General features: G+C 46.5%; 1 protein-coding gene across 1 annotated transcript; it reads right to left on the reverse strand.

Moving 5' to 3' along the window:
* Positions 1-22,252: 22,252 nt before the first annotated feature.
* On the reverse strand, positions 22,253-55,304 carry LOC125722476 (NLR family CARD domain-containing protein 3-like). The gene is made up of 10 exons (XM_048998655.1): positions 55,202-55,304; positions 50,193-50,294; positions 49,552-49,665; positions 42,047-42,110; positions 41,635-41,863; positions 38,991-40,719; positions 27,426-27,599; positions 26,741-26,914; positions 23,764-26,033; positions 22,253-22,461 (listed from the first exon to the last, which is right to left on the reverse strand). The coding sequence occupies exons 2-9, from the start codon at positions 50,252-50,254 to the stop codon at positions 25,823-25,825; spliced, it is 2,757 nt and encodes a 918-aa protein (XP_048854612.1). The 5' UTR covers positions 50,255-50,294; positions 55,202-55,304; the 3' UTR covers positions 22,253-22,461; positions 23,764-25,822.
* Between the last annotated feature and the right edge of the window lie 16,785 nt (positions 55,305-72,089).

Here is a 72,089-nt window from a genome sequence, read left to right on the forward strand (position 1 = left end):
TTTGTACATCTTACTTTGAAAAACTTTCATGTCACATTTTAAAACATTTGTACATCTTACCTAAAAAAAATTCGTGTCAGATTTTAAACATTTGTACATCTTACTTTGAAAAACTTTCATGTTACATCTTAAAATATTTGTGTAACTAAAAACTATGGTCAAGATATATTACCATTCTTTAAAGTTTTTAATGTGTATTTGCATTTAATGTGTAAATGCAGCTTACTGGTTGCTATTAAATGTAATTAAATAATCATGTACACCTTCTTTAAAATAACAAGACTATATCCTATATTCTTACACCCTTGCCTGATTCCACAGTTCCTACCCCCCCACTTATGTGCCCCCCTCCCACCCTTCCATGACTTGTGAGATAAGGAAAGCACACTTCCCAACCTTTGGTTGTGCGCTTGTGCGCATGCTTGGGGTTTTGCTGTGTGTGTGTGTGTGTGTGTGTAGGTTGTTCATCTTGCGTCCAAAGTTAAGGTTATATTTTATACTACTTTAAAATAACACATTTTTGTTTGACTGTTTAACAAACACATCTAAAGTTTTTATACATTTAAACATTAACAAAAGCTGTTAATGTCTTTTCTTTAAAATTTACAAGTCTATTTTGTGTGGTTTTTCACAATAAGACTCATGAACGACTAAGTTAGTATGTTTTGGGGTCTGTATACACATCGCGGTCCTATACTTTCACAGACCTAAAGTTAAACTTTAAAGCCCCTGACCACCGGTGTGTGTGTGTGTGTGTGTGTGTGTGTGTGTGTGTGTGTGTGTGTGTGTGTTTGTGTGTTTGTGCACATGAGCATGAATATACATTTACTGAAAAAACATATTTATTAAAATAACTAAGGCTTTATTGTGTCAAAACAATTTTTAAATAATACCCGCAGATAAATGGGGTCGTTATAGTGAATCTGTAGTCTCCCTGCATAGTGGATGACTGCTGACACTGTTGAATTTGAACTATGTTTCATTAACTATCAAACAGTCTGCAGCTCCGTTACCGTTGTCAACTTAGCATTGTACTCCAGCAAGCATCTCAGATCAAGCTTGTAGATTATATAAGCTGGGGCCGTGGGCACCTTGTAGGATGTCTTTATTAAAATAACTAAGACCTTATTCTTTAAAGTTTTTTTAATGTGTATTTGCAGCATGGTGCTAAATGCAGCTTACTGGTTCCTATTAAATATAATTAAATAATCATGTACACCTTCTTTAAAATAACAAGACTAAATCCTAAATTCTTGCACCCCTGCCTGATTCCACAGTTCCTACCCCACACTTATGTGGCCCCCCTCCCACCCTTCCATGACTTGTGAGATAAGAAAAGCAGACTTCTGCCTGCCTGGTCGGTCATTTCTAGCTGCTATTTAGGTTCTTCCTCAAATCCTGTTGCCTAAATGACTTATATCCCACTCATATTAATTTAAAATTTCGCTATAACAAAACAATCCTTATACATTTTAATAAAAAACGTGAACTATATATGTTTGGTGTTTTTTTGATTGAGCAAACTCTTTTGTGTTTTTGTGTGCGTGTCCGATACAACTGTAGTTTGTATCAACTTTTTTTTAGTTTGACCTCCGGGGTGTGTGTTTGTCCACATGCGCGTGAATAAACATTTACTGAAAAACATATTTATTAAAATAACTAAGACTTTATTCTGTCAAAGTTTTTAAAAATGTGTTTTGATGCATGTCACTAAATGTTGCTTAATAGTACCTAACCGGGGGTGCTCCCCCAGAGACAGTTGCTAGTCCATTTATTCTTTTAAAGACTACTGATTCCAATTTGGTGCCATATGCTTTTATCTTGTAGGCCGTAGGATAGCTCCATTTCTACCAGTTATAGGCCATGGTACGTCTGGGCTATTATGCTTAAATTCTTTATTAATTAGCGTTGGCTATGTGCTTTATAACACTGCTGATTCAGGTCTCTTGTAGATTTTCTCTTGACCGGTCAGTGCAGTCTCTCTCTTGTACATAGAAAAAACAGAGAATACCTATTATTAGAATGTTATTTTTAATTTAATTTAATTTAATTAATTAGCATTTTTATCACGCGAATAAAAGAAATAATATACTCACCGGGTAAGGCCTGGATGAAACTTGTGGCTCTTTGGCTGGCAGGAAGGGTAAGACCTCGAAGATACTTGTGCCTCTGCCCTAGGAGGAATAGGCCCCCCCGCTCGCCGCAATATCAACCGGGTGCAGTCATATCGTTTCTCTGTTAACCCATATCTGTACTGTCATGTACGAAAAACAGGATTTACTGGGAGCCGAGGTGTCCAACTTGATGTATGGCCCGAGTCGTTAGAGACGACCTTCAAAAGTATGGCCCCATACGCTGATGTAATACGCTTGCGTGTCTTTACTAGATTATTTAATTGCAATTAACCAGATGCACTCATATCTGTACTTGTGCGAGGTCATATACGGAAAACAAAGCTTCAAACTGATTTTACTGGGGGTGCATGTATGGCCCAAGTCGTTAGAGACGGCCTTCAAAAGTGTGGCACCATACGCTGATGTAATACAAACGCCTGCGTGAGGAAGAAACACACATACATTGTCAAAACTAGCGCCAAGCGTTTTTATTGGACGACAGACCCTCCACCTCCTCCTCCTCTCATTCTTTGCTTCAACTTTATCATTTTCTCCCAGAGTCTCAGTCTCTCAGAGTTTGACACAGACTCGCGCAGCGGCACGGCTCTCAGCTCTCCGGCATCAGACTCGCGCCGCGGCACGGCTCTCAGCTCTCCGGCATCGCTCTCTCCGAGGATTATCCGAGCCCGCGGGGACCTTAGCGCAGTACCACACCAGACACAGGGTTCTAAGGCCTTTGCTGATTCTCCAAAGCCCGGGACCTTACCGCGGTACCGTAACACCAGACACGCCGTACGCTCACGCTCCATCAGGTAACCCACCCCCGCTCGGCCACGGCTGTGCCCGACAAAATAATAACTTATTAAAATAACACACACACACTCATAAGCACTCTCCTCAATATAATTTAAAATAATTTATAATAATAATAAATAATAATTAAATAAATCATTAAAAATAATTTATAATAATAATAAATAATTTAATTTAAAATAATAATTTAAAATAAATAATAAATCATTTAATACATAAATAATTTAATAAATAAATAATGAAATAAATAATAAATAAATACAACTCCCGTGACGTCACATCGTACCACCACAACCCCGCCTACACAAGCCCCGCCCACAAGTGACCTTTTGACCCGACCTGTCAATTTGATGGAAGCGGCATTGTTCCTCTCTCTATTATGAGTCTCACATGTAATTTTCTTTTGTAACTGTGATGCATCCCTTGAGGCAGTTTCCATTGCCACTGCAATTTCTAATGCTTTGGCTAATGTCAAGTCTTTTTCGGTTAGGAGTCGTCTTTGTATGCTTTCGTTATGCATACCGCACACAAGCCTGTCTCTGAGCGCGTCAGACAAGCCCGCGCCAAACTGACAATGTTCTGCGAGCTTCCTGAGCTCTGCCATGTAGTTGGGAATTGATTCGTTCTTTTGCTGATTTCGGTTATGAAACCTGAATCTCTCTGCAATAACAAGTGGCCTCGGACTAAAGTGCTCCTGCAACAGTTTGGTTATATCTTTGAACGATTTCTGAGCAGGATTTTGCGGCGCGGTTAAACTCCTCAGTAAGTTGTATGTCTTTGCGCCCATAACACTCAGGTAGACTGCCACTTTTCTCTCATTTTCAATGTTGTTAGCTAAGCAATATTGTTCCAGTCTTTCGATATACGTGTCGCGGGGGTATGTGTGCCGCCTGGGCACCTGCCCGTTCTGTCTGACGGGGGCATAACCAGACCTTTTACAGTGGGGTTGGGGGGGGGGAAAGGGTGCCTGGGCACCTGCCCGTTCTGTCTGACGGGGGCATAACCAAACCTTTTACAGTGGGGTGGGGGTGGCAAGGGTGCCTGGGCACCTGCCCGTTCTGTCTGACGGGGGCATAACGAGATCTTTTACAGTGGGGTGGGGGTGACAAGGGTGCCTGGGCACATGCCTTTTTTGTCTGACGGGGAGTACCCAGATATTTTACAGTGTGGTGGGGGGGGGGGGTAAGGGATCTTGGGCACCTGCCCGTTGTCTGACGGGGGCATAACCAGACCTTTCACAGTGGGGTGGGGGTGGCAAGGGTGTCTGGGTAGCTGCCCTTTTTGTACGACGGGGGAGAACCAGACCTTTTTCAGTGGGGTGGGGGTGGCAAGGTTGCCTGGGAAACTGCCTTTTTTGTCTGACGGGGGCATAACCAGACCTTTTACAGTGTGTTGGGGAGGCAAGGGTGCCTGGGCACCTACCCATTCTGTCTGACGGGGGCATAACGAGACCTTTTACAGTGTGTTGGGGAGGCAAGGGTGCCTGGGCACCTGCCCATTCTGTCTGACGGGGGCATAACGAGACCTTTTACAGTGTGTTGGGGAGGCAAGGGTGCCTGGGCACCTGCCCGTTATCTGACGGGGGCATAACCAGACCTTTCACAGTGGGGTGGGGGTGGCAAGGGTGTCTGGTTAGCTGCGCCTTTTGCACAACGGGGGAGAACCAGACCTGTTTCAGTGGGGAGGGGGGTGGCAAGGTTGCCTGGGAAACTGCCCGTCTTGTCTGACGGGGCTTTAACCAGACCTTTTACAGGGGGGTGGGGGTTGCAATGCTGCCTGGGCACATGCCTTTTCTGTCTGACGGGGGCATAACCAGACCTTTTACAGTGTGTTGGGGAGGCAAGGGTGCCTGGGCACCTGCCCCTTCTGTCCGACGGGGGAGTAACCAGACCCTTTTCAGTGGGGTGGGGGTGGCAAGGCTGCCTGGGCACCTGCCCCTTCTGTCCGACGGGGGAGTAACCAGACCCTTTTCAGTGGGGTGGGGGTGGCAAGGCTGCCTGGGCACCTGCCCCTTCTGTCCTACGGGGGAGAAACCAGACCTTTTACAGTGGGGTGGGGGTGGCAAGGGACCCTGGGCACCTGCCCCTTCTGTCCGACGGAGGAGCACCCAGAACTTTTACAGTGTGGTGGGGGGGTTGTCAGGCTGCCTGGGCACCTATCCGTTCTCTGTGACGGGGGCATAACCAGACCTTTTACAGTAGGGTGGGGGGGGGGGTAAGGTTGTCTGGGCACCTGCCCGTTTTGTCTGACGGGGGCATAACCAGACCTTTCACAGTGGGGTGGGGGTGGCAAGGGTGTCTGGACACCTGCCCCTTCTGTCCTATGGGGTAGTAAGCAGACCTATTACAGTGAGGTGGGGGTGGCAAGGGTGCCTGGGCACCTGCCCGTTGTCTGACGGGGGCATAACCAGACCTTTCACAGTGGGGTGGGGGTGGCAAGGGTGTCTCAGTAGCTGCCCTTTTGGTCCTACGGGGGAGAACTAGACCTTTTACAGTTGGGTGGGGGTGGCAAGGGTGCCTGGGCACATGCCTTTTCTGTCTGACGGGGGCATAACCAGACCTTTTACAGTGTGCTAGGCAGACAAGGGTGCCTGGGCACCTGCCCATTCTGTCTGACGGGGGCATAACCAGACCTTTTACACTGGGGTGGGGGTGGCAAGGGTGTCTGGGCACCTGCCCCTTCTGTCCTACGGAGGAGCACCCAGATCTTTTACAGTAAGGTGGGGGGGGGTAAGGTTGTCTGGGCACCTGCCCGTTTTGTCTGACGGGGGCATAACCAGATCTTTTCCAGTGGGGTGGGGGTGGCAATGTTGTCTGGGCACCTGCCCGTTTTGTCTGACGGGGGCATAACCAGATCTTTTCCAGTGGGGTGGGGTAAGATATCCTGGGCACCTGCCTGTTCTGTCTGACGGTTCCATAACCAGACCTTTTACAGGTGGGTGGGGGTGGCAAGGGTGCCCGGGCACCTGCCCCTTCTATCCTACGGGGGAGTAACCAGACATTTTACAGTGGGGTGGGGGTGGCAAGGGTGCCTGGGCACCTGCCCGTTTTGTCTGACGGGGGCATAACCAGATCTTTTCCAGTGGGGTGGGGGTGGCAATGTTGTCTGGGCACCTGCCCGTTTTGTCTGACGGGGGCATAACCAGATCTTTTCCAGTGGGGTGGGGTAAGATATCCTGGGCACCTGCCTGTTCTGTCTGACGGTTCCATAACCAGACCTTTTACAGTAGGGTGGGGGCGGCAAGGCTGCCTGGGCTGCTGCCCATTGTCTGATGGGGGCATAACCTGATCTTTTACAGTGAGGTGGGGGTGGCAATGGTGATTGGGCACCTGCCCGTTCTGTCTGACGGGTGCATAACCAGACCTTTTACAATGGGATGGGGGTGGCTAGTGTGTCTGAGCACCTGCACCTTCTTTCCGATGGGGGGGAACCCAGAACTTTTACAGTGTGGTGGGGGTTGCAAGGGTGCCTTGGCACATGCCTTTTTTCTGACGGGGGCATAACCAGATCTTTTAGAGTGGATTGGGGGTGGCAAGGCTGCCTGCGAAACTGTCCGTTCTGTCTGACGGGGGAATAACCAGACCTTTTACAGTGGGCTGGGGGGGTGGGTATGGGTGTCTGCGCACCTGCCCCTTCTGTCCTACGGGGGAGTAATCAGACCTTTTACAGTGGGGTGGGGGTGGAAAGTGTGTCTGGGCACCTGCCACTTCTCTCTGACGGGGGCATAACCAGACCTTTTACAGTGTGGTGGGGGGGGGGGTAAGGGATCCTGGGCACCTGCCCGTTATCTGACGGGGGCATAACCAGACCTTTCACAGTGGGGGGGGGGTGGCAAGGGTGTCTGGGCACCTGCCCGTTCTGTCTGACAGGGCATAACCAGACCATTTACATTGGGGTGGGGGTGACAAGAGGGTCTGTGCATCTGTCCTTAATCTGACGGTGGCATAACCATACCTATTACAGTGGGGTGGGGGTGGCAAGGCTGCCTGGGCTGCTGCCCGTTCTGTCTGACGGGGGCATAACCAGACGTTTTACAGTGGGTTGGGGGTGGCAAGGTTGTCTGGGCACCTGCCCCTTCTGTCCGACGGGGGCATAACCAGACCTTTCACAGTGGGGTGGGGGTGGCAAAGCTGCCTGGCCTCCTACCCGTTCTGTTTGACGGGGGCATAACCGGATCTTTTACAGTGGGGTGGGGGTGTGAGGTAAGGGACCCTGTGGAGATGCCCGTCCTGTCTGAGGGGGGCTTAATCAGAACTATCACAGTGGGGTGGGGGTGGGAAGGGTGTCTGGACACCTGCCCCTTCTGTACTATGGGGGAGACACCAGACCTTTTACAGTGGGGTGGGGGTGGCAAGGGTGTCTGGGCACCTGCCCCTTCTGTCCTACTGCGGAGAAACCAGACCTTTTACAGTGGGTTGGGGGTGGCAAGGTTGTCTGGGCACCTGCCTATTCTGTATGACAGGGGAGCAACCAGACCTTTTACAGTATGGTGGGGGTGGCAAGGGTGCCTGGGCTCCTGCCCGTTCTGTCTGACGGGGGCATAACCAGATCTTTTACAGTGGGGTGGGGGGTGGCAAGGGTGCCTGGGCACCTGCCCATTCTGTCTGACGGGGGCATAACCAGACGTTTTACAGTGGGTTGGGGGTGGCAAGGTTGTCTGGGCACCTGCCCCTTCTGTCCGACGGGGGAGTAACCAGACCTTTCACAGTGGGGTGGGGGTGGCTAAGTTGCCTGGGCACATGCCTTTTCCGTCTGAGGGGGGCATAACCAGACCTTTTACAGTGGCGTGGGGGTGGCAAGGGTGCCTGGGCACCTGCCCCTTCTGTCCGAAGAGGGCATAACCATATATTTTACAGTGGGGTGGGGGTGGCAAGGGATCCTGGGCACCTGCCCGTCGTCTGACGGGGGCATAACCAGACCTTTCACAGTGGGGTGGGGGTGGCAAGGTTGTCTGGGCACCTGTCTATTCTGTATGACGGGGGAGCAACCAGACCTTTTTCAGTGGGGAGGGGGGTGGCAAGGTTGCCTGGGCACCTGCCCTTTTTGTCCGACGGGGGAGAACCAGACCTTTTTCAATGGGGTGGGGGTGGCAAGGGTGCCTGTGCACCTGCCTCTTCTGTCCTATGGAGGAGTAACCAGACCTTTTACAGTGGGGTGGGGGTGGCAAGGGTGCCTGGGCACCTGCCCTTTTTGTCCGACGGGGGAGAACCAGACCTTTTTCAATGGGGTGGGGGTGGCAAGGGTGCCTGTGCACCTGCCTCTTCTGTCCTATGGAGGAGTAACCAGACCTTTTACAGTGGGGTGGGGGGTGGCAAGGGTGCCTGGGCACCTGCCCGTTCTGTCTGAAGGGGGCATAACCAGACCTTTTTCAGTGGGGTGGGGGTGGCAAGGGTGTCTGGGCACCTGCCCGTTCTGTCTGATGGGGGCTTAACCAGACCTTTTAGAGTGGGGTGGGGGTGGCAAGGCTGCCTGGGCTCCTGCCCGTTCTGTTTGATGGGGGCATAACCAGTTCTTTTACAGTTGGGTGGGGTGGCAAGGCTGCCTGGGCTCCTGCCCGTTCTGTCTGATGGGGGCATAACCAGTTCTTTTACAGTTGGGTGGGGTGGCAAGGGTGTCTGGGCACCTGCCCGTTCTGTCTGATGGGGGCTTAACCAGACCTTTTAGAGTGGGGTGGGGGTGGCAAGTCTGCCTTGGCATCTGCCCCTTCTATCCTACGCGGGAGAAATCAGTCCTTTTACAGTGAGGTGGGGGTGGCAAGGGACCCTGGGCACCGGCCTATTCTGTTCGACGAGGGAGCAACAAGACCTTTTTCAGTGTGGTGGGGGTGGCAAGGCTGCCTGGGCACCTGTCCGTTATGTCTGACGGGGGCATAACCAGACCTTTTACAGTGAGGTGGGGGTGGCAAGGCTGGCTGGGCACCTGCTCATTCTGTCCGACGGGGGAGCAACCAGACCATTTTCAGTGGGGTGGGGCTGGCAAGGGTCTCTGGGTACCTGCCCCTTCTGTCCGATGGGGGAGTAACCAGACCTTTTACAGTGTGGTGGGGGGTGGGTAAGAGACCCTGGGCACCTGCCCCTTCTGTCCTACGGGGGAGTAACCAGGCCTTTTACAGTATGGTGGGGGTGGCAAGGCTGCCTGGGCACCTGCCCGTTCTGTCTGATGGGGGCATTACCAGACCTTTCACAGTGGGGTGGGGGTGGCAAGGGTGTTAATTATTTAACAAATCAAATTTCTTTATTTATTTAAATATATTCATAATTTTATTTACTTTAATTCACTGAACCAGGACATAATTATATTTTCCAGTTTTTTTCAGTCTGTTATGTCTCTAGTTAAATGATTATTATACACATTGATTGACAGTCATTATGTCAGTTATGTTCAGCTGCAGTAATACAGTGAATTTAACTTAATCCAGCAGACTGTGGTTTCATTATGTTACTCAGTTATGCTTTGGGTGACGCTGAAGCAGGACATTAATAGGACAGAACAGAAAGCCTATATTGTCATTGTACAGGGAGGGAATACAGTAAATGGACATAAATATATAATATATAAAATGTACATATACAAGAGAAGGGGATAGCCCCCCCCAATCAGGATTACATTTAATTACATTTTAGTCAGAGAGAAAACGTATAAAAAACTATATTTTTCATGTTTATTCAGCTCACTGAACACAGTCATTTATTTTTTGTAAAACACACAGTACTGTGCAAAAGTCTTAGTCAGTCCAAAGAAATGTTTAAAGCTGTTTATCTGGGTAGCAAGTGTATTTTGGCTTAGAACAAAAAACACAATTTAACATTAGAACGTGTGCAAATTAAGAGTAACACAATAAAAACTAGTAATAATTTCTTCTGTTTCCTAAAAAGTTACTGATATCTAGTTGGATGGCTAGATGAACACCGCTTCAGTTCCCAAACTTCTCCTCAGGGGCACCTCAGCCGTTCCATGATTTTGTTAAATTTCACCATTATTGGAAAATTAAATATATTAAATAATTAATATATTTCAATTAAATAATTAAACATATTGGTTAAAAAGTCAGTGAGAGATTGACTAGCTGTATGAGGTGTGTTAGTGGTCAAGTCAAAAAATACATGGCTGCACTGGACGGTCACTGCAAATACTGGGATGATTTTAGCAGAGGATCTGAAATGGCGAAGCTGACACACTTTGACAGGCATCATATCATAGTTTTACACCAACAGGAGGATAATCTAAACATCATTTTCTTTGCCTGCCTGAGACTTTTGCACAGTACTGTACATTATACTGTACATATAAAAAGGATTATAAAGGTTAAAAAGCAGAGATTTTACATTTTTGCCAGGAGAACCAGCAACACGTCACAGTGACACTGAGGAGTTAAAAACCCCAAACCCTGGATAGAGGGACTCAGTAAATGAGGAGGTGAATCTGTGCAGGGGGGTCAGTCCATCAGAGGAGACTCTGTAGAAGGACAGAGCACCAGCCCCCCAGTCCAGATACACTCCTACTCTGCGGGGGCCTGAGGGCTCTATGGGTATGAGAGTCCATTTATTATTGTGCCGGACAGAGTAACTGTCAGTATAACAGCACAGACTCCATGACTTGTCATTGTATCCAAGCCGACAGTCATAACTCTCTCCTTTCCTCCTGATCCCTTTATAAGTCACTCCTATCCGGGCTCCATCTCCATCCCACTCAGCCTCCCAGTAACAGCGGCCAGTCAGACTCTCTCTGCACAGAACTTGTTCCCACCAGTCAAATCTCTCTGGATGATCAGGATATGGCTGCTTTGCCCCCCATGTCGCCTTCCTGTTCCCCCCTGACAGAGACAGGCGGCTGTTTGCTGTGTTGGGGTCCAGCGTCAGCTGGCAGGAGTCTGTAGGCAGGAGGAAGAATTATTAATCCCATCAGGCCGCCTGTACTTTATGTTTCTGTTCGATATAAAAACAGCACAGCTTCCCCTAACGAAGCGGGAACTGAAGTTTATGAAACATAAAGTGGGCGCGCGACGGCGGCGGGAAGAGCCGCCAAAATGGGGCGCGAGCTAAACTAACAGCTTAATTAATTTAATTAAAAAATGACAAAGCTGCGACATTCATCAGACATATTCATCACAAGCATATTTACCACAAAACGGCACCAGAGATCAATACTAAAGTCAGTGTCTTTCCTTCTAACCGCTAATTCCGGCGCATCCGGCTCGAAAATGGCCATCAATAACAGAATATTTAAGTAATATTATTACACGTTTAAAGTGATATTTAATAAACATTTGGATCTGGATTCTGATATAAACGATGATTCCGGCACAGATCGTGCGCGCATCATAAAAAACAGGAAGGTTTTCATTAATTCAGAAAAATATTGCTCTGAAAAACGGGATTATTATCTCATTATTTCGGAAAAACAGAATTAATTTCCCCCAGATGAATGCAATATGCTTCCATAGAGAACCGCTTACCGCGCGCGTGACTGTAGATGCAGCGCCGCTGCCGCGAGGCGTGAGCCCCGCATCTCGCGCACGCACGCGGCCGCTCTAATCTGTTAACATGGGCGCCGAAATGAAATTTGATATTTTCCGCCGCACATCCAGTGTGTCCCGGGCGCTAATTTCTTTTAGCACCGTGGATCAGGAGAACTTTTTAATATTCACGAGTGAAGCCCTATACGATTGGCTGGCTGATTAATATTTATGAGAGGGGCACTACCTCATTGGCCAGTTAACATCGACTTGTGCTGCCTGTTTCTTCTACCTAAAGCAGGGGTGTCCAAATCCAGTCCTGGGGGGCCGGTGCCCTGTGTAGGAAAGTTCTTTCCCTGTTCCACCATAAATAATTCAGCTCAAGAGCTGTGTGGTTATTAGCACAAGGAGATGAATCAGGTGTGTTAAATGAGGGGAAACCCAAAAATGTGCAGGACTGGATTTGGGCTCCCCTGGTTTAAGGGATTCAGTGACCAATCAGTAATATTCTCTCATGAATTTTAAGGAATGTTCCAGAACCACCCTGTAAAAATGCAAATTCACATTTTGCACTTGAGGAGAGAGTTCGGTCTCACTGCCTACAGGTGCCTCCTTAGGACAATACTAACGAATCTCACACAGAAAACACATACACTCACGGCATCCGCAAAAAGAACAAATGCAAAGGATTCTTTTTTTGTGAAATTAAATATGTATAACTAATTCAGAATATATTTAATCATCCTACACTCCCACACAAACACGAAGATAATACAAGCAGCTATAAAGCATTTGCAAAAAATATTTAAAAAACCGATTAAATTAATTGATAGTGTTTTGGTGATGATTTTGATTTTTTGTTTCGCGTTTGGATGTTTGTCTAAAATGACATGAAACTCACCTAAACACAAACATGGAAATCCATCTACACACAGTGCAAAAAGCCACTCATTACAACAATTGTGTGAATACAACCATAACATACAGTAGTATTCATGGTATTATTAATAAAAACATGCAAAGACACTTACATTTCTGTAAGCCTGCTCTGGTCCTGCACTCTCCACCGTAATCCACACTACAGGAGAAGCAGAATGACATAGTACTGCTGTATCCATTTATTTATTGGTGCCTCTTCTTCACATACATGCATAAGTATCTGTAGCGTGTCAGACACACACTCTGTACTCACTTCAGCTTCTCCAGTTTACAGCTGGGATCCTCCAGTACAGCAGAGAGCAGCTTCACTCCTGAGTCTCCTGGGTGATTGTAGCTCAGGTCCAGCTCTCTCAGGTGTGAGGGGTTTGACCTCAGAGCTGAAGCCAGGGAAGAACAGCCTTCTTCTGTGACTCTACAGCCTGACAGTCTGCAGAAAGATGGAAAAAAAATCCACAATAAATAAGATCACCTGACCATTACAAGCATTACTTTTAAGCAAAAGTGACTCCTCTAATAAATATTTCAATAATCACGCAAAATTAACATCTTTTGAACATTTTATAAGAACCTATACTTCTCAGAACCAGATCCAGTTAATATAGAATCATTTAAAAAATAATCTAGACTTACCCATATTAACCAATGAAACAGCAGATGCCCTTGATGCCAGAGGTGGAGATTTCAGGTCCAGAGAGTACAAATCCAGACCAAGATTTTGTTTCAACCAACCAGATGAATATAAAGAGTCACAATCACAGAGACTCAACTGGTTTGTTGAAACAAAATCTTGGTCTGGATTTGTACTCCCTGGACCTGAAATCTCCACCTCTGCTTGATGCACCATTAACATCAGAAGAACTCCATAAGGTCCTCAACCAAATGCCTAACAACCAATCGCCAGACCGGATGGTTACCCTGCAGAAATCTATAGGCCATTACAGTGTTATTGAAACCTGATAAAGACCAAACACAGCCATCCAGTTACCGGCCATTACAGTGTTATTGAGACCTGATAAAGACCCAACACAACCCTCCAGTTACCCGCCACTCTCATTAATGAATAACTTGAAAATCATTACAAAAGCTCTCGCCACTCAGTTACAGACAGTCATTCCTACTATAATCCATCCTGATCAGACAGATTTCATCAAGACAAGACATGCCTCGGACAACATCTATAGATTATTTTATTTAGTCTAGACTGCTCAGCATACCCATACTAAAACCATGATTACATCATTAGATGCAGAAACTGCATCTGACAGTCAGTTGGACATTCCTCTTTAATACATTGCATAAATTTGGCTTTGGAGAATCGTTCACCCACTGGGTTAAAATACTGTACACCTCAGCCAAAGCTACAGTGTCACAGATGGGATGACATCACCTGCATTCACACTCCGACGGGGAAGACGGCCTGCATGCCCACTCTCTCCTTCACTGTTTGCCATCTTCATAGAAACAGTTATGGCAGCAATACGACAGAACAGTGAAATAAATGGAATTCATACTAATAACAACACAAAATTAATCTCTATGCAGATGATATCTTGCTGTTTTTATGAAACCCTCAAAATATGAAATTTTAATTTTATTAATACCTTTTCAAATCTATCAAACTACACAATAAACTGGAAAAAAACCCTTAACATTCTCACTGCCTGAAGATGCCTGGGATTCAGCCGATCAGGATGGTCCATTTCACACTGGAAATATCCGGTACTTGGGTATCTACATCTCCCACAGGCTGTCTGACTTGGTTACCCTCAACTACACCCCCTTATTCAAAACAATAGATGAGTCTCCCACTTAAATCAATAAAAATAAAATTACTCGTCCAGAATAATTTCAGAAAAATTCTTTCAAACTCATTAATGTCACATTTTTGCTGGAAAAACAAAAACACAAAATCAAACATTCCACATTACAGAAAAGTAAATCTCAAGGTGGATTACAAGCTCATTTTTCTTAATTATTACTTAGCAAATCAACTGCAAGACTTAACTAAATGGTCACACTACAGCAGTAACAGCAGCTCATGGATACAGAAGGAGCAGCTGTACTGTAAAAATCTCAGTCATGCAGACTTACTCAAAATGTCATTAAAGAAACAAAACTGTTTTAACAACACAGTGCTGCCATTTCCACAGCACTGACAGCCCAGTGGAAAGCCATTAAAATCACTAACTGTACTCTCATTCTGTCACGATCGGTCGCGGAGGTAACGGCGATCGTGTGAGGCAAACGGGCAGGAAGCAGGCGGACAGGCGGAAGTCGGGGTAAACCAGGGATTTAATCAACAAACTGGGAGCAGGAGACATGAAACGCCGACTTACATCAATGACAGACAAGGAAAACTGGGGAGACCAGGACTTAAATGCACAAGACTGATTGAAAGCAAACGGACACAGCTGGGTACGATCCGGGAAACACACGTGGGTAAGCAGGGGGCGTGGTACACAGGAGGAGCGGACGAGCCGGGCATGACACATACCCTGTAAATACACGCCAATCTGGAATAATCTGGACTTCCTACTTCACAATATCACTATTCACTATCACTCACGGGGACAGAAAGGGATTACACATCTCCACCTCCTTTTCAGTAACAGTCATTTCATGACATTCGAAGACTTAATCCATAAATACGGGTTGAGAATAAGCAATTTTTCTAATATTTACTAACTGAATCCAGCATCAAAACCAAAATGAACCTCACACATAATACACTGAATCCTCCTCAGATGAGACAACATTCTGCAACTTAAAAATAAAAAGAAACCTCTAGAATATATAATCCTTCATCTGCGACAGACACATTGATATTTGTACCAAAAATTAATTGGAATAAGGACCTTATCTTTTCCCCCAGCTCTGATTTCTGGATGGACGTCTGCAACAACATATTCACAGTGACAAATACTGGCCTTCAGTTCAGTACTAATATGTGAAAGTAATTCACATAAAACATGTGACTCAATATAAAAAGTAGTCAGTACTGATACCTGCTCACAGTGTACAAGGGGTGTCACAGATAATTATCTGCATACTCTGTGGGCCTGTATACCTGTTCACAGTGTACAATGGGTGTCACAGATAATTATCTGCATGCTCTGTGGGCCTGTATACCTGCTCACAGTGCACCATGGGTGTCACAGATAATTATCTGCATGCTCTGTTGGCCTGTATACCTGTTCACAGTGCACCATGGGTGTCACAGATAATTATCTGCATGCTCTGTGGGCCTGTATACCTGCTCACAGTGCACCTTGGGTGTCACAGATAATTATCTGCATGCTCTGTGGGCCTGTATACCTGCTCACAGTGTACAATGGGTGTCACAGATAATTATCTGCATGCTCTGTTGGCCTGTATACCTGCTCACAGTGCACCATGGGTGTCACAGATAATTATCTGCATGGTCTGTGGGCCTGTATACCTGCTCACAGTGCACCATGGGTGTCACAGATAATTATCCGCATGCTCTGTGGGCCTGTATACCTGGTCACAGTGCACCATGGGTGTCACAGATAATTATCTGCATGCTCTGTGGGCCTGTATACCTGCTCACAGTGCCCCATGGGTGTCACAGATAATTATCTGCATGCTCTGTGGGCCTGTATACCTGCTCACAGTGCACCATGGGTGTCACAGATAATTATCTGCATGCTCTGTGGGCCTGTATACCTGCTCACAGTGTACAATGGGTGTCACAGATAATTATCTGCATGCTCTGTTGGCCTGTATACCTGCTCACAGTGCACCATGGGTGTCACAGATAATTATCTGCATGCTCTGTGGGCCTGTATACCTGCTCACAGTGCACCATGGGTGTCACAGATAATTATCTGCATGCTCTGTGGGCCTGTATACCTGCTCACAGTGCACCATGGGTGTTACAGGTAATTACTGCATGTTCTCTATAGGTGAAAGATCTGGACTGCAGACAGGCCAATTCAGCACCCGGACTCTTCTCCGACGAAGCCATGTGCTTGTAATAGCTGCAGTATGTGGTTTTGCATTGTCCTGCTGAAATACACAAGGCCTTCCCTGAAACAGACGTCCTCTGGAGGGGAGCATGTGTTGCTCTAAAACCTTTATATACCTTTCAGCATTCATAGTTCCTTCCAAAACACGCAAGCTGCCCATACCGTATGCACTTATGCACCCCCATACCATCAGAGATGCTGGCTTTTGAACTGAACGCTGATAACACGCTGGAAGGTCTCCCTCCTCTTTAGCCCGGAGGACACGGCGCCCTTCATTACCAACAAGAATGTCACATTTGGACTCGTCTGACCATAGAACACTTTCCCACTTTGAAACATCCATCCATCCATCCATTTTCCAAACCGCTTATCCTACTGGGTCGTGGGCACTTTGAAACAGTCCATTTCACATGAGTCTTGGCCCACAGGACACGACGGCACTTCTGGACCATGTTCAGATATGGCTTCCTTTTTGCATGATAGAGCTTTAGCTGGCATCTGCAGATGGCACGGCGGATTGTGTTTACCGACTGTGCTTTCTGGAAGTATTCCTGGGCCCATTTAGTAATGTCATTGACACAATCATGCCGATGAGTGATGCAGAGTCGTCTGAGGGCCCGAAGACCACGGGCATCCAATACAGGTCTTCGGCCTTTGAACATTTGTAATATTATCTATGTTCTGTTGTGAATAAAATATAGGCTCATTTGATTTGAAAGTGTTTTATTTATTTCATTCAAATATAAAGAACTTTTCTAGAATTCTGGTTGTTTGTATGTTTGCTGGGGGCGGCAAGGTGGTGCAGTGGTTAGCACTGTTGCCTCACACCTCTGGGACCCGGGTTCAAGTCTCCACCTGGGTCACGTGTGTGGAGTTTGCGTGTTCTCCCCATGTCGTTGTGGGATTTTCTCCGGGTACTCCGGTTTCCCCCACAGTCCAAAAACATGCTGAGGCTAATTGGAGTAGCTAAATTGCCTGACTGGTATGTGAATGTGCCCTGCGATGGGTTGGCCCCCCATCCTGGGTTGTTCCCTACCTTTTGCCTATTGCTTCCGGGATAGGCTCCGGACCCCCAGCGACCCAGTAGGATAAGCGGTTTGGAAAATGGATGGTTGGATGTATGTTTGCAGCAAACTATTTTGTGAATAAAAGCTACCTCAACGCCCACCGCCCCCTTACTTTTTTGCTGTTATTTTTATTAATTATTATTATTACTGTTTGATTCATGTATTGTATGTTTCAATCATTACAGATATGTATGAAAGTGTGTCTGTGTATGTATGGACATTCATATATATGTATTAATATATACTGCTAAAAAATTGAAGGAACACTTTTTAATCAGAGTATAGCGTCAAGTCTATTAAACTTCTGGGATATTGATCAGGTCAGTTAAGTAGCGGAGGGGGTTGTTAATCAGTTTCAGCCGCTTTAGTGTTAATGAAATTATCAGCAGGTGAACTAGAGGGGCAACAATGAGACGACCCCCAAACCAGGAATGGTTTAACAGGTGGGGGCCACTGGCATTTTTCCCTCCTCATCTTTTCTGACAGTTTTTTCACTAGTTTTGCATTTGGCGACGGTCAGTGTCACTACTGGTAGCATGAGGCGATACCTGTACCCTACAGAGGTTGCACAGGTAGTCCAACTCCTCCAGGATGGCGCATCAATACGTGCCATTGCCAGAAGGTTTGCTGTGTCTCCCAGGACAATCTCAAGGGCATGGAGGAGATTCCAGGAGACAGGCAGTTATTCAAGGAGAGCTGAACAGGGCCATAGAAGGTCCTTAACCCATCAGCAGGACCGGTATCTGCTCCTTTGTGCAAGGAGGAAGAGGATGAACACTGCTGGAGCTCTACAAAATGACCTCCAGCAGGCCACTGGTGTGAATGTTTCTCACCAAACAATCAGAAACAGACATCATAAGGGTGCCCTGAGGACCCAATGTCCTCTAGTGGGCCCTGTGCTCACTGCCCAGCACCATGGAGCTCGATTGGCATTTGCCATAGAATACCAGAATTTGCAGATCTGCCACTGGCACCCTGTGCTTTTCACAGATGAGAGCAGGTTCACCATGAGCACATGTGACAGACGTGAAAGGGTCTGGAGAAGCCATGGAGAACGTTATGCTGCCTGCAGCATTGTTCAGCATGACCGGTTTGGTGGTGGGTCAGTGATGGTCTGGGCAGGCATATCCATGGAGGGACGCACAGTCCTCTACAGGTTAGACAACGGCACCTTGACTGTCATTAGGTATCAGGATGACATTCTTGAACCCACTGTCAGACCCTACGCTGGTGCAGTGGGTCCTGGGTTCCTCCTGGTGCACGACAATGCCCGGCCTCATGTGGCAAGAGCATGTAGGCAGTTCCTGGAGGATGAAGGAATTGATACCATTGACTGCCTCCCACGCTCGCCTGACCTAAATCCAATAGAATACTTCTGGGACATTATGTTTCGTCCATTCGATGCCACCAGGTTGCACCTCAGACTGTCCAGAAGGTCAGTGATACCCTGGTCCAGATCTGAGAGGAGATCCCCCAGGACACCATCCGTGGTCTCATTAGGACCATGCCCCGACATTGTCAGGCATGCATACAACCACGTGGGGGCCATACAAACTACTGAGTATGATACTGTTACTGTAATGAAATTTCAGCAAAATGGACTAGCCTGCTGCATCATTTTTCACTTTGATTTTCGGGGTGTCTCTGAATTCAGCCCACTGTAGGTTTTCATGGAAATTTCCATCCATCCATCCATTTTCCAAACCGCTTATCCTACTGGGTCGCGAGGGGTCCGGAGCCTATCCCGGAAGCAATGGGCACGAGGCAGGGAACAACCCAGGATGGGGGGCCAGCCCATCGCAGGGCACACTCACGCATCAGTCACTCACACATGCACACCTATGGGCAATTTAGCAACTCCAATTAGCCTCAGCATGTTTTTGGGGGGGAAACCGGAGTACCCGGAGAAAACCCCACGACGACATGGGGAGAACATGCAAACTCCACAAACATGTGACCCAGGCAGAGACTCAAACCCGGGTCCCAGAGGTGTGAGGCAACAGTGCTAACCACTGCACCACCATTCCGCCCCCATGGAAATTTTATTTCCATTAAACGATGTGGCATCCTTTCATTCCTAACACATTACCCAGTCTACTTCAGTATATATATATATATATTTTCCCCATTGATATCTGATGTGTTTTCAGTGTTCCTTTAATTTTTTTGAGCAGTGTATATGTGTGATCATTTTTTATTCACAAATTTTTTTTTGACAATTACGACTCCTATCATCCACAACCATCATATATAAATACAATCCTGTCTTTGTTTTTTTTCCTTCTTTGCATTTATCTCCTTTTCTCTTCCTCTCCCCTCTACAACTCACATTAAATACTGACTTCACTCGACCCCCAGTCCTGCCACTTCCACTAGCCCCTATTTTGGGGGAGTGGTTCTTTTCCCCTGTGCATCTGGGTGGGGCAGGTCACCTAATGCACTGGGGGTGGGGTGTCACAGACACTCTCACAGACACATACCCTGTCACAGACACTCTCACACACACGTACCCTGTCACAGACACTCTCACACACACGTACCCTGTCACAGACACTGTCACAGACACTCTCATACACATGTACCCTGCGGCAGACACTCTCACACACACGTACCCTGTCACAGACACTCTCACACACGCGTACCCTGCGACAGACACTCTCACACACACGTACCCTGTCACAGACACTCTCACACACGCGTACCCTGTCACAGACACTCTCACACACACGTACACTGTCACAGACACTCTCATACACATGTACCCTGCGGCAGACACTCTCACACACACGTACCCTGTCACAGACACTCTCACACACACGTACCCTGTCACAGACACTCACACACACGCGTACCCTGTCACAGACACTCTCACACACGCGTACCCTGCGGCAGACACTCTCACGCACGCGTACCCTGCCGCAGACACTCTCACGCACACGTACCCTGTCACAGACACTCTCACACACGCGTACCCTGTCACAGACACTCTCACACATGCGTACCCTGTCACAGACACTCTCACACACACGTACCCTGTCACAGACACTCTCACACACGCGTATCCTGTCACAGACACTCTCACACACGCGTACCCTGTCACAGACACTCTCACACACACGTACCCAGTCACAGACACTCTCACACACGCGTACTCTGCCACAGACACTCTCACACACACGTACCCTGTCACAGACACTCTCACACACGCGTACCCTGCGGCAGACACTCTCACGCACGCGTACCCTGTCACAGACACTCTCACACACACGTACCCTGTCACAGACACTCTCACACACACGTACCCAGTCACAGACACTCTCACACACGCGTACTCTGCCACAGACACTCTCACACACACGTACCCTGTCACAGACACTCTCACACACACGTACCCTGTCACAGACACTCTCACACACACGTACCCAGTCACAGACACTCTCACACACGCGTACTCTGCCACAGACACTCTCACACACACGTACCCAGTCACAGACACTCTCACACACGCGTACCCTGTCGCAGACACTCTCACACACGCGTACCCTGTCGCAGACACTCTCACACACGCGTACCCTGCCGCAGACACTCTCACACACGCGTACCCTGTCGCAGACACTCTCACACACGCGTACCCTGCCGCAGACACTCTCACACACGCGTACCCTGTCGCAGACACTCTCACACACGCGTACCCTGTCGCAGACACTCTCACACACGCGTACCCTGTCTCAGACACTCTCACACACGCGTACCCTGTCACAGACACTCTCACACACGCGTACCCTGTCACAGACACTCTCACACACGCGTACCCTGTCACAGACACTCTCACACACGCGTACCCTGTCGCAGACACTCTCACACACGCGTACCCTGTCGCAGACACTCTCACACACGCGTACCCTGTCGCAGACACTCTCACACACGCGTACCCTGTCACAGACACTCTCACACTCACGTACCCTGTCACAGACACGCTCACACACACACGTACCCTGTCACAGACACTCTCACACACGCGAACCCTGCCGCAGACACTCTCACACACGCGTACCCTGCCGCAGACACTCTCACACACGCGTACCCTGCCTCAGACACTCTCACGCACGCGTACCCTGTCAGACACTCTCACACACACGTATCCTGCCGCAGACACTCTCACACACGCGTACCCTGCCGCAGAAACTCTCACGCACGCGTACCCTGCCTCAGACACTCTCACACACGCGTACCCTGCCTCAGACACTCTCACACACGCGTACCCTGTCACAGACACTCTCACACACACGTATCCTGCCTCAGACACTCTCACACACACGTACCCTGCCTCAGACACTCTCACACACACGTACCCTGCCTCAGAAACTCTCACACACGCGTACCCTGCCGCAGACACTCTCACACACGCGTACCCTGTCACAGACACACTCACACACACGTACCCTGCCACAGACACTCTCACGCACGCGTACCCTGCGACAGACACTCTCACGCACACGTACCCTGTCACAGACACTCTCACACACGCGTACCCTGTCACAGACACTCTCACACACACGTACACTGTCACAGACACTGTCACAGACACTCTCATACACATGTACCCTGCGGCAGACACTCTCACACACACGTACCCTGTCACAGACACTCTCACACACACGTACCCTGTCACAGACACTCACACACACGCGTACCCTGTCACAGACACTCTCACACACGCGTACCCTGCGGCAGACACTCTCACACACGCGTACCCTGCCGCAGACACTCTCACGCACACGTACCCTGTCACAGACACTCTCACACACGCGTACCCTGTCACAGACACTGTCACACACGCGTACCCTGTCACAGACACTCTCACACACACGTACCCTGTCACAGACACTCTCACACACGCGTACCCTGTCACAGACACTCTCACACACGCGTACCCTGCGGCAGACACTCTCACACAAGCGTGCCCTGCCGCAGACACTCTCACGCACACGTACCCTGTCACAGACACTCTCACACACGCGTACCCTGTCACAGACACTCTCACACACGCGTACCCTGTCACAGACACTCTCACACACACGTACCTAGTCACAGACACTCTCACACACGCGTACTCTGCCACAGACACTCTCACACACACGTACCCTGTCACAGACACTCTCACACACGCGTACCCTGCGGCAGACACTCTCACGCACGCGTACCCTGTCGCAGACACTCTCACACACGCGTACCCTGTCACAGACACTCTCACACACGCGTACCCTGTCACAGACACTCTCACACTCACGTACCCTGTCACAGACACGCTCACACACACACGTACCCTGTCACAGACACTCTCACACACGCGAACCCTGCCGCAGACACTCTCACACACGCGTACCCTGCCGCAGACACTCTCACACACGCGTACCCTGCCTCAGACACTCTCACACACGCGTACCCTGCCTCAGACACTCTCACGCACGCGTACCCTGTCAGACACTCTCACACACACGTATCCTGCCGCAGACACTCTCACACACGCGTACCCTGCCGCAGAAACTCTCACGCACGCGTACCCTGCCTCACACACTCTCACACACGCGTACCCTGCCTCAGACACTCTCACACACACGTACCCTGTCACAGACACTCTCACACACACGTATCCTGCCTCAGACACTCTCACACACACGTACCCTGCCTCAGACACTCTCACACACACGTACCCTGCCTCAGAAACTCTCACACACGCGTACCCTGCCGCAGACACTCTCACACACGCGTACCCTGTCACAGACACACTCACACACACGTACCCTGCCGCAGACACTCTCACGCACACTTACCCTGCCGAAGACACTCTCACACACGCGTACCCTGCCACAGACACTCTCACGCACACGTACCCTGTCACAGACACTCTTACACACGCGTACCCTGTCACAGACACTCTCACACACACGTACACTGTCACAGACACTGTCACAGACACTCTCATACACATGTACCCTGCGGCAGACACTCTCACACACACGTACCCTGTCACAGACACTCTCACACACACGTACCCTGTCACAGACACTCACACACACGCGTACCCTGTCACAGACACTCTCACACACGCGTACCCTGCGGCAGACACTCTCACACACGCGTACCCTGCCGCAGACACTCTCACGCACACGTACCCTGTCACAGACACTCTCACACACGCGTACCCTGTCACAGACACTGTCACACACGCGTACCCTGTCACAGACACTCTCACACACACGTACCCTGTCACAGACACTCTCACACACGCGTACCCTGTCACAGACACTCTCACACACGCGTACCCTGCGGCAGACACTCTCACACAAGCGTGCCCTGCCGCAGACACTCTCACGCACACGTACCCTGTCACAGACACTCTCACACACGCGTACCCTGTCACAGACACTCTCACACACGCGAACCCTGCCGCAGACACTCTCACACACGCGTACCCTGCCGCAGACACTCTCACACACGCGTACCCTGCCTCAGACACTCTCACACACGCGTACCCTGCCTCAGACACTCTCACGCACGCGTACCCTGTCAGACACTCTCACACACACGTATCCTGCCGCAGACACTCTCACACACGCGTACCCTGCCGCAGAAACTCTCACGCACGCGTACCCTGCCTCACACACTCTCACACACGCGTACCCTGCCTCAGACACTCTCACACACACGTACCCTGTCACAGACACTCTCACACACACGTATCCTGCCTCAGACACTCTCACACACACGTACCCTGCCTCAGACACTCTCACACACACGTACCCTGCCTCAGAAACTCTCACACACGCGTACCCTGCCGCAGACACTCTCACACACGCGTACCCTGTCACAGACACACTCACACACACGTACCCTGCCGCAGACACTCTCACGCACACTTACCCTGCCGAAGACACTCTCACACACGCGTACCCTGCCACAGACACTCTCACACACACTCCATTATATGCGAGTCCGCTATGTCCGATGCTTTTTCTGCATGTAATTAAAGGTGCACAACCGGCAGTCCTCGTCTGTTATAGACGATATTCCGTTATAAGCGAGTCCATTATAACAGGATTATACTGCACCTTCGACTCCACCTAGCAGACATACTTATGAGGGGATTGAGGTATGGACGTTTTGAAAGGTATGACAGAAAGAAGCTTTTTCTGTCAGTTACTTAAAATGTTAGTGCCAGGAGTTTTCAAAACATTATACAACTTTGACTGGAATCAAATTCAACTCAAAATCTGATGAAACAAAAATGCTTTTTGGCAATAAACATTCAAGGTGGGTTTAGCGTAAAAAGAAGGATGGTTATAATGAAATGAACCTTATGCCAACTGTAAGATATGGTGGAGGTTTTGTGATGTTGTGCAGCTGTTTTTCCTCCAAAAACCCTGGAAACCTCGTTTAGGGTACATGGCACTATGGGGTCCATGAAATACCAGGACATTTTATATCAAAATTTGGCTGCTGCTGCCAGGAAACAAAAACTGGGCCTTCATTGGATCTTCCAGCAGGACGGTGATCCTAAGCACATGTCCAAATCAACATAAAAATGGTCAGCTGACCGCAGAATCAAGCTTCTGCCATGGCCATCTCAGTCCCCTGACCTGAACCACACTGAAAACCTGTGGGCTGAGCTGAAGAGGAGAGTGTACAAGAGAGGGCCGAGGACCCTGGGTGATCTGGGGAGATTCTGTAAAGAGGAATGGTCTCAGATGCCCTGCTCTGTATTCTCCAACCTTATAAAATGTCATAGGAGACTCAGTGCTGTTATACTGGCAAAGGGAGGCTGTACAGAGTATTAAAAGCAGGGCTGCCAATAATTGTGGCACATGTGTTTTTGTTAAAAATAATTATTTCTTGATGAAGGATTTGTTTTTCTTTGAATAAATTTATTTCAATGAAAGGTTGGATTTTTCTCATTTTTTTCAGTGTGAGATGAAGCTGCTTCGCCAAAAGGTGGATTTTTTTCTAACCCTTTTTACAAATCTTTACAAGGCGGCCAATAATTGTGGAGGGACTGAATATTGTTTATATACGACACTGTATTTGTACTAAATGGTGGCAAGTTAAGCATGTCCTCTACTGTGAACACCCGTGTAAAATAATCATTAAACTCATTTACTATATCAATTTTCATTTTCAATTATAAGGCCCTTACTATCCTGCAGATGAGTGATTTCAGCTTTTAGAGCTCTTTTGGAGTTAAAATATTGGAAGAAACTTTTAATGTCATCCTTAACCTCCAATGCAGTCTTACTTTCGACATTCCATTTACTGTAGCGAATCTAATGTTATTTTTTAAGTCAACCCCTAGACTTAGATACTCCTGCTTTATTTTGAAATCATTAGTTATTTTCTACCGTAGTATTTCCAGCGTACAGTGTGAAATACCCAGTAATACTCACCTCACTACCCCCAGTTTACAGTGTGGAATACCCAGTCATACCTCAGTATCTCCAGGTTGCAGTGTAAGTCCCCCAGTCCAGCAGAGAGCAGCTTCACTCCTGAGTCCTGCAGGTCATTGTCACTCAGGTCCAGCTCTCTCAGGGGTGAGGAGTTTGATCTGAGAGCTGAAGCCAGTGCCTCACAGCATTTCTCTGTGAGTTCACACCGGCCCACCCTTATAAAGATTAAACACTTTTAAATCCACTTTTTACACTGCAGCACTGTATTCAAATGAGGAGGATAAGGGTCATGACATAATGGATTTTCAGAAAACAATTAAATTATTAAAAATAATTTTAACAATCATTCCGATTCTGTTTGGTGTCCATTATTTTTTTGTCCATAACACGTTAAAGTCAGCATGTTTATCTGTAACAGTGCTGTTAACTTTGCTAACCAACACAAATGTTTTGCATGGATTATATGTGTCACGCCCAGCTCGTGTGATCCTCGTGTGCCACGCCCCCTCATTAACCACGTCTGCTGCCCCGATTCTGACCAGCTGTTTCCTGTTATTTCGGCTTGTCTTGTGTATTTCAGTCTGTGTTCAGGTCTGTTTCCCTAGATCTGTCATTGATGTTGTGAGCCGTGTTTCCTCGTCTGCCCTTAATAAACCCCGTTTGCTCGTCTTCACGGCTCCACTGCCCTGTCTGCCTGCTCCTCCGCTCAGCGGACGTCATAATATGGTTGAATGGATGTTTCCTGCTTCCCTGCTTAATTATTTCTAGCATGGATCGAGGGCTGATAAGATTGTGGGATATAAGGACGTAGGAGAAGAAAACAGAAGCTGTTTGTGTTTGTTTATTATGTAACTGCTGAAAGGCATTGTGGGTTTTCTTGCTGTCCAGTTACTTTTGTGTAAAATGCATATTCTGTACTCACTGCAGCTTCTCCAGTTTACAGCTGAGATCCTCCAGTACAGCAGAGAGTAGCTTCACTCCTGAATCTCCTGGGTGATTGTAGCTCAGGTCCAGCTCTCTCAGGTGTGAGGGGTTTGACCTCAGAGCTGAAGCCAGGGAAGAACAGCCTTCTTCTGTGACTCTACAGCCTGACAGCCTGCAGAGAGAGACAGAAACTCCCCAGTAAATAATATCACCTCACCATTATAATTATTAAATAAATGTGATGCTCTAATAAATAATTCCAGTATTACAGTTTAGTGTCTAAGACAAGGCAGGACCCCTCCTCCCTTTCCCTTAGCTAATTACTCACTATCTCCTCTTTATAGTGTGGAATACACAGTAATACTGACCTCAGTATCTAAAGCGTACAGTGTGGAATACCCAATATTACTGACCTCAGTATCTCCAGTTTGTGGTTTGGAATACCCAGCAATACTGGCCTGAGTATCCCCAGTTTACAGTGTGGAATATCCAGTAATACTGGCCTCAGTATCTCCAGTTTGCGGTGTGGAATACCCAGTAATACTGGCCTCAGTATCTCCAGTTTACAGTGTGGAATATCCAGTAATACTGGCCTCAGTATCTCCAGTTTACAGTGTGGAATACCCAGTAATACTGACCTCAGTATCTCTAGTTTACAGTGTGGAATACCCAGTAATACTGACCTCAGTATCTCCAGTTTACAGTGTAAATCCCCCAGTGCAGCAGAGAGCAGCTTCACTCCTGAATCCTTCAGGTTATTGTCACTCAGGTCCAGCTCTCTCAGGGGGGAAGAGTTTGATCTTAGAGCTGAAGACAGCACTTCACAGTGTTTATCTATGAGATCACAGCTGTTCAGCCTGAAACAGAAAACACTTTAAGACACAGACATATACACATCCTACACATTAGTAAAATACAAAGCATTACAATAAGCATTTGTTTTCATTATAATTAGCAGCACAGCTTACACTTCAAAATGAATTATAGTCTGCAGAGTGTTCTGTGCGTCCTGACAATCTGCTGCAGTCATATGATCACTAATTGTGAGTCAGTGCATCTTTGCTCAAAACTAGAGGTAAAAACATTAAGTACAAGCTACAACCAAAAATCACAGAATATACAGGAATATATAGGAAGACATCAACAGCAAGATGGATGTGAACCCTCCCATAACAGTCAGACCAGTGCTTCCAGTGCAGTCCTCAGCCATCTTTCTGCCAGGTGTCCCTACACTCGACACGTATCACTGAAAGGAGGAATGTGAATGTGAACATTCCCAGCAGCTAATGCAGCAGCAACTGGCACTTGGATTCCTGATCCCATGAGTAAAATCCTTTTTCTCCCTGTATTGTTATACCTGGGAACATGTCAAATCACCAATTACATCTGGGTGATATGATGATATTATCGGTAATGAGCGTAATCAGACAAGTATCCCGGTGTCGATATCTGACAGTGACTAACCGGCGTCTTTGCTGGGGAAACGCGCTTAGGCTACATACAAAGCAAGATAACAGGATTCATGATTTGCTTTCAGTTCAGCTTTCTAGCCAAAGATTCTGAAGCAGTTAAAAAGAAACATTGCACAGAATTTCACAAGCATTGTCCCTGCAGTAACCATGCGTTCGCCATTCTTGTAAGTTCAGTATTGTCACATCACCAACTTCTATCTTTGAGTCAGCAGCCAGAATGTCAGTCATTCAAGTGCAGCTTTCTGTTGGGAATTTTGAGCTTCCCAACTCAGTTTTTCGTATCTTAGTCTCAGGCACAGCTTTAAGTGTGTCCCTGACCCCGCCAGGGCTGTGATTAGGATTGGTTGCTAACTGTTTAATGAAGGTGGTTAAAAGTAAACTCTCTCTCTATCTATCTGAATCAATCAATCATTATTTATATAGCGCATTTTAGCCACAGCGTTTATAAAGAATTTTGCAAACATTTAAAAAGAAGAAAAAGAAATTCAAATAAGCTCAGAATAAATAACAATAAGCGCAAAAGAAATAAAAATAGAGTAAAAATGTTTAAAAAAAATAAAATTAAAAACCATCATAAAGGACTTTAAATACCCATGTCCTCTTTAAGGGCCCCTCCTCAAAGGGGCCTCTAGCCCCTATGTCTTCTGGGGGAAGCGACCGCCCCCCCAGCCCCACACAATTACTGATATTAATAAAAGCATAAAATAATAAAACTGATTATCATAGATTATTATATGCAGTGGTGAAAAGATGCCTTTTCAGCCTAGTTTTGAAAGTACTGAGACATTCAGTAGCTCTCAGGTTTTCTGGGAGAGAGTTCCAGAGTTTGGGCCCATAGTGACTAAAAGCTGCCCCCTCCCTCCCCAGCCGGGTTTTAGGAATAATCAGTAAATTACTGCCGGATGATCTGCCTGATCTGCCTGGGACATACCTTACAGTCATGTTACTGAGGCAGGACAGAGCTAAACCACGTAAATATTTACAAATTAGCAAATTAACTTTAAAATCAATCCTAGAAGCCAGAGGAAGCCAGTGCAGGGATGTGAGAGCAGGTGTGATGTGATCCCTGTGACTGGTGCGTGTTAACACTCCGCCAGCGGCATTCTGGGCCCGTTGTAGATGTGATCCCTGTGACCGGTGCGTGTTAACACTCCGCCAGCGGCATTCTGGGCCCGTTGTAGATGTGATCCCTGTGACTGGTGCGTGTTAACACTCCGCCAGCGGCATTCTGGGCCGTTTGTAGATGTGATCCCTGTGACTGGTGCGTGTTAACACTCCGCCAGCGGCATTCTGGGCCCATTGTAGATGTGATCCCTGTGACTGGTGCGTGTTAACACTCCGCCAGCGGCATTCTGGGTCCGTTGTAGATGTGATCCCTGTGACCGGTGCGTGTTAACACTCCGCCAGCGGCATTCTGGGCCCGTTGTAGATGTGATCCCTGTGACCGGTGCGTGTTAACACTCCGCCAGCGGCATTCTGGGCCTGTTGTAGATGTGATCCCTGTGACTGGTGCGTGTTAACACTCCGCCAGCGGCATTCTGGGCCCGTTGTAGATGTGATCCCCGTGACTGGTGAGTGTTAACACTCCGCCAGCGGCATTCTGGGCCCGTTGTAGATGTGATCCCCGTGACTGGTGCGTGTTAACACTCCGCCAGCGGCATCCTGGGCCCGTTGTAGATGTGATCCCTGTGACCGGTGCGTGTTAACACTCCGCCAGCGGCATTCTGGGCCCGTTGTAGATGTGATCCCTGTGACCGGTGCGTGTTAACACTCCGCCAGCGGCATTCTGGGCCCGTTGTAGATGTGATCCCTGTGACTGGTGCGTGTTAACACTCCGCCAGCCGCATTCTGGGCCCGGTGTAGATGTGATCCCTGTGACTGGTGCGTGTTAACACTCTGCCAGCAGCATTCTGGGCCCGTTGTAGATGTGATCCCCGTGACTGGTGCGTGTTAACACTCCGCCAGCGGCATTCTGGGCCCGTTGTAGATGTGATCCCTGTGACCGGTGCGTGTTAACACTCCGCCAGCGGCATTCTGGGCCCGTTGTAGATGTGATCCCTGTGACTGGTGCGTGTTAACACTCCGCCAGCGGCATTCTGGGCCCGTTGTAGATGTGATCCCTGTGACCGGTGCGTGTTAACACTCCGCCAGCGGCATTCTGGGCCCGTTGTAGATGTGATCCCTGTGACTGGTGCGTGTTAACACTCCGCCAGTGGCATTCTGGGCCCGTTGTAGATGTGATCCCTGTGACTGGTGCGTGTTAACACTCCGCCAGTGGCATTCTGGGCCCGTTGTAGATGTGATCCCCGTGACTGGTGCGTGTTAACACTCCGCCAGCGGCATTCTGGGCCCGTTGTAGATGTGATCCCTGTGACTGGTGCGTGTTAACACTCCGCCAGCGGCATTCTGGGCCCGTTGTAGATGTGATCCCCGTGACTGGTGCGTGTTAACACTCCGCCAGCGGCATTCTGGGCCCGTTGTAGATGTGATCCCCGTGACTGGTGCGTGTTAACACTCCTCCAGCGGCATTCTGGGCCCGTTGTAGATGTGATCCCTGTGACTGGTGCGTGTTAACACTCCTCCAGCGGCATTCTGGGCCTGTTGTAGATGTGATCCCTGTGCCTGGTGCGTGTTAACACTCCGCCAGCAGCATTCTGGGCCCGTTGTAGATGTGATCCCTGTGACTGGTGCGTGTTAACACTCCGCCAGCAGCATTCTGGGCCCGATGTAGATGTGATCCCTGTGCCTGGTGTGTTAACACTCCGCCAGCGGCATTCTGGGCCCGTTGCAGATGTGATCCCCGTGACTGGTGCGTGTTAACACTCCGCCAGCGGCATTCTGGGCCCGTTGTAGATGTGATCCCAGTGACTGGTGCGTGTTGACACTCCGCCAGCGGCATTCTGGGCCCGTTGTAGATGTGATCCCTGTGACTGGTGCGTGTTAACACTCCACCAGCGGCATTCTGGGCCCGTTGCAGATGTGATCCCCGTGACTGGTGTGTGTTAACACTCCACCAGCGGCATTCTGGGCCCGTTGTAGATGTGGTCCCCGTGACTGGTGCGTGTTAACACTCCGCCAGCGGCATTCTGGGCCCGTTGTAGATGTGATCACTGTGACTGGTGCGTGTTAACACTCCACCAGCGGCATTCTGGGCCCGTTGTAGATGTGATCCCTGTGACCGGTGCGTGTTAACACTCCGCCAGCGGCATTCTGGGCCCGTTGTAGATGTGATCCCTGTGACTGGTGCGTGTTAACACTCCGCCAGCGGCATTCTGGGCCCGTTGTAGATGTGATCCCTGTGACTGGTGCGTGTTAACACTCCGCCGGCGGCATTCTGGGCCCATTGTAGATGTGATCCCTGTGACTGGTGCGTGTTAACACTCCACCAGCGGCATTCTAGGCCCGTTGTAGATGTGATCCCTGTGACTGGTGCGTGTTAACACTCCGCCGGCGGCATTCTGGGCCCATTGTAGATGTGATCCCTGTGACTGGTGCGTGTTAACACTCCGCCAGCGACATTCTGGGCCCGTTGTAGATGTGATCCCTGTGACTGGTGCGTGTTAACACTCCGCCAGCGGTATTCTGGGGCCTTTGTAGATGTGATCCCTGTGACTGGTGCGTGTTAACACTCCGCCGGCGGCATTCTGGGCCCATTGTAGATGTGATCCCTGTGACTGGTGCGTGTTAACACTCCGCCAGCGGCATTCTGGGCCCGTTGTAGATGTGATCACTGTGACTGGTGCGTGTTAACACTCCACCAGCGGCATTCTGGGCCCGTTGTAGATGTGATCACTGTGACTGGTGCGTGTTAACACTCCGCCAGCGGCATTCTGGGCCCGTTGTAGATGTGCTCCCTGTGACCGGTGCGTGTTAACACTCCACCAGCGGCATTCTGGGCCCGTTGTAGATGTGATCCCTGTGACTGGTGCGTGTTAACACTCCGCCAGCGGCATTCTGGGCCCGTTGTAGATGTGATCCCTGTGACCGGTGCGTGTTAACACTCCGCCAGCGGCATTCTGGGCCCGTTGTAGATGTGGTCCCCGTGACTGGTGCGTGTTAACACTCCGCCAGCGGCATTCTGGGCCCGTTGTAGATGTGGTCCCCGTGACTGGTGTGTGTTAACACTCCGCCAGCGGCATTCTGGGCCCGTTGTAGATGTGATCCCTGCGACTGGTGAGTGTTAACACTCCGCCAGCGGCATTCTGGGCCCGTTGTAGATGTGATCCCTGTGACTGGTGCGTGTTAACACTCCGCCAGCGGCATTCTGGGCCCGTTGTGGATGTGATCCCTGTGACTGGTGTGTGTTAACACTCCGCCAGCGGCATTCTGGGCCCGTTGTAGATGTGGTCCCCGTGACTGGTGTGTGTTAACACTCCGCCAGCGGCATTCTAGGCCCATTGTAGATGTGATCCCTGTGACTGGTGCGTGTTAACACTCCGCCAGTGGCATTCTGGGCCCGTTGTAGATGTGATCCCTGTGACTGGTGCGTGTTAACACTCCGCCAGCGGCATTCTGGGCCCGTTGTAGATGTGATCCCTGTGACTGGTGCGTGTTAACACTCCGCCAGCGGCATTCTGGGCCCGTTGTAGATGTGATCCCTGTGACTGGTGCGTGTTAACACTCCGCCGGCGGCATTCTGGGCCCGTTGTAGATGTGATCCCTGTGACTGGTGCGTGTTAACACTCCGCCAGCGGCATTCTGGGCCCGTTGTAGATGTGATCCCTGTGACTGGTGCGTGTTAACACTCCACCAGCGGCATTCTGGGCCCGTTGTAGATGTGATCCCTGTGACTGGTGCGTGTTAACACTCCACCAGCGGCATTCTGGGCTCGTTGTAGATGTGATCCCTGTGACTGGTGAGTGTTAACACTCCGCCAGCGGCATTCTGGGCCCGTTGTAGATGTGATCCCTGTGACTGGTGAGTGTTAACACTCCGCCAGCAGCATTCTGGGCCCGTTGTAGATGTGATCCCTGTGACTGGTGCGTGTTAACACTCCGCCAGCAGCATTCTGGGCCCGTTGTAGATGTGATCCCTGTGACTGGTGCGTGTTAACACTCCGCCAGCAGCATTCTGGGCCCGTTGTAGATGTGATCCCTGTGACTGGTGCGTGTTAACACTCCGCCAGCGGCATTCTGGGCCCGTTGTAGATGTGATCACTGTGACTGGTGCGTGTTAACACTCCACCAGCGGCATTCTGGGCCCGTTGTAGATGTGATCCCTGTGACTGGTGCGTGTTAACACTCCGCCAGCGGCATTCTGGGCTCGTTGTAGATGTGATCCCTGTGACCGGTGCGTGTTAACACTCCGCCAGCGGCATTCTGGGCCCGTTGTAGATGTGGTCCCCGTGACTGGTGCGTGTTAACACTCCGCCAGCGGCATTCTGGGCCCGTTGTAGATGTGATCCCTGTGACCGGTGCGTGTTAACACTCCGCCAGCGGCATTCTGGGCCCGTTGTAGATCTGATCCCTGTGACTGGTGCGTGTTAACACTCCGCCAGCGGCATTCTGGGCCCGTTGTGGATGTGATCCCTGTGACCGGTGCGTGTTAACACTCCGCCAGCGGCATTCTGGGCCCGTTGTAGATGTGATCCCTGTGACCGGTGCGTGTTAACACTCCGCCAGCGGCATTCTGGGCCCGTTGTAGATGTGATCCCTGTGACCGGTGCGTGTTAACACTCCGCCAGCCGCATTCTGGGCCCGTTGTGGATGTGATCCCTGTGACTGGTGCGTGTTAACACTCCGCCAGCGGCATTCTGGGCCCGTTGTAGATGTGATCCCTGCGACTGGTGCGTGTTAACACTCCGCCAGCGGCATTCTGGGCCCGTTGTAGATGTGATCCCCGTGACTGGTGCGTGTTAACACTCCGCCAGCGGCATTCTGGGCCCGTTGTAGATGTGATCCCTGCGACTGGTGCGTGTTAACACTCCGCCAGCGGCATTCTGGGCCCGTTGTAGATGTGATCCCTGTGACTGGTGCGTGTTAACACTCCGCCAGCGGCATTCTGGGCCCGTTGGAGATGTGATCCCTGTGACTGGTGCGTGTTAACACTCCGCCAGCGGCATTCTGGGCCCGTTGGAGATGTGATCCCTGTGACTGGTGCGTGTTAACACTCCTCCAGCGGCATTCTGGGCCTGTTGTAGATGTGATCCCTGTGCCTGGTGCGTGTTAACACTCCGCCAGCAGCATTCTGGGCCCGATGTAGATGTGATCCCTGTGCCTGGTGCGTGTTAACACTCCACCAGCGGCATTCTGGGCCCGTTGCAGATGTGATCCCCGTGACTGGTGCGTGTTAACACTCCGCCTCCGGCATTCTGGGCCTGTTGTAGATGTGATCCCTGTGACTGGTGCGTGTTAACACTCCGCCTCCGGCATTCTGGGCCTGTTGTAGATGTGATCCCTGTGACTGGTGCGTGTTAACACTCCACCAGCGGCATTCTGGGCCCATTGTAGATGTGGTCCCCGTGACTGGTGCGTGTTAACACTCCGCCTCCGGCATTCTGGGCCTGTTGTAGATGTGATCCCTGTGACTGGTGCGTGTTAACACTCCGCCTCCGGCATTCTGGGCCCGTTGTAGATGTGATCCCTGTGACTGGTGCGTGTTAACACTCCACCAGCGGCATTCTGGGCCCGTTGTAGATGTGATCCCTGTGACTGGTGCGTGTTAACACTCCGCCTCCGGCATTCTGGGCCTGTTGTAGATGTGATCCCTGTGACTGGTGCGTGTTAACACTCCGCCTCCGGCATTCTGGGCCCGTTGTAGATGTGATCCCTGTGACTGGTGCGTGTTAACACTCCACCAGCGGCATTCTGGGCCCATTGTAGATGTGATCCCTGTGACTGGTGCGTGTTAACACTCCGCCAGCGGCATTCTGGGCCCGTTGTAGATGTGATCCCTGTGACTGGTGCGTGTTAACACTCCGCCAGCGGTATTCTGGGCCCATTGTAGATGTGATCCCTGTGACTGGTGCGTGTTAACACTCCGCCAGCGGCATTCTGGGCCCGTTGTAGATGTGATCCCTGTGACTGGTGCGTGTTAACACTCCGCCAGCGGTATTCTGGGCCCATTGTAGATGTGATCCCTGTGACTGGTGCGTGTTAACACTCCGCCAGCGGCATTCTGGGCCCGTTGTAGATGTGATCACTGTGACTGGTGCGTGTTAACACTCCGCCAGCGACATTCTGGGCCCATTGTAGATGTGAAACAGTAGATGTGAAACAGTCAAGAGGGCATTACAGTAATTTATTCTACTAGAAACAAAAGCAGGTATTATTTAATACTGCCAAGACCCCCTCCACTCTGCAAACAAGTAAACCAACTTCCTTTCTTTTTAACAACCTAAGCAGTTCTGTTAACCTGCTTTATGACTTTATGGTCGTGTTTCCACAAACTGTGCTTGCTTTGCAGAACAGTATTTCCCTTTTAAGGTTACCCATTTTAAATCTGGTGTAGGATCACACATGCACATATCACAAAGCTTAAATTCCAGGTGGCCTGAAACATGGCCTACCCTGGTATGATAGGCACACATCGGCCTAGGCCTCAAAAGGGGGGTTAGTGACCCCACACACACAGACACACTTAAACACACACAGACAACAAGGGGGGCCAGCACTCCAACTTTTATTGCTCAAAGTTTTAACGACCTACAAACAGCAGAGTGGACCTCAAGGACAGGGGTCCCTCGACTTGGCACACAACCCCCTCCACAGACATCCTGCCTTACATACCACTCACCCAACACCCTAAAGAAAGTTTCTTTTAAGTTTGGCTGTTGTACAGTATATCTGTATATTTATTTACCCATGACTACTAGTCTCAATATACAGACAGGTTATGTTTGTAATGTGTCCTAACTTTCAAAGATTCTTTTTCTTTGACTGACCAACCTTCCCTCCCCCCCCCCCCCCCTTTTCTTTTCCACATTCCTCAGCAGCCCTTATCTGATCTTTGTATTCTATCATGCCTATGTAAGGGTAAGATGTGCTGTTGGAATGAGAATATGTCATATAATGTCCGTATAAAGGGTAACCTCTGATTGAGGTGCAACCTAGACCACTTAGACCAGGTACTGGTGTGGGTAATATAACATAATGACATAATATAAGTAATCATTAATTAATCATTACAGATGGTATTCGGTGTGAACCGCTAGGCTGGTATGGCATGTTTGGTATCAAACCGATGGAAAATCACTCCAGTTTTACACCACTTCAGCCTCTGTTCATTGAGTGCTCACAATAGTCCCTGCCTCTGTGCGATTTGGTTACTGAGCTCTAAAACCTCAAACTCGACTGAAATATCGCGAGGCGACCTCTCATTGGCCGTGAGGGGAGCTTCGCTACCGATCGTTTACATTACCTGGTGATGCAGTAACACCTTTATAACTTCCAGCCTGGATACTGTAATGCCTTCCTTTCTGGGTGCCCATCTGGATCCTCACATAAACTTCAGCTGATACAAAATGCAGCAGCCAAAGTTCTTACAAACACTAAAAAATGTGATTATATTAGCCCTGTTCTATGCTCCCTTCATTGGCTTCCAGTTAAGTCTCTGATTAACTACAAAATACTGCTATTGATTTATAAAACACTGAATGGCCTTGCGGGGCGGCATGGTGGTGCAGAGGTTAGCACTGTTGCCTCACACCTCTGGGACCCGGGTTCGAGTCTCCGCCTGGGTCACATGTGTGTGGAGTTTGCATGTTCTCCCCATGTCGTCGTGGGGTTTCCTCCAGGTACTCCGGTTTCCCCCCACAGTCCAAAAACATGCTGAGGCTAATTGGAGTCGCTAAATTGCCCATAGGTGTGCATGTGTGAGTGAATGGTGTGTGAGTGTGCCCTGCAATGGGCTGGCCTCCCATCCTGGGTTGTTCCCTGCCTCGTGCCCATTGCTTCCGGGATAGGCTCCAGACCCCCCGCGACCCAATAGGATAAGCGGTTTGGAAAATGGATGGATGAATGGATGGATGAATGGCCTAGCACCAGAATACCTTAGTAACCTGCAGGCCTTGTACAACCCTCCTTGCTTTCTTCCATCATAAAGAGCAGGATATCTGTTAGTACCCAGGGTAGAAAGAGCTACGGCAGGCTGCAGAGCTTTCTCTTATAGAGCTCTTCAGCTGTGGAATAGTCTTCCAGCGGATCTGCAGGATTCAGGCTGACTTTCAATATTCAAGTCTAGACTAAAATCACACCTGTTTAGTTAAGCTTGTAGGGACTCTAGCTAACTGTTCATTCCCAGTCAGACCTATAGTGTGAGGTGTAGAGCTGGGTGGGGATCGGTGCCATTGGCTTTGGATAAACTGAACTGTCAGTCTGTCACTTTAGCTACACACCCCCTTGTGGAATTGGAGTGCTGACATTCAGGGACTCCCCATGCCTGCGTTCCCACCTGCCTCTCCCTCCTACTTATGCTGCCATAGCCATATCTGCCGGAGCTTACATACTGCACTCACCTAACTGTTTGCACTGCCTCTAGTCTCCCCTACTTTGGCTAACTGCACATTTAATTTCCCCTACTCCCCCTAGGCTGTGCTGCCTGGAGACCCCACATTTTCAAGATATCCTGCCTACCCTGCTGCCTGTGACGTCTCCACTATCTGTGACGTCCTTCTGGCCTGCTGCTGCCCCCTGGAGGATGGGTTCCCCCTTTGTATCTGGTTAGGGTTAGGGCTTCCTCTGCTGCCCCCTGGAGGATGGGCTCCCCCTTTGAGTCTGGGTAGGGTTAGGGCTTCCTCTGCTGCCCCCTGGAGGATGGGCTCCCCCTTTGAGTCTGGGTAGGGTTAGGGCTTCCTCTGCTGCCCCCTGGAGGATGGGCTCCTCCTCTGAGTCTGGTTCCTCCCAAGCTTTCGTCTTTCTAGGGAGTTTTTCCTTGCCAGTTTGGGGGTTGCAGCACAAGATCAGCCAGCATCCAGCACCCCTGCAGCTCAAGGACTCAGTGATGACATCACTCTGCCGGCCAAGAGATCTGAATCAACGACCTTCCGCTCATGGACACAGAGTCCGAACCCAAAGAGTCACACACCACACCCAGTATTTACAGAAACGCTTCCTACAGCATCCAGAACTGAAACAAATATGAGTGGTTTTCCCACTATTAATGAAAACTGGACCATTCTGCATGATGCTGTATCTTTGGTTATTTGTTACACAAAGGAAGGTCGTGGAAATCTTGTCTTTTTGTTTTTACTACATCACTACCTTCAGTTAATATAAACTAGATTATAAAGGAACCTTGTTGATAAAAGAGGGGAAATAAATTACATGTATACATATTAATTTTATACTTTAAACAATGTTTATTTATTTCTGCCAGACTAGATGTGTCGTCACATCCTCAGCCAGGTGCAGCTGATGCCAGCAGAGGGCGCCAGTGAGCAGCCAGAGACAGCAGTCATACGGAAGCTCCCAGCTCTGGGCTCCATCACATGAACACGCCTGCTGACAATAACACTCACATACCACTTATACACCCTGTGGATAAAGAGCCCTCACTGTTTCTATAGCAGGTTAGGATGCTGTGCCTGTGATCAGAAGGCAGACTGGATGGGAATGGAAACGTAGTAACAAACAAAAAGTGACATCACTACCTTCAGTCATTATAAAGGCTGTGGTCAAGATTAGCTACTGCTATACAAACAGCTATAGCTGTGATTATCAAAATAAAACCCACATATTAATCCATGAGGAGAAAAATATAATATATATTACACATTTCAAACAATATTCATGCATTACTGCCAGACCAGACATGATTTCCCATCCCCACGTCACTTACAGAGCCGTCCTGGAGTTCTTGACCACAGGCAGCAGCCTGCAGTGCTCTTCATCTGATCTGATGTATTTTTTCAGGTCAAACACATCCAGCTCCTCATCTGACATCAGCATCACAAAGGCCAGAGCTGAGTATTGTGCAGGTGAGAGGTCATCTACTGAAATGTTTCCTGAATTCAGGTATCTTTGTACTTCCTCTACTAGAGAATTGTCACCCAGTTCAGTCAGACAGTGGAACAGATTGATGGTCCTTTCTGGAGATAAATTCTCCTTTATTTTCCCCTTGATGTACTGGGCTGTATCCTTAATGGTATGTGAGGTGATTCTTGTCGGCCCCAGTAGTCTTTGTAACAGAGTCTTACTGGAGTCTGTTGAGAGGCCCAGGAGGAAGCGGAGGTAGAGGTCCAAGTGTCCATTCTTGCTCTCTAATGCCTGATTCACTGCAGTCTTCAGCAGGTCAGCTGATGAGTTTGACAGAAACACATATAAAGCATATAAAGCAGCTAGATACTCCTGGATGCTCAGATGCACAAAGCAGTACACCTTCTCCTGGTACAACCCATACTCCTCTTTAAAGACTTCTGTGCACACTCCAGAGTAAACTGAAGTTTCAGTGACATCAATGCCATTCCCTGTCAGATCTTGCTCATAAAATATGAGATTGCCTTTCTCAAGGTTGTCAAAAGCAAGTTTACCAAGTGTCAAAAGAAATTCCTTGCTGTATTCCTTAAGCTTAGTTTCATGGTTTTTCATATACTTGTAATTTTTTAAACTTGTCTGAAAGATCAGGAAGTGTGTGTACATTTCAGTCAGAGTCTTTGGAATTTCTCCCCTGTCAGTCTCACTAAAAAGCCTCTTAAGCACAGTGGCTGAAATCCAGCAGAACACAGGTATGTGGCACATGATGAAGAGGCTCCTTGATGATTTCACATGTGCGATAATCCTGCTGGCCAGGCTCTGATCATTAAATCTCCTCCTGAAATACTCCTCCTTCTGGGCATCACTGAACCCTCGTATCTCTGTCACCTGGTGGACACACTTAGCAGGTATCTGATTGGCTGCTGCTGGCCGGGAGGTTATCCAGAGGAGAGCGGATGGGAGCAGATTCCCCTTAATGAGGTTAGTCAACAGCACATCTAGTGACGTTTTCTTTGTTACATCAAACCAGCTCTCATTGTTCTGAAAATCCAGAGGAAGGCGACACTCATCCAGACCATCAAAGATGAACAAGACTTTGGAGCTAAACAGGTCAGTGGATTGAAATGATTTCAGTTCTGGGACAAAGTGGTGAAGCAGTTCAATCAGACTGTATTCACCCTTAATCAAATTCAGGTCCCGGAAAGGAAGAGCAAATATGAAGTGAACATCCTGGTTTGCTTTTCCTTCTGCCCAGTCCAGAATAAATTTCTGCACAGAGACTGTTTTTCCGATACCTGCCACCCCTTTAGTGAGTACAGTTCTGATAGGAGTCACACGCCCACATAAGGGTTTAAATATATCATTGCACTTGACTGTAGTATCTTCTGTTCGCCTTTTCTTGGATGCTGTTTCAATCTGTCTCACTTCATGTTCATCATTGACTGCTCCAGTCCCACCTTCAGTTATGTAGAGTTCTGTGTAAATCTCACTGAGAAGTGTTGGCTGTCCTTCCTTAGCTTTCCCTTCAAATACACACTCAAATTGCTTCTTAAGTTTACATTTGATTTCCTGTTGATGTTGCAGCATGAGCTGTCCTGAAAAGAAATGAGAGGAAAATGCACTAATTCTCACCGTGATCCTGACCAGTATGAGGAAGAATATTTTCCAAAAACACACTTTTTTACACATATATATCCAGATATTTCCCTGTGACTGTGAAACTGAAAGTTTTATCATGTGTATTTTACTGGAACACCGCATACAGGACCGTGAATAAGCCTTAGGCAGCCAAAGGAAATGTTTAAAGTCATTTATCTGGGTAGTAATTGTATATCTGCTCAGAACCAAAAAAAACACAAACCCCTTTTCATTTCCCAAACCTCTCCTCAGGGGCACCATGTCATGACCCGGCTCGTCGGCTCCTCGTGTGTGCCACGCCCCCTGATTACCCACGTGTGCTTCCCTGATTGTTTCCAGCCCTGTCTGATTACTTTGCTTAGTCTTGTCCTATTTAAGTCCTGGTCTGACCTGTTCCCCTTGTCCGTCATTGTGGATTCGGTGTGGTGTGTGTTTCAAGCTCCTGTCCCGTCGTAAATAAACCCCAGTTTAGCCCTGATCACTGCCTGCCTGCCTCTCCTTACCTGCCGAACCCGCACGATCGCCGCTTCCCGCGAACACGATCGTGACACACCACAGCCAGTCCATGTATTTGTTAAATTTCACCACCAGCTCACTTCATTAATTAATTAAATTAGTTTAAAACTCAAGAAGATATTGATCAGCCACATGAGGTGTGTTAGTGGTCAAGTGAAAAAATACGTGGATATACTGCACGATTTCTGCAAATATTAGGGTGATTTTGGGAGAGGTTCTGAAATGGCAAACACACTTTGACATACATATTATAGTAGTTCTACACCAACATGAAGACCATTTAAACATCCTTTTCTCTGCCTGCCTAAGGCTTTTGCACAATATTGTACATGTACATAATGTTATAAAGCTCTTACTCTTGTCCAGCAGGTCAGCAAGATCATTTTGCTTCATGGTCCTCAGGATGTACAGTGTGATCTTCAGAGCTACCTCTCTAACACTGGTCTTCTGCATCTGACCATCACAGTCCAGGTCATTGTCCTCCTCCAGCTGAGGCTCAGAGCATTCTGGGTAATTCTGATCTAGGTGCCTCACAAACGTCTTCAGTTCCTCCTTTAGGAACTTCATGGCTTTTTCCTCTAGCGACTAAAATAAACAGTCAGAGTTAATTATTGCTACTTACACCAAACCTTTTCAGAGTCTCACTTGTGAATCATAGATTAAAACATATTTTCTTTAAGATGATGAATTTCTTATTATACAGCTATATAAAATATAAGCTAATGGCCATAACAGCCAAGAAAATATATATCAGCAATAAATACAAACCTTCAATATGGATGATAAACCCGATTTATCATGTAGATTTGAACTGCATTCTTCCATTTGGTCTCTGTGAATTAGGCAGAAACATAAAGACCTCAATTCATCTACACAAATGTAACAGAAAGGCTGAAAAGTTCCCCATTAAAATTGCTGTTACTGCAGATAAAGAATAACATTGTGGTATATTACAACACCTATTCCAAAAAGTTGGGACATTGTGCAAATTGTAAATAAAAACAGAATGTAATGATATGGAAATCTCATAAACCTGTATTATATTCATAACAAAGTATAGAAAACATATCAAATGTTTAAACTGAGATATTTTGCTATTTCATGAAAAATATTGGCTCATTTTGAATTTCATGACAGCAACACGTCTCAAAAAGTTGGGATGGAGGCAATAGGAGGCTGGAAAAGTTAGTGGTACAAAAACCCAACAGCTGGAGGAACAATTTGCAAATGATTAGGTCAATTGGGAACAGGTCAGTAACATGACAGGGTATAAAAAGAGCATCTTAGAGTTGCAGTGTCTCTCTGAAGTAAAGATGGGCAGAGGGTCACAGTTCCCCTAATACTGCACTGACAAATAGTGGAGCAATTTCAGAAAGAAGTTCCTCAGTATAAAACTGCAAAGAGGTTGAATATTTCATCATCTACAGCACATAATGTAATTAAAAGATTCTGAGAATCTGGAGAAATCTCTGTGAAAAACCAGACTAGATGCCTGTGATATTTTGGCCCTTAGGCAGCACTGCATCACAAACAGGCATGATTCTGTAATGGAATCACTAAATAGGCTCAGGAATATTTCCCAAAAACATTGTCAGTGAACACAATTCGCGCTGCCATGCACAGATGCCAGTTAAAACTCTATCATCCAAAGAAGAAGCCGTATATGAAGATGATCCAGAATCACCAACGTCGTCTCTGGGCCAAAGCTCATTTAAAATGGACTGCGGCTGAGTGGAAAACTGTTCTGTGGTCAGTCGAATCTAAATTTGAAATTCTTTTTGGAAACCAGGGACACCATGTCAACTGGACTAAAGAGGAGAAGGACCACCCAGCGTGTTATCAGCACTCAGTTCAAAAGCCAGCATCTCTGATGGTGTGGGGGTGCATTAGTACATATGGCAGGGGCAGCCTGCATATCTGGAAAGGCACCATCAGTGCTGAAAGGTATATCCAGGTTCTAGAGCAACAGATGCTCCCATCCAGATGACGTCTCTTTCAGTGAAGACCTTGCATTTTCCCACATGACAATGCCAAACCACACACTGCATCAATTACAACATGAAGGATTCGTAGAAGAAGGGTCCGGGTACTGAACTGGCCTGCCAGCGGTCCAGATCTTTCAGCCATTGAGAACATTTGGATGCTCCATAAAATGAAAAATATGACACAGAAGATCTAGGACAGTTGAGCAACTAGAATCCTGTATCAGACGAGAATGGGACAACATTCCTCTCCCAAAACTCAAACAACTGACCTCCTCAGTCCCCAGACATTTACAGACTGCTGTTAAAAGAAGAGGAGATGCCACACAGTGGTAAACATGGCCTTGTCCCAACTTTGTTGAGATGTGTTGCTGCTGTGACATTCAAAAATTTTCCTTACAATGATGCATTTTCTCAGTTTAAACACTTGATATGTTTTCTGTGTTCCGTTATGAATAAAATATAGGTTTATGAGATTTCCATATCATTGCATTCTGATTTTATTTACAATTTGCGTCCCAACATTTTTGGAATTGGGGTTGTAGTTTGGAAAGATGTATCTGCCATGTTAAGCTTTATTCACTGGGGCGGCTTCCTGATTTTCTCATGACAGCAGAAGAGAACCAGTGACATCAGGCTCCAGCACACAGAGACACAGCAGGCAGGAAGGACAGTTTTCTATGCAGCCCTTTGTACCCAGTGACATTTAGAGTCATTCACTTGATTAGCAGAGCTAAATACCAGCATTTGATTCACAATCCTCAGTCAAGAAACTGGTTAAACTGGTTGTAATTGGTTGGTTAAATTCAGCACCTACAATGGGCCGAATCTGTCCTTCAGCACCTACAGAGCTATCCCCCCCCCCCCAGAGTGATCACACAGCTTCCTGTGCAACCAGCAAACAGTGAATCCCCCCCCCCGCTACCCCACCCCTCGATAAGGCTCTGCTTTGTTTATCAATGGAGCTGCCTGCTCTGTGAGCGACTGGCCCACAGCCGCGCCGGCCTGGGACTCGCAGGTGAGCAGGGAGTGTCAAACGGGCGGGGGGGGGGGGGGGGGGGCGCCTATCAGCTTGTTGCCCGCATCACTGCCTCCCCGCTTCTGTACCAGCTGGTCCCCGGGCCCCCACTAGCCGGAGTGATACTGCTGCCTAAATATGATGAAACATTACGCATCATCATCCTGCACCTGTTCTCCATCCCAGTGGACATAATGTGCATGATGTCATCAGCGTGCGCCACTCAATCTAGTATGTCCTACTGTATTACAGAATACTAACCGCTTCAGGGGTCATCGTTTGTCTGTCAGCCAGCAGCAGTGAGGGAAAACATACACACAGCTGTCCATGAACTTAAGTGCTGGTGATGCTGCCTCAGACCTTCAGAACGTTCTTATCCCATTAGGATGTGATGGGGATGTGCTGACCGAGGACAGGGGGAAGCGTGAGAGCGGGTGAGAAGGGGAGCGAGCAGTATGAGCGGAGGCAGGCCTCTCAGCTTACACCACCCAGCTGTCGGGGCCCAGCGCCCCCCGGTGTCCATTACCACAGGCGTAACCCAAGACAAACACAGTATCTGCCGGTGCTATAGCGCCCCCCGGTGTCCATTACCAGACAGTATCTGCCGGCGCTATAGCGCCCCCCGGTGTCCATTAGCACAGGCAACCCAAGGCAAACACAGTATCTGCCGGTGCTATAGCGCCCCCCGGTGTCCATTACCACAGGCGCAACACAAGACAAACACAGTATCTGCCGGTGCTATACCGCCCCCCAGTGTCCATTACCACATGCACAACCCAAAGCAAACACAGTATCTGCCGGTGCTATAGCTCCCCCCGGTGTCCATTACCACATGCACAACCCAAAGCAAACACAGTATCTGCCGGTGCTATAGCGCCCCCCGGTGTCCATTACCACAGGCGCAGCCCAAGACAAACACAGTATCTGCCGGTGCTATAGCGCCCCCCGGTGTCCATTACCACAGGCGTAACCCAAGACAAACACAGTATCTGCCGGTGTTATAGCGCCCCCTGGTGTCCATTACCACAGGCGTAACCCAAGACAAACACAGTATCTGCCGGTGCTATAGCGCCCCCCGGTGTCCATTACCACAGGCGTAACCCAAGACAAACACAGTATCTGCCGGTGCTATAGCGCCCCCCGGTGTCCATTACCACAGGCGCAACCCAAGACAAACACAGTATCTGCTGGTGCTATAGCGCCCCCTGGTGTCCATTACCACAGGCGTAACCCAAGACAAACACAGTATCTGCTGGTGCTATAGCGCCCCCTGGTGTCCATTACCACAGGCGTAACCCAAGACAAACACAGTATCTGCCGGTGCTATAGCGCCCCCTGGTGTCCATTACCACAGGTGCAACCCAAGGCAAACACAGTATCTGCCAGTGCTTTAGCGCCCCCCGGTGTCCATTACCACAGGCGCAACCAAAGGCAAACACAGTATCTGCCAGTGCTATAGCGCCCCCCGGTGTCCATTACCACAGGCACAACCCAAGACAAACACAGTATCTGCCGGTGCCATAGAGAGATCAGCACAAGTCATACACACTGTGATGAGCTATAACACAGGCTGTAACTCTGCCAGGGGCTGATCTGGGCAGCTAGAGGCACATCGGGGAAGAACAAAGGATGGGGGGGCAGTTAGACTTCCTCCTGACGTGGCAGGGCAGAGTCTGGCAGAGGAACACACCTGACCTCTTATCTGCAGCTGCGTAACTGGCCCAGCTGCGCATGCAGGGCAGACAGCCTGAGAGCTGACAGGGCCTGGAAGGGCTGCGCGCTTTAGGAGCTCGATGGCTACCTCCAGGTCAGAGTTACGACTCTTGCGGCCCCCTCCATCTGCATACTCGGACCGGATGCTAGTGAACGGCAGCACAGCCTCAGTCGGAACAATCTGGGTCGCCCTCCGCGGCCGTAACGCTCTGGGTCGCCCTCCGCGGCCGTAACGCTCTGGGTCGCCCTCCGCGGCCGTAACGCTCTGGGTCGCCCTCCGCGGCCGTAACGCTCTGGGTCGCCCTCCGCGGCCGTAACGCTCTGGGTCGCCCTCCACGGCCGTAACGCTCTGGGTCGCCCTCCGCGTCCGTAACATTCTGGGTCGCCCTCCGCGGCCGTAACGCTCTGGGTCGCCCTCCGCGGCCGTAACGCTCTGGGTCGCCCTCCGCGTCCGTAACGCTCTGGGTCGCCCTCCGCGGCCGTAACACTCTGGGTCGCCCTCCGCGTCCGTAACATTCTGGGTCGCCCTCCGCGGCCGTAACGCTCTGGGTCGCCCTCCGCGGCCGTAACGCTCTGGGTCGCCCTCCGCGGCCGTAACGCTCTGGGTCGCCCTCCGCATCCGTAACACTCTGGGTTGCCCTCCGCGGCCGTAACGCTCTGGGTCGCCCTCCGCGGCCGTAACGCTCTGGGTCGCCCTCCGCGGCAGTAACGCTCTGGGTCGCCCTCCGCGGCCGTAACGCTCTGGGTCGCCCTCCGCGGCCGTAACGCTCTGGGTCACCCTCCGCGGCCGTAACGCTCTAGGTCGCCCTCCGCGGCCGTAGCGCTCTGGGTCGCCCTCCGCATCCGTAACGCTCTGGGTCGCCCTCCGCGGCCGTAACGCTCTGGGTCGCCCTCCGCGTCCGTAACGCTCTGGGTCGCCCTCCGCGGCCGTAACGCTCTGGGTCGCCCTCCGCGGCCGTAACGCTCTGGGTCGCCCTCCGCGGCCGTAACGCTCTGGGTCGCGCTCCGCGGCCATAACGCTGTGGGTCGCCCTCCGCGGCCGTAACGCTCTGGGTCGCCCTCCGCGGCCGTAACTCTCTGGTTCGCGCTCCGCGGCCGTAACGCTCTGGGTCGCCCTCCGCGTCCGTAACGCTCTGGGTCGCCCTCCGCGGCCGTAACGCTCTGGGTCGCTGGCTCATTTAAGTGAGAATTCCGTTCCATCAACGTGTCTTAAATTAATCCCTGCTGAGCTGCTATGGTAACTTAGGTGCGTGAACAAGTTTGGTCCGGACCAGGTGAACTGTCTCCCTTACTTAAACGCTGTCCGAAAGAACGTCCGACGTGTGGGAACAGATTCCCAAAAGATTGTTTCGTTGGATGAGATCATTGGCTTCCGCAAAACATCAAAAAACAGGGCGCAATTTTTCATGCAATCCGAGCAGGACCTTTTATTAGAGGGTATGACGAATTCAAAGATTTAATATGTACTAAAGGAAACGCATCAAAAGCGACCCAAACCAGAAAAGATGGTTGGCAAATAGTGTCCGACAAATTAAACGTGTATTAAAGTAGTTTTTAGTTATTGTATTTATCACTTGAATGTAGTATTACGTTTCCAGTGATTCATCATTCTTTTATTGTCATAATTACAGATCAAATAGAAGCACAATCATGCAGGACATGGGGACAAGTTAAAGCAAAGTACAAACACGGCATTTCATACATATGTACATATATATATATATATATATATATATATATATATATATATATATATATATATATATATATATATATATATATATATATATATATGTGTGTGTATGTATGTGTTTGTTGATTTTACGTATATGAATGGCGAGGCCATGACTGAACGGATTTCCACGCACGGACACTGATTAAGTCTGTGAGCTAATCCTTGTTTACGCAGAACAAACCGGCTCCGAGCAGGTTTGAGGATTTGGATGTGCTGCTATGACAACACATCCAGCAAGAGTTTCGAAAAACCGCGCCAAGTGCCCCAGGCGGCTGGCATGTACCAACTACCCCAGGCAGCCGGCGTATACCAACTACCCCAGGCAGCTGGCGTGTGCCAAGTGTCCCAGGTGGCTGGCGTGTGGCAAGTGTCCCAGGCGGCTGGCGTGTGGCAAGTGTCCCAGGCGGCTGGCATGTACCAACTACCCCAGGCGGCTGGCGTGTACCAACTACCCCAGGCGGCAGGCGTCTGCCAAGTGCCCCAGGCGGCTGGCGTGTGGCAAGTGTCCCAGGCGGCTGGCATGTACCAACTACCCCAGGCGGCTGGCATGTACCAAGTACCCCAGGCGGCTGGCATGTACCAACTACCCCAGGCGGCTTGCGTGTGCCAAGTGTCCCAGGTGGCTGGCATGTACCAACTACCCCAGGCAGCCGGCGTATACCAACTACCCCAGGCAGCTGGCGTGTACCAACTACCCCAGGCGGCAGGCGGCTGCCAAGTGCCACAGGCGGCTGGCGTGTACCAAGTGCCCTATGGCCTGACTATAGACCCAGAGAGACATGCATGCTAGTGGGCTGTAACACTGTTACCTCTCAGGGCTCTTTCTCTTACACCCCACAGGGGGGCGCATTTCATGGCTTGCACTATAAATGTTGCCACTCACAGCTTGTAATATCCTGAGGCCCCAGGGCACTGGCCCCACTGGCCTGGTCCATAACCCAGCCGAGGCTCCAGGAGGCGCTATCTTGGGGCACCTTCAGCCACCGGCTCATTCCCCCACCGTGAGCTAAGAAGCGCTACTGGGGATCTTTCCTGCATGCTGCCGTTAGACACCACAATGCCTGCTGTCGATGTGCAGCCCCCACAGCCAGCCTTAACGTCCCATTTTTAATGTGGTAAAAGCTGCTCTCTGTTTTTAATCATATAAATAACATAACACTTTGCTGCTGAACACAAGAAAATTTCCCCTCTTGGATCAACAAATAATCTTATTTTATACTCAGGGGATGAGAACCACTATAGTGTCACATTAATTATGATCTGAATCAGCAAGTATTTAAATGTCACCTTTGGCAAAGAAACCAATAGTCTTCCTCTTTTTTTGTCTGATGATAATAGTTTATTGTTTAAGCCACACAGTTTGACTAAACATGTTAAACTAAAGCCTTCATCTGAATATGATCTAATGAGTTCATGAGAGTGAAATTATTTGTTATCAAAACAGAAACATCCATCTCACGAGACGACAATCTATTGTCGAGTCATTCTTTAATGGACATGCAGGGGGGTAACAGGCAAACCAGTTTTTTCCAGCTCTGTGCTGAGGACTGAAATTTAAAATCCACTTTGCGATTAAATAACTTCCAATTCCGGCTCGCAGAAAGTCAGGTTTTACAGTAATCCTCATCCATTTACCTCAGATGTTATTTATATAGAATACAGACAAAACTTTTGTTTAAATTCTCAAGGTGATGGAATCTGTTAAAGGTAAAAATTGGTGCATTCATAATAAATATGTTATTTCCTCATAGCTTGTATGTGTCTCTGTGCCATTTGACTGAGAGTCTGAATGTCATTAACAGTGTTTGTTTAAATGCACATTTACCTTTGATCTGTAGGAAAAGGTCCCTCTCTGAAGGCGAGTGGGGGCTCCATTGACCAGTCACTCTTCAGGGAAACACAGCTGGGTACAGGGGAGTCTGCTCTCTTCATCAGGACACTGTGGGCAGCGAGAGGAAACAAACCCTCATGGTATAAATATAATTCATACAATGGGGACGACGTCACACTGCTGTTTATCCTTCTGCTCTGCCTTCATGTACTTTGATATGCTGTGAAGCTCTTGGTGTAAGCAGACTTATTTACAGTCAGCTTTTAAGGAAATTATCTCATCTAAAATTTAAATATTATATGAAACTTTTAGTATGACCGTTAAAAACCTCCATAACTACACTTGACTTATGTTCCTTTTTACCTGTTTATATATTTTTGTTTGTTTGTTTAGTTTTGTTATGTGGCCATTTTGTATAGGAGGGATGGTCTGTGACTCGCCTCTAGTATAAAAGAACTGGCTGATTGTGGAAGAAGACGGTGAAGACAGAAGATGGCGAGGTCTTTTTATTAAGCTACACATATTAAAGTGCTGCCCACTGACCAGCCCCAGCTAGGAGCCCAGTTTACTTTTATGTTCTGGCCTGACTATAGACCCAGAGAGACATGCATGCTAGTGGGCTGTAACACTGTTACCTCTCAGGGCTCTTTCTCTTACACCCCACAGGGGGGCGCATTTCAGAAGCAGATCCATCCATTTCTATGCTGATCCAGACCAGATTATTCCTGCTGGGGCCTCTGTGAACATGAAGGGTAAGTAGATATATAGATAAATACACAATATCGAGGACTCAGCATTTTTACATCAAACTGATGAATTGTGTCTTCATTCTGTTATGTTCCATGTGTAGAATTACACATAGTAAAGAGGTTTAATGCAAACTTTCAATGCCACATTTTTTATAAATAATTATATGTATCAACATCCTCTCCTGGAGCTGACACCTTATCGTAGTGGAGGGGTTTGCGTGTTCCAGTGATCCCAGGAGCTAAGCTGCCCAGGGCTTTATGCCCCTGGTAGGGTCACCCAAGGCAAACAGGTCCTGGGTGAGGAACCAGACGAACTGCGGCTCATTAGACCCCTTATGATGAGGAAAAACATAGATTCACGTTTTCCCTCGCCCGGATGTGGGTCACCGGGCCCTCCCTTCCCCCCCCACAGACAGGCCTGCACCCATGGGCGGAGATGTTGGCTCTAGGGAGATGGAATATCACCTCTCTGGTGGAGAAGAAGCCTGAGCTGGTGTGTGAGGTTGTGAGGTTCTGACTAGACTTTTATGGATGGAATTTCTAGGCACAGCCAGGACACTGAGGGTTTGGTGACCTCAGGATTGGGTCTCTGCTTTTTGCAGATGATGTGGTTCAGTTGACTTCACTGAACTGTGACCTTCGGTTCTCACTGGAGCAGTTCGCAGCCAAGTGTGAAGCAGCTGGGATGAGGATCAGTACCTCTAAATCCGAGACCATGGTCCTCAGCCGGAAAAGGGTGGAGTGTTCTCTGGGTCGGGGAGGAGGTACTTCTCCAAGTGGAGGAGATTAAGTATCTTGGGGGCTTGTTCATGAGTGTGGGAAGGATGGAGCGGAAGATCGACAGGCAGATCAGTGCAGAGTTAGCAGTGATGTGGGCCCTGCATCGGTCCGTCATGGTGAAGAAGGAGTTGAACCAAAAGGCAAAGCTCTCAATTTACCAGTCAATTTACTTTCCTACCCTCACCTGTGGTCATGAGCTATGGGTAGTGACTGAAAGAACGAGATCGCGAATACAAGTGGCTGAAATGGGTTTCCTCCGCAGGGTGGCTGGGCTCTCCCTTAGAGATAGGGTGAGGAGCTCGGTCATTCGGGAGGGACTCAGAGTAGAGCTGCTGCTTCTCCGCAGGGTGACTGGGCTCTCCCTTGGAGACAGGGTGAGGAGCTCGGTCATTCGGGAGGGACTCAGAGTAGAGCTGCTGCTTCTCCGCAGGGTGGCTGGGCTCTCCCTTGGAGACAGGGTGAGGAGCTCAGTCATTCGGGGGGGACTCAGAGTAGAGCCGCTGCTCCTCCGCATTGAGAGATGACTGCAGTGGGTGCATTTATACAGCAGTGATATTCCAGCAGACCTGGGGAGGGCAGATGTACTTAAACAAAGTACATCTACACAGTACAGTACAAAAACCACGACCTCCATCACACCTATCACCCCCTACCCTCCCCCCTGGAACTCAGAATACACAAAGCAGATGTGAGCCGGCTGTTCCAGAAATCCAAGAAGCCCCCAGACCAGACGGTGTCTCCCCCTCCTGCCTCAGAACCTGTGCTGATCAGCTGGCTCCCATCTTCACCCGCATCTTCAATAGATCCCTGGAGCTGTGTGAAGTTCCCTCCTGCTTCAAACGCTCCACCATTATCCCGTCCCCAAGAAACCCACCATCACAGGACTGAATGATTACAGACTTGTCGCCTTGACGTCTGTGGTCATGAAATCCTTTGAACGTCTGGTTTTAGCCCATCTGAAGGACATTACAGGACACCAGCTGGACCCCCTGCAGTTTGCCTACCGGGCAAACAGGTCGGTGGATGATACAGTGAATATGGGGCTGCATTATATATTGCAACATCTCAACCGTCCAGGAACTTATGCCAGGATCCTGTTTGTGGACTTTAGTTCGGCTTTTGACACCATTGTGCCTAATCTCCTCTCCTCCAAACTCTCCCAGCTCAACGTGTCACCAGCTACCTGCCAGTGGATCACCAGCTTCCTGACAGACAGGAAGCAGCAAGTAAGGCTGGGGGGGTCACTTCAGAAACACGGTCCCTCAGTATCGGTGCCCCTGAAGGATGTGTCCTCTCCCCATTGCGCTTCTCCCTCTACACCAATGACTGCACCTCCAGGAACTCAGCTGTAAAACTCCTGAAGTTTGCAGACGACACCATCACTGGACTCATTCAGGATGGTGATGAGTCTGCATACCGGCAGGAAGTTGAGCGGCTGGTACTCTGGTGCAGTCAGTACAACCTGGAGCTGAACACGCACAAGACTGTAGAGATGACAGTGGACTTCAGGAGACGTCCGTCATCACTGCTCCCCCTCACCATATCAGACAGCCCGGTGTCTACTGTGGAGTTCTTCAAGTTCCTGGGTACCACCATCTCCCAGGACCTGAAGTGGGAGACCAACATCTCCTCCATCCTCAAAAAGGCCCAGCAGAGGATGTACTTCCTGAGACAACTGAGGAAGTACAGTCTTCCACAGGAGCTGCTGATCCAGTTCTACACTGCAGTCACTGAGTCTGTCCTCTGCTCCTCCATCACAGTCTGGTATGGAGCAGCCACCAAACAGGACAGGAAGAGACTGCAGCGGACCGTACGGACAGCAGAAAAGATCATAGGCGCCCCCCTGCCCTCCATCACAGTCTGGTATGGAGCAGCCACCAAACAGGACAGGAAGAGACTGCAGCGGACCGTACGGACAGCAGAAAGATCATCGGTGCCCCCCTGCCCTCCATCACAGTCTGGTATGGAGCAGCCACCAAACAGGACAGGAAGAGACTGCAGCGGACCGTACGGACAGCAGAAAGATCATCGGTGCCCCCCTGCCCTCCGTCCAGGACCTGTCTCTCTCAAGATCCAGGGAAATGGCAGGAAAATCATCACAGATCCCACACAGCCTGGACACAGACTTTCTGACCTGCTGCCCTCTGGCAGACGATATAGAAGCCTGCAGACCAGGACACCCGACACAGGAGCAGCTTCTCTCCCCTCGCCATCTCCCTCCTAAACAGCTGATCTGTCACACTGCTAAACACCTACAGCACTGCAACTGCACTCCTGATTCTGATTCTGACAAAGGCTGATTTCCAAGGGACCTAAAAGTATGACAAGTTCGGGAATAGAATTCAATGCTTTATTTCCAGTAGGATGTGTATGTTTGTAACATTACAAAGTGTTTTTATAAAAATGAATTTTATCATAATTTGAAAACCATATCAAACACTGTACAGCAGGGGTCTCCATCTCCGGTCCTGCAGAGCTACTGTCCAGTAAGTGTTTCTATCCTACTGGCTATTTACCTGAGAACAGGTGTGACTCATCAGAAGCCAAGAAGTCACGTGATCTCGTACAGGACGACCGCTTAGAGTCTTGCTCAGCTCCCAACTATTTAATTTCTCCACCATTTAACCCCCCAAATCACTATTACAATATACTTTAACCTTGTCGAAGTTACAGAGATTTTCCATTTTTTTCCTCAACTCGTTCTCACACTGATAAGAAAAAAAAATGAAAATTGGTTTGACGAGTATTCGCTAGTCAGTAAGACGATGACTCCCATTCTAGTGCGGGAGGTGCCGATTCTGTACTGGACCGAATTTTGGCTCGTATCGATGGTATTGAAAAATCCCAAGACGCCTTGGACGATATAAAATCATCAATCTCCTCCATTGAGAGATCTCTTTCTAACTTATTACTGTTAATGATTTGTTGTGATTGTTCGGCTCCACTACTCTTGGCAGAGTGCCCCCCGCCCCCAGTAGACATACGAGTAGAATATGAGGTGATTGAGGTATGGATTGATTCTGATCGTATATGGACTAATCATCCGGAGATTCAAATACGTCGTCCTTGACTCACCCATAATATTATTGTGCTATGGTTGAACTGCACAAACATGTTTTTCATTGTTCACGTATATAACTTGTTTTTCACGAATAACTTCTCACGGAAAGAGTTGGAAAACCTGTCTTGGCTTGTCTTTCACTGGGGAAAGGGACGCTTACCTTGCTTCTCCCAGGGGAAAAGGAGAAACTTTGCTCAAAATGCTTCGTTACCACAAGCGCAAACCCGCCGTCTGTGTAAAAGTGAAGTTTGTGTCTCTAAAATCACACCGTGTGTTTATTTTCCGGTACAATGTGTGACCCCCTCCCCCTCCGTATTTACTCCGCTCGGTGTCCGCGATGTGTAATTCATTCCTGCTTGATGGCTCTGCTGCGCCCTTTTCGGGACTGATAAAGAGCTCACACTTATACACACACACACACAACACAATTAACCCCGTGTGTGTGTAATACATACATACACCACCTTCTGTCATTCAGCTGCGCTGTGGGTTGCGTTTGACTTAATCTTTACCGATTATTAAAATCAGACTTGCGTACTATTTGCATTAAACAATTTAAATACGACTGCAAAGCCAGTCAATTAATCAGAACATTTCAGATTGGAGAACACAGAACAGATCCGTGGTAAAACCTTTGATTTAATAAAATGTTAAGCCTTATGTTTAGTTGCATATTAATCCCCAACACTTTAAAAAAGAAAAACTTAATATAGCTTCAAAATATTACAATGTTTACGCAGCACAGTATATTAGGCGAACTCATGGCTGAGCGTACTGTAAGTAATTAAATATTATTGATGTTAATTCGGAAACTCTTCTGATACACGTACAGTAACCTACTGTGCTGTACGGACGTATATTTAATGCTTAATTATATTGAACACTCAAATTTCTCATTACATTTGGAATAAGAAGCCACGGATTAAGTATTCTGTTCTCACCAGACCGAAAAACCGTGACATTGTCTCTTTTTGCCAAATCTGCCGTTTTATTTTAAATCCCGCTATATATGTAGGCTGTGTAAAACATATGCATTTTATTATTATAGTCTTACCTTGAAACATAGAATATCTTTAAATTATTCCAGAATCTTGATAAAGTATTTCTTGACAAACTTTCGACTCTGCCTTTAAAATCTCGACACTTAATTTCACTTTCGTTTACAGGCAGGAAATGATCAGCTCCGTTTCATGCAAAAAATGAACACGGACTCTGCGGCACATCGTAGGGTTTTGGGGGGATATTATCTATGTGACTTAATTAGTAACAATAACCGTAATTCGATTATAACGCACATTCAGGAGGATCGTGCATGTAAAAAGCGGTACTGCAGTAACACTTAACAGTGGCGATTTGAGAAATTTAGAAATGGAGGGATCAAACCGATTTGGGGGTGGTGGACCGTCAAAGACAACTTTGTCATTTTATAATTTCATCAAAATATATTAATTGGTGCAGCAAAGTAAAAGTCAAACTAAACAATTGAATCACACTTTTTTATTTCCAATGCTCAACAAGTACAGATAACATTTTAGACAGATTAAACAAAACAAGAACAGATATTCATAAAGAGTTATTACAAAGTAAAAGATTACCATCTCAATACCAAATATGACAGAACATTTTAGCACTATATCTATACATCAGGTAAAAAAGGGATCAACTCAGGATACAGTTCTGATTGTTTTTTTTTTTTTTTTAGACTTTCTGATTAGATTAATATAATTTATTAGGTCTAATTTGGGAACAGGGGAAAATAGGTTGGATTTATTGTATTTACATTTACGAATATAAAATAGTATTAAATTTATCTGCATTGTCACGCTCGTGCCACGCCCCCCTCGTTAACGTCGGGGTTCCACGTGAGGTTGTTTCTTGTTGTTTCATTCAGTCCTGTGTATTTAAGTCCACGTCGGAGTACGTATCCCCAGTTCCGTCATTGACGTCGTGCTCCGTGTTTCGCCTGGTCTGTTTATTCTACCTAATAAGCCGGAGTTCCTGATTCTCCGCTCCCTGCTCGCCCGACGGCGATCGTGACATGTATTCTTCCAGTCACAAAAAACCCGCTAAAAAAACACATTTACAAGAAAACTGAAAATTATAACATACATTTGTTTGTATCATGTTAAGCATATCAGAGCATAATTTTTCAACAAAAGGGCAAGACCAAAATAAACGAACATTAGTTTTGCAGTCACATTCACAGAAAGAACAGCTAGATTGAAAATATTTGGACGGATAAACTTTGTGTCAATTTAAAGGTGACTTCTACTTTGTTGATAAAAACTTAAAAGGTAAAGTCCACACCTTTTTCCAAGGTATATTATCCACTATGCCATTCCAGTATGAAACATGTGGAACGGAGGTGTAGTTTTGGGTAAAGAATGTCCTGATTTTTTTTTTATTATTTCTTGAAGAGCATGTATAGAAAAACACACCTTACCAACAGCAGATTCAACAGGATCCATAGATGGAACAGTCGGATTTCCCCAATGATGCAGGTTTGTGACTCGGCTAAACTGGGCACCAGGTATAAGAAACGGCTCACAACAGAAGTCTAGCAATAAGCCTTTATTACCAGGATTCCACAATTCAGTGTCCCTGACCCAATAAGTGAATAGAGCACCCAGGCAACACCGCAACCCCCCCCACACAATGACCTCAGCACAGCAATCTCTAAAACACTTGGGAAAACACTTTACACTCAGCTAAAACACCCAGCTAAAGTTCACGCGTGGACAATAAAAAGGCCTGGGCAGCTCACATCAAGACAAGGGCCATGAACACCAAAATCACGTGTGGTTCCTCCTAAATAACACCTAAACACACAAGGAAAAAAAAAATCAATTTATATCAAACAATATTATTTAAAGTAACTAGTTGGGGGAAGACAGCCCAATCCCCCGAAAACAAAACCCACAACACAAACCATAATCCAACTCCTAGAAGGAACCACAAACCTTTCCTGTGGCGCCTGGAATCCACGCCGCTGCCACCAATCGCTGACCGGCGTCATTAGCTTCCCAACTCTGCGCACCCCAATAACTCGCCGTATGTCCAACAACGCAATAATTTTTCCCCAGCACATGCGCTTCTGCATCTGGCAGCTGCAGCATGAACTCCAAGCACCACCGAGCATATGGGGCCCCCCTTCTTACTCCTTCGCTGACAATTTATGTTGTTCCTCCTTTCCCCTCACAGGTGTTTCCTATTAACCCTTATCACCATCACAATCCCCACCTACACACGCACCCATCCAAGCACACACTAAGATTTTATATGCTTGTATAGTGCTGTTACTTTCTGCACGCTATAATTTTGTTTATTCCTTTCTGAATCTATCCATTCCTTTTTTCTTTTTCCTGTCTTTTTTTTCTCCTTTTCATTATTTTTTCCCCCCTCCTAATATGTCCCTCCTCTACGGCCAGCTCACCCACTGCAATGTCTTTACATGTGTTAAAACAAAAATAAATAAATAAAATAAAGAAATAGATCAACATGAGGGGCCTATACAGAGTTTATAGAGCCCCTCATGGTAAAGCAAACATGTTTGGCACAGCAGTGCATTCAGACCATGATTTTGCTAAAGCTGCCGGACAGGACAAGGGGAGAAAAATAACATTTCTAGAGCCTCTTGATATGGGAAGTCGGAAACGTCAGGCCTATTTGTTGAGATCTGCATGCATGTTACAAGATGGTCTCCTGGCAGCCTATTGCGGATGTTTGGCTCGAGCTGAAAATATATTAACTGTTAGGCTTTAAAATCGATAGCTGATAGCATAAAACGGTGATAGTTTAAAGCAGAAAATTCCATTGTGAAACGTCTTTATCACCCTGGGAGCGTTTAAAAAACGCAGATATTTTTCGCTGCTTTTCAGGTGGCTGACGCTACATATTTTCTAACGCGCGCTCTCTGTCCGCTGGTGGGAGTGTGCTCACCTGTGTGTGCGCGCACGTGTCTGTGAGCGCGAATCGGGACGGAACTCCGCCATGCGCGAAATTGTAGAGCAGGGGTGTCCACACTTTTTCAGCTTGCGAGCTACTTATAAATGACCAAGTCAAAATGATCTACTTAAAAAAACATATTGTTATTTATAGATTTATAGATATTCGTTATTATTTATTGTTGTTATTATTATTGTTATTTAATATTGTTTATCATTGTTATTAATTTCCCTTTGGCATAAATTAAGGATTTTTGCATTGAACTGGGATTTTAGTTCCTTCACCTTTCTCTTTCTCAGCTCGCTTTTCGGAGGGAAGTTAATGCCGTAGTTTTTATGAGCAGTCCGAAAATGCCGCTCCACATTTACCTTCTTCGGAATAGCAATGGTAGACTGACAGATGAAACAAACGCACTTCGAATATGACCTTGTGGGGAAAAAATACTCCTCCTTTCATTCCGTATGGAAGTGGTAGGTTATTGGCTTCGTACTTGGTCCTGCTCCCCCATTCAGTTTTATACCCTCTCTTAAGTTTAGTAGAAATAAATTGGAGGCGACTCGGTTGCTTACTGGAGTTTTGCAGCAGCTGGCGCGGTTGATCGCGTCATCCTTCCTCTATTTTTTATGTCATGCGATCTACTCAGTCTTTGCGATCGACCAGTAGATCGCGATCGATGTATTGGGCACCTCTGGTATAGAGACAAAAATGACAAGCTGTTGTGCAAATAAGATATAATAACAAAAGGTTATTTAATCTGTTTATTAAAAGGACAATGTATAGAGCTCTTCTATAGTAAAGGTAACCTTACAGTAAATGACTTCTGCTGTGATCTGACGCTATATAGAAAATGTAATAAAATAAGATTAACTTGACCTTCTGGGGGGGGGGCACCCTAATATAATGATAGGGGAAACACTGCTGTCTGTCTGCCATAAAATAAATAAAAGGGGGAATTGGAATTGCATATGACTATGGAGAGAATGGTTGGCTATGGTGAAAAAGGTGTGGAAATTTTTACTAATTCACATAAGGGACAGCATGAAGGGTTGTTTAATTCAGCAACGGAGGAATTCATATATTTGTGTGATTATGATAATCACACTATTATAACTTGATAGTACATCTCTTGAATTGAATTAATTACAGTGTCATGTGTAACACTGCACTTTTTAATACATTGTTTGGCAGAACAGACTGCAAAACTGTAGTCTCAATGGAAAGCTGGATGAAATTCCTAGGGTGGCGTAGTCAGCTGTCCACTGAGTCTACAGTTTTGTAGTTCAGTCTGTCACAGTCTGGCGCAGTTGGCAGGATCGTCGTCCTGAAAGCAGAGATGCGTGTTCAGTGTGAATGACTCTTCAGTTGTTGTTTTTCTATTTTTAATTACTTTTTTATTCCTATCCATGTCTTTTTTTTCCTTTTGTATGCTTATTATTTAGCCAGTACAGCTGTTTTTATTGTAGTCGAAAACAACAGTGAGTGCCAGCCACTGGCAAATCCCTTGGTTCCCGGTTCCACTCCATCTGTCCTCTGGTGGTCCCCTTGAGCTGTGGACCCCTTTCCAGTGTTCTGCAGCCAGATCCTCCTGAGCCGCACGGAAGCGGAAGTTGGCAAAGTGAGATGTGGCAGTAGGCCTATGCATGCAATTGACTGGAGTATGGAGAGTAAAGCCTTTCGTTTTGTTTAATAAAAGTTGTCCTTGTATTTTCTCATATGCGAGAACATCACAACTGCCACTGCACTTGTTGATGTGTAAGTGTGCCCTATTCAAACAATAAAGAGAAACTACATGCAGCACTGAAAAACTATTCCACGGCCAAAAAAAATGTAAACATTCTTCGTATATCAGAAGCTAGTCTCTGACTGAAATTTCTATAAATCTTTATATAAACTGATAGCAATTAACCTAAGAGTGCATGCTTGGATTTTAGTATCTGCATGTACTGTGGAACTAAAAAGAATCATAATCAACATATATAATTACGTAAATGAAAAACAAATACGTTGCATTTTGCTTAATAGTTTTGCACGTTGCCATAATTTATATTTAATTTAAAATATGAAGCACCCAAGCAAAGTTTATGTTGAAATAATACTCAAGATCCTTAAGTCTTTAACAGAGTGGCATGGAAATTCAATGAGAAACCGACTATCATTCAGAATCGTGGAGCTCAGGAGCATACTTACACTGAAAAAGTGACAATTTATCTAAGCATTTGGACTCTCATGGTTAAAACAATGCTGATTGTACTTTTCATTATCACTGACCAGTTGTTTTTCTTTGTTGTGCTGTGCAGCAGAACGTTTCACAAACATATCCAAATTAAGAGCCTTTGCACGCTGATTCTCAATGCTCAGCAGAGTTTCCAGGTCCGCGGTGTTCATGCCCAGTTGTGCTATTTTGAAAACATAGTTTCGGGTAAATATTAGGAGGTCATGGGTTGCGGATTTTTGGGCTGATTTCATAATGTTATACAGCAGCAGACTGCAAGGGGAAAAAGAAACTAATTATTATCAGTGCAAGTGGCTCCTAATCCTGAGTAATGCTGGATCTCTAGCCACCTAAAGTAAGAGACAGATGCACACGGAAAGCAGGGCTGCCAACTACCATGCATCTGGCATGACTTTCACGCTCTCAGACACTCACGCAAGGAATCTTCCACTATATTATTCCACTATAAGCCTAAATGTAGCTACATCAGAAGCGTTGGTGTAGTTTGCAAACCCTACATACCATTTAGAACAGGGGTCACCAACATGGTGCCCACTGGCACCAGGATGCCCCCAAGGACCACATGAGTTGTCCACGGACCTGTTCTAAAAATACCACAACTCACCAGTGGGCAGCGACTAAAATTTAATTTTATCTTGTTGCTATTCTTCTTTAATCACATTTGTATTTATATAGATTTGAAAATGACAATATCCAAAAAAGCATTTAAAACGTGTTTATTCTACATGAAGTTTAGATAAGTTTAGGTAAAGTCTGTTCTGGTAGCGGGGGCGGCATGGTGGTGCAGTGGTTAGCACTGTTGCCTCACACCTCTGTGTGTGTGTGTGTGTGTGTGTGTGTGCGTGCAAACTGACAGACTGAGAAAATGAATTCAGAAGTTTTGTCTTGCTAAAAGTAAATTCTTTTTTAGAGAAAATTAGTCACAAACGAAAACAAAAGAAACTGATGGATTTTTCTCTCTTTTCTATTAAGAGAAGCAATAATAAAAGAAGACTTAGTTATTGAATTTATATAAAGAATAACAATCTGCCATTCTTTGCGGTCCCTTTTGCCAAGTTTAATGCCCTTTCTTGTCAATGACCATCATGAGCCTGCTATCAGTTCACACACACACACACACACACACACATACACTCACAAGCAGGCAGGACAACCTCCCAGATGCCACTCTGAGAAGTGTAATGTTTGTGATCGTGGTTAATCTTATGCTACATTAAGGCCCCATAGTTAACGATGGGGATTAAATCAGGCGATGAAGACAGCCAGGTTACAATTTCATCACCTTCCAAGCTGGTTTTAAGGTGATGTCATGGTCTGTGCCTATTCTTGAAGTTTCAACTTGTGAGTCTTATGCATTGTATTAAGCTGATGTCTTTGTCAAAGTACGCATGAAAGAAAATAAGAGTATTTTACTGGGGAACGAGGATCATGACTACAGACTGTTGTGTGTCTGGCTGTAGTACCAACAGCAAGAACATCCCAGATAGAACACTTTAAACCAAATCTAAGTTTGTTCTTAGGTCCTACAGGCTTGTTGGCTCTGCATGTGATATGCATGTTCTGCTGCTTGTTTCCTTGTGCCTGTGTGTGTCTGTGTCTGTCAGTGAGTCCTAAGATGCACTGACCTTCTTGGCAGAATATTCCCCTTCCTTACAGTATGTCCTATTGCGACTCCCCTATGATCCTGTACTGAATAGATTATAAAATACATGGACATAATCAAATGCTACATCTTCCTTAACTATTCATTTAAAATTTTTTAAATGATTTATTTTTCCACTTTTACGTTTAGTGGTCACTCCATAAGAGCTGTCCTTTAACGTGCTGCGCAGTGTCCCTGGATGCTTTGCAGTCCACTGCAACGCTTGGACTTGAGGAGTCGATTCATTATGAAATGACTCCCAGTCTGAGCTGTGAGCTAATGCACAATAACCAGAAGCCAGGTAGTGACTCTTGGTTGTTGTAGTTGTTCTCTTCTGACCAGGGAGGTGTTCCACTAAGCAGGATTTCTCAGTTAGTGGAGTTAACTTAAGCTAGAAGTCATGATTGTTCAATAGGAATGCTCCTTACCTCTTATTGGACAATTATGAGTGAGCCAGTGTCTTGTTTAATAAGAGAAAATCTGTGTTCATCTTCTGAATTATTCTGAATTATTCTACTTCTAAACAAACAGTTATCCTCAGAGGCAGCATAACATCCTGGCAACTGCTCAATGCAGCATTGAAAAGCACTACAGAGAGTAATGAGCTCACAGATGTAATGAGCACAGAGCATCACCAGCACGCTGCTCTCAGCAGTTGAGGACATTAATTTTTCCCCACAGAATACTCTGCTTGTGTAGTGTTTGTACTTGGCCTGATACTGAAGGGGCATAAGTGATAATTAAGTGACATGATAATAAAGTGCATTGCTGGGTGTCTCTTTGCCAATCTCACATGAAACAGTACTGTGATGCAAGACAGGGAGCTCGCACTCCCTCATTCAGAGAAGGGCACAGAGTGCGGCTGTGGAAACCAGCGCATGTGCAAAAAGGGCATCAGAAATTCTCTGCACCCATCGAGACCCATCCTGGCTGACGGGAAAGCATGGCATGCTGCCCATTTGGCCTCAGTACCCAGTGGACTTCCCAAATTTCCAGCCCTGCCAAAGACTGGTCCTGAAAGAACAGTTGAGCTTGGAATGGCCTAAGGAACTGGAAGCTGTGCAGCCAGGGCACACAAACCATCATCGGCTCAAGGACTATGGAACTTCACAGAATTAAACAAAGAAATGAAGTGCATGTTCTGAGCGTGATTTTCTGGTTAGAAAGAGATACCTTAAAGGAAAAGAGAGATTCAGTGTAAAATATATAACAGTTGTTCATAGATCCTCTTACTGTGGTCCTCAGTGAATGGAACATTTCTAATTGTAATTGATTTCTGTTGGAAGCAAAACAGGCAGTTCATAGTGAAAAGGTTGTGCACTTACAGGAAGGCACAAGCACAATGTTTTTTGTTGAACTTACATTATTGTTTTGTCTGGGGTGTAGTGACCTTAAAGGAAGAAATGTTACAGGTAAGGCGTGTCTTTTATAGAATACAGTGCTGCTGCAGGAAGAAGAATACATAAGTAAAGGGGGGATGTTGCGTTCAGTTAGTAATTGTTCTGTTTTCCATATTACTGTATGTCACAAGAGGGTGCTGTAAGGCTGTTTTATTCGACTTCAATTCCTATTCCAAGAGTCAAGAATGGATAGTTGATCCCAGGCAGCAGTTTTCCAGATTATCAACTTCAAAAACTTAAAAATATGATAGGAAAAAAGTCTTTGTAAAATTAAGAAGTATATAATACTATGAATGACAAGGGGTCTTAATACTTTTCATTTAATTTTATTAACTCAATCTTTTGCTGGCAAGTATACCTTTTAAATTATATACATAACAGTACAACTGCATTAGTTGTGTCTTGTATGCACACTCCATACAAAGTAAAAGGATAGGGCGGCTACTTCATTAATAGTATTTCTTATTTATACTTTACATTTCCTTTCTACTGCCCAACTCCCAGAGGACCATACAGTTTTATTACAATATAGTAGTCTACCGAAATGTCGATACTAATCATACATTTGAGTGACATAACTAAATAGACATATGTTGACACACAGACATAGATAAAAACAATTAAACTCCCTCTATGTGAAAATGACATGAGACACACGTCCTCAATGTTAAAATTCATGATTGTAAAAAATGACCATTGTTGCTAATGTTATATCTCAGGTCTCAGATTACTTCTTTAAGTGTCAATTAAACTGAAAAAAAAATCACAGAAAAATGCAAGCTTATTTGCCGACATTTAGTAACCGACAAGCTGATTAAGGAGGACTAAACCTGTACCTGGCTTTCCTGTCAGCTCCTTGGGGATGGCTAATCTTCAAATTTTATTACAAATACTACAACTTTATTTTGTGCCTTGCTTAAAGTAAAATATCTCCAGACTACTAAATACCGCGTTAATGGTGACATTTTTAAACTGATTCGCTTCTTTCGCCTCACTCTTCTCTATGTGACGGGTGGGCGTGGTTGATCTAGCCGGCTCCCGATTGGCGGGAATTCGGTAGCTCCTGTGTCATGTGACTGGTAGTAGCGTAGGCAGCACCACCATAGATTTGAAACCCTGTGAGCCTCGTTGGGCGATACGCGATGTTGGCGCGGTAATTGTGAAATAGAGGATTCATATATATGACTTAGTGAATGGACTATTTTCAAAACTGCAACTGTCACGGGACGCTGGAAGCCGGTAAGGCGAACAGGCAGGCGAGCAGACAGGAAGCAGGCAGACAGGCGAATTACGGGGCAAACTGGGGTTTTAATAAGGGAATCGGGGGAACGGGTAGCAGGTAACATCTGACGTGACTAACATCAATGACAGACAAGGCATACAGGTTAGACCAGGACTTAAATAAGACAGGACCAAGCAAAGTAAATGGACAAAGCTGGAGACGATCAGGGAAGCACACGTGGGTAATCAGGGGGCGTGGCACACACGAGGAGCGGAAGGAGCGGACATCACAGCAACAACATGAGGAATGTTAAAACTAGAAAACAGGGAACCACATTTCACAGGTAAAAAAATCTGCGGTACGGTCAAATAAGATACATAACATGTTTACTTGCCTGTGACACTGACGGGATACTAGCATTAGTTTTTGTTGAGAATACTATGAGTAGTACTACATAAATTTGGGGGGGCAGTAGTGGTGGGCTTGTTTATTTATTCTACATAATTGTAAGATATAAATGCGTTAATTAGTAAAGAAGTTATGGCTAAAAGATCTTTCCATCTACACCCTGACATGTTGCTTGTTTATGTCTAATTACCGCTCCAAGATGGTGGCGCTGCTGACATGTTGTGGAAAAGCGAGGTGAGGCATCTAGGCTTTCAAATTCATGAGCACCACCATGTACTTCGTTTAAATGGGAGGTTCACCCCAAAACTATAAAAAGATATTTTAGAGGGGTCTTAATGTTATCTATTCATCAAAGTTCTGCTGGGAGTTGTTCAGGTTTGGAAATATCAGCCGTAGAAATGTCGGGCTTTTATCGAAGTACACTACTCGTATCACTGCGCATTAGACACAAGCGCGAGCTCCCTGGCGATATCTGCTGCGCAGTAATATTATTGGTGTGTGGCGTCGGGTAGAAGGAAATAGTTCGTATATTGAACTGCTCGCGACGAAGTCTGTGGATTTTCTTAACCTGTTCCTGATTTCTGGTAAGAGATATTGCTGTTGAATTTTTCAAATACGATGTTCTGGCGCTTTAAGTAGTGAAAGCAAAATTGAATCTTATTATATTGCTTATTCATTAATAAGTAGCTATAACATGTATACTGCCCAATGTTTTGATTTAATAAATATTTAAAATTAATAAATATTTAAAAAATACTTCAATATTTAAAATGGTTCATGATTTTCAGGAGCGGTACAGTGGTTAGCACTGTTGCCTCACACCTCTGGGTTCCAGGTTCGAGTCTCCGCATGGGTCACATGTATGCGGATTTTGCATGTTCTCCCCATGTCGTCGTGGGGTTTCCTCTGGGTACTTTGGTTTCCCCCCACATTCCAAAGACATGCTGAGGCTAATTGGACTTGCTAAATTGCCCGTAGGAGAGCATGTGTGAGTGAATGGTGTGTGAGTGAATGGTGTGTGAGTGAATGGTGTGTGAGTGAATGGTGTGTGAGTGAATGGTGTGTGAGTGTGCCCTGCGATGGGCTGGGCCCCCATCCTGGGTTGATTGATGGATGATTTTCAGGTCACACCGCCCCCTCAGAGCCCACCAATCAGTGACTGTCTCATAGTGTGATGTAATACACAATGTCCGCACCACCCACTTTTCAGTGAGCAGTAAAAACACACCAGCTTGTCTCAGCGGACAGCGGCTCTTATCAGATAAGGGGAAAAGGATGAGATATCAAAAGTAAAAATAAATATATCACGTTTGGTTAACATCAAATGAAAACAGCCCTGCAATAATATATTGGATTCTAGGATATCACCTATTAAAAGGGTGAATCTATTCTAGCAGACCATAAAAATCCAATTATGAACAGTGAAAATGGGCATAATAGGTCCCTATAAACGACAGGTTTCTGTCCATGGTGCTGAAAACCAGGATTGGCAGATTTCACATTACAGCGATTCCCCCACTATATCGCGGATTTTCCTCCGACGCCTCATAATTCTCTGCGTATCCGGTATATTGTTTGTGGTCCGATTGTTTTCGTTTTGTTCTAAGCCCTACGATGGAAGACTTTGACCATTCAGGAGAAGGTAAAACTTCTGGATGTGCTTCGGGAAGGAAAGCGTTATGCGGACGGCGTTCGGCATTATGGCTTGAATGAATCAACAGTACGCTACATGAAGAAGGATGAAAAGAATGTGTAAGAGCCATATATGTTTTTATTTTTATATATTCCATTACATATATAGAGAGAAAGTTGTGTGTGTGTATATATATTAAAAATTATTATTTTATTATTATTATTATTATTATTATTATGTTACTCATATCCTTAGCCCGACATTTAACATAGCCCGATATATGTGTTTTAATGAGTTTACATATGTTTAAAGCATGTGGGAGGGGTATTTTAAGGCTTAAACCTCAAAAAAAAATTATATGATCCTTCTGTATCGTGGATTTTCACCTATCGCTGATGGGTCTGGAACGCATCTTCCGCGATAGGCGGAGGATCAAATTTACCTTTTTAACCTGATTTAACTTCAACCCTCTTATTTTGTTAACAGAGTGTGCGGGGGGAATACAAAGGGTTACAGTGGGTAATAGGTGATTTATATTGACCTTAATTATCACCCAAGTGACTCTGGACAATCAGCTCAATAATGCTTCCCAAAAGCTTCTCTCTTTTTCACTAGTTACACTTCATTACACCGAAATCAAGGAAGAATCAAATGTACAAGCCCATTATACAAAATATAAGATGCAAACACATAAAAAATATTTTGTAAAAACATTAAAAACAGATTAATATATATTGTGCAATTTGAAACTTTACATTTAGACCTCACTTAGAAAACGCAGGTGATGACCAGCCCAACCAGCAGTTCCGTCTGGTTGTACAGAATACCTACTCAATTAAATTTTGAGGTCATGACTAAACTGAATTTCAGCTTTGCCTTTAACATCAGCAGTTAGATGAAACTGATCATTCCAGAGGGAAATACAGTGAAGCCATGAAACATACTAGATGTAAATATATTAATTTTCACATACACTTGAGCTCAGTGAATTCAAGCGCGTCATACACTGTAAAAAAAAAATCCACCAAAAAACGGAAAATGTACTGGCAGACAATTACCAGCACATTTTCCGTTAAGTTAATGGACTCTTCCTTCAATTTACAAATATTGTATATTCAGTTTTCCACAGTTTCTTAAATGATTATTTTCATTTTTAATTCTTCATTCTGCCAATGCAGATTTGTTTGTTTAATAAATGGTGTTGTTCATAAAAGTACAACAAGTAATTTGAGAATATAGTGATTCACTACATTGATTATTTTTCATAACTCAATGGCCCATAAACATACAGTTATCCATCTGAAGCTGGATTTAAACCAGCAAACTTTGGATTACAAGCCCAAATACTTGAGCTACTGAGCCACACACTTACACTGACTCAGCTTAAGTTGCAGAGACACAGTGGACTTTCTGTTGGTTGTCAGACAGAACGGCAAAGGACCCCTCACTAACAGGAACCTAAAACACACAAACACTTGGGGACACTTCAAATGCGTGATCTGACTCTGCAAGGGGAGAACATGTTCATGTGGAGTCTTGGCTTTTCACAATGTTTCATTCCTGCTTATAGCTAAGGTTTTTTTTAGCCGTTGTCACTCTAAGGTTGCCCATTAATGGTTTGGAATTGGGAATGTAAAGCTGTTTTGTTAGCATGTCTGCCTTACAATTCCTTTACTGTAAGTCGAGGCCTGCTGGAGCTCAATTCTGCTTCATGGCACTTGTATTTACTCTTTATTTTGCATTACATTTTGTGTGAGACTAACCCCTTTCTCTACCTCTCCATTCCTCCTGTCGAGCTCCATACAGAACTGGTGGAGAAAAGGGGTGCTTGGAGGGGGGACGATATCTCTGGATGCCCACTTAAGAAATATCTGCGTTACCTTCCAATACACCTTCCAAACTTAAGTGGATTGAACATGGGTGCTGTTGAATTAATAAAAAAATGCACTGTATTAAAAATTATTTTGTTTATATAACACAAAATTGAACTATAAACATGAAATTTAAATCTGTTGAGTTTATATATTGACAAAATAATAATTCTGAATTTTGAACCCTCATTGAACAAAATTAAACTTAATATGGACAAATGGAAAGCATTGAAATTATCCTTATGGGGGGAAAGTTAATGTTACTAAAATGGTTGTGGTGCCTCAAGTTAATTATCTCTCTATGATGCTTCCATTTAATATTCCGGAAATGATATTTAATCAGTATGAGAGTATAGTAAAAGATTTTTGTTTGGGAAAGAAAAAAACCTTTAGGATTAAAATTACTTCGCCCAGAGACAAGGGAGGTCTAGGATTGCCAGATGTTAGATTATATAGCATGTCATTTGAAATAGCCAAACTCTACTATCACTGGAAGAATGTGAATTCTGATGTGGACTGAATAGCTATCAAGAGCGATTTGGCTTCACTATTTCAACCTCTGCACATTCTGTCACAATGGGGGGACAATATAAGAAATACAAACCCGATAATATCTTTTTCGATTAATATATGGATCAAAATACATAAGAAGCTTAAAGTATCACATGACATGCAGCCATATTCCTCAATTTGGCACAATCCTGAAATACAAATAGGAAAAAGTATGGAAACAATGGCAATCCAAAGGGGTGAAAACTCTTTGGGATTTATTTGTAAATAGGATGTTTATGTCATCATCAGACTTAAAGAGTAAGTATGATGTAGGAGGAGGAGGGAGTTTTTGGAAATTTTTGCAACTGAGGCATTGAGTCACGAGTGTTAAAATAGAGAAGATGAATGGTTAAGAATACTTACTAGAGTGGGGAAATATTATAGGGAAGTAAAAGGTAAATTTATTCAGTATAAAATTATACACAGATAGTACTGGACACTAGTTAGACTAAATAGAACTGGACTAATTAATACTGATCAGTGTTGGAATTTTAGAAGGCAGGTGGGGGCTTATTTACACATGCTGTGGCAGTGCTCTCAGGTATATCCATTTTGGGGTAGAGTTCTTGATCTCCTGGACAAATGGCTAGGCTTTACTTTACCCCGCAAACCCGACTCTGTCTGCTAGGAGATAGAGTGGAATTGCCAAAGGGGAATAATAAACAGTTTAAGGCTGTGATGGTGGGACTCATAACTGCCATGAGGGTAATATTAAGCCATTTGAAATCCTCAACAATCCCCAATATAAAGGAATGGACCGATGAGATGATTAAGGCAGCTTCATATGAAAAAATGTTGGACAGACTAAATGGGAAACGAGATATAATGAAAATGTGGGAATGTTTCTAGGGCCATATTTTTGAAGGATAAATGGCTGGGAGGTTGAACTAGTGATTGGTCATATTGTTTTATAAATGTGAATGGCTGAAGTGTATTATATGAGAGTGCTGTAACTTTTTGGTTTGAAAAATAAGAAAAATTTGAATTACAAAATAAAATGTTCTTAGAAAGTAATTTCATGTAACCACTTAAAATTAATTACATCCAACAGTACATTTTTTAGTGTAGGTAAGTAGATGGATCGATAAAATTAAATAATTATTACAAATCACAAATAACTATTACAGTCATGGCCAAAAATATTGGCACCCCTGCACTTGTGTCAAAAAACACACCCCTTCTCCTAGAAAATTGTTGCAATTACAGATGCTTTGGCATTGTCATTAATTTCTCTTGTTGGCACTTGAAGAAAACAAAAAGAGGAAGAAGGAAAAACAGGAATGGGAGACATTCCACGCAAAAGGGCACCTGCCCTTCTCATATTGTCTCAAAAACCCAAAGCCAGTCAGAGTGGTCTGGGGGTGATTGTACACCCAAATAGGCCATTTGATCCATGTTGATCTTAGTCTTTCTCATGATGGTGGGTAAATCTGGGGTGGCTCTTGTGGTCCTCATATGAGGTCTTTGGTGCACATTAAGTGAAGCAGATACAGGCCACCCATTGTGTACCTCTGTGCCATTTAAATGGGCTTGCAATCTGAAGAGGTCTGAGGGCACAGTGATTTAACACTGGTCCACTTTTTCTTATGGCCTTGAGCCAGGTCATGACAATATCTTGTGTAGCACTAATGACGTAATGGCATCTGCTCATGTTATCTCATAACTTGAAGCTGTTAGTGCAGCACAACCCACATGGCACCAACAAGACATTGAGAACAATCCCAGCAGCCCTCGGCTCTCTTACCCAATGCTGTTATAAGGGGACCAAACTTCTTTAAATTTCGCTTCCACAGTGGCTTTTGAAAAAAATAAGCAAATCACGCAATGCTATTGAAATTATTAAAACATAGAGATTAACAGTCAGATATGTTTTATGATTTTAAATGAGGAAGTGATATATTGGATATAACATGAATGTATTTCTTATTTCTTTTTTTTGGGGTTTTCTGTGGTGAGAAATGAAAGCTACAGGCATGTAAATATTGCTTCCTGTAGTAACTTGTAAAATGTTCCTCATTGTTAACAATCACATTACATGTGAAGGTGTCAGTCAGTGGAAACACATAGTGAGACACGCTGGCCAGCCATTGTATTCGTTCAGGACCAGCCCATCAAGTAAAGGTTTCAGCACCACGGACAGTGACCTGTGTTAAACTGGCCTCAGGTTCCTACATTGGCTCTATGGAATTTTCTGTAAATAATTAAATGCCACTGGCCCCCTACATGCGGAAATGTTTCCCCCTCCCCCAGACTTCTTCAGAGAGCTTTGGAGGACATTGTCTGCACGCTACCAGAGGCAACTAAGAATGTGCTTGAGTTGGGAGGAGGCAGTAGTCCCCATTTTTCCCTCCTGCTGTAGAGGGTCATCGGGAGGAGGTGGGTTTGCTGCTCTCTTTCGTGTCTCTTCAGCAGGTGGCTCTTAGAGATTTGTCTGAGAAAGGTCTGTACCAGGCTTGTGTTAAAGTGCTGTATTTTCGGGCACTGAGTGGACTGGCGGATTCTAGGTGGTCAGGTTTGTTGAGGCCTGGATCTTCCCCGCGGGGATGTTGGAGGTCCCTGTACAAGCCCCCCATTGAGAAGCACATGGTGGATCTTCAGTGGCAGATTGTGCACGGGGCAGTGGCCACAAACAGACAGGTGATGCACATTGATTCCACAGGGTGGGAATTGGTTTTCTTAGCTAATCTGTTTCTTTAAAACAAAGAAATGGATTGTTTACTTGTGTCTTTTATTCTACATCATAGATAATGCGAACCTTCATATAAGTAAGAGGTAATATTTTGCTCAGTATCAGTTCAAGCTCAAATACTTCAGGTTTTTTTATTTGACAAAACACATAAAATAGTCGTGCAAAGTTAGTGATTTATTTTTAAAACTATTGCACTGTGATATATTTAACATCATATTTTCTGTTCTGCCAAATCTCATATTGACAGCTTAGTGGTTTTCCAATGGCTTGTGGTGTCACATGGTGGTCGAAAATGATATTACAGGCTTTTGTTGAAATTACCTTAAAATTCATCTGGAATGTATTGA

The sequence above is a fragment of the Brienomyrus brachyistius genome, unplaced genomic scaffold (assembly GCF_023856365.1).
Source record: "Brienomyrus brachyistius isolate T26 unplaced genomic scaffold, BBRACH_0.4 scaffold39, whole genome shotgun sequence".
Taxonomy (NCBI): domain Eukaryota; kingdom Metazoa; phylum Chordata; class Actinopteri; order Osteoglossiformes; family Mormyridae; genus Brienomyrus; species Brienomyrus brachyistius.

Excerpts from the sequence above, each read along its gene's own strand:
- LOC125722476 (XM_048998655.1), bottom strand. The coding sequence starts at position 50,254 with ATGGATGGATCTGCTTCTGAAATGCGCCCCCCTGTGGGGTGTAAGAGA. Across the intron at positions 26,915-27,425 it reads TGTAAACTGGAGATACTGAG|GCTGTCAGGCTGTAGAGTCA; the intron begins GTCAGTATTACT and ends CTCTCTCTGCAG. Across the intron at positions 26,034-26,740 it reads TGTAAACTGGAGAAGCTGCA|GGTGGGCCGGTGTGAACTCA; the intron begins GTGAGTACAGAA and ends AATCTTTATAAG.